Source organism: Sorghum bicolor, chromosome 2 (assembly GCF_000003195.3).
Source record: "Sorghum bicolor cultivar BTx623 chromosome 2, Sorghum_bicolor_NCBIv3, whole genome shotgun sequence".
Taxonomy (NCBI): Eukaryota; Viridiplantae; Streptophyta; class Magnoliopsida; order Poales; family Poaceae; genus Sorghum; species Sorghum bicolor.
The window spans coordinates 50,663,444-50,735,532 of record NC_012871.2 but is presented as its reverse complement, the minus strand read 5'-3'; the positions used below and the strand labels follow the sequence as shown (position 1 = coordinate 50,735,532).

Genomic DNA, 72,089 nt, shown 5'->3' with positions numbered 1-72,089 from the left:
CCTCGCCGACGCGCTCATCGGCCTCGCCACGTCCCGCGCGTCCTTCCCATGCCCTCGGCGTGGCCTCCCGAGCCCCGCAGCGCCGCACAGCGAGCTCGCCGCAAAGCCGGCCATGGCGCCGCCGCGGCCAGGCCGCCCTCCGCCACCACGCACCGGCCCGGTCCACCATGGACCGGTGGACCACGCCCCAGCCCGCGGTCCACAGCGCCGCCCGGGGACCGTCCAACCCCAGCGCGCCACGTGGCCAGCCCGCCCGGCCGCCCGCGCCGCTCCCCGCTCTTTTGCAAAAAGGTCCCTCTGGTTTTATGAAATCAACCCGCAGTCCATCCCCATTCAAAAGTAATTAGGTTTCAGTCCTGTTTTTAGCAGTCTAGCCCCTGGATCCATTGGTATTCGTGGATTTAATCCAAATTGCGTATTTAATTCTGTTTTAATTATTTAAAATACAAAAAAATAGTTCTGCTTATTCACGGCTTTGCCACTGACCTAGTTTTGGCCATAGAATCCGCGTATTAATTCCGATTGAGCCCATTCTTGTCGCGTTAGTTTAATATCGCCGCGCTCTACGCAGTAGTATACATATTCATCATGTAACTTATTTCTGAATTTATTGATTTAAATATAATTTGATTAATAGCTTTTAAATTAAAATAATCTAGGGTTGTAATTCGGTTCTCGTTGCATTGTGACTATGTCGATGTAATATACATGTTAGCAGTGCTATATTTATTGTCTCATGTTTATGAGTATAATTAATCCGATTAATGTTTCGAATGCATTCCTATTTAATTAATTTAAAAACACGTTAGGTTTACACTTTGGTATTTATAATCAAATGTGAACTCAAATACCTCTTAATTATAATTTGGTTATTTAAACATGAAGCACATAAATAATTTAGTAATATTTATCTAGAGTCTTTTTGATTTAAAAGTAAATAATGTTTATAATTTTGATCTTTTGTAAATAAATAAATGCCCACGTTATTAATATCAACTTTAATGTTTCTTTATTAGTTATAACTTGATTAGTTTAAATATGATATGTAATCACTCGATTAGTTGCTTTCATATGTTCTATATTTCAAAACTATAAATGCTTGATTGGCTTTAGTGGTATATAATTAATTATAAATAGAATATGACTAACATTTAACCTTAACCTTTATAATCTCTTATAGCTTGGTCAACTCAACTTTTAGACAAAGTTTATCACCTCTTTTAAATAAAATACGACCAGTGTATAGTCGTCTTCTCCGTTGCTCTTCGAACCTCGAAAGTCGTGTCCGTTTAACGATAGCCCCGTTCTCAATCGTTCTTGCGTTGTCACGATCGTTGCAACAAGTCGTGTCGTTTAGTGCGCTCTTTCTAAGCTTTTCTTTTGATTGTCATTTGTTCTTAGTCGTGATTGTTGTTTGTCTGTTTGTGTTGCTTGGTTGCTACGAGTAGAAGCGTGGTTCATCAACAGTGAAGATCAGGAGCTGAGGACCGACAGTCGAAGCAGAAGTTGGAGATCAGAAGAAAGAAGCTAAAGAATTCTGAGCAGATATACACTGGGAATTAAGGCAAGTGCAGGCACCCTTTGATCATATTGTACCTATGAACTTTAAATATATTTACTTTCCATTGCATGTGTCTTAATACTGCAAACCATAAGGACTTGACTAGCCTCCTACTATATTCCTTGTATGCCTGGGTTATACATGGGTAGTATAGTGAACAGTAGATATGCTTAGTTGCTCTACTCATCTAATCTATATAATAATAAAAATAATGATCTTGCTTAATAAATTCTTCAATGATGATTAATGATTAAATGGTGAACAATGGTCACTTCGGTGATGGAGATGTTGCGGTGCTTGCGAGCATCATGTTATGGTTGAGGAAAGGGGGAGCGGGTACTGTTGGTGGTCCGGTTTGCCGGGCGTACCCATCTCTGCTCTCCGTAAGGACTTAGTCAGGGAGCGGCCCCCTAGGACTTACAGTGCAGCTCCAAGCTATATAGGCTCTGGCTTGACTAATTAGCAGGACCTCCACTGGTAGGGTGTTACTTTCCGGGTAGAAGTAAGGAATGTAGCTTGGGTATTCATATTAAGAGGTCGGTCAGTTCGGGGTCCCATTGCTATGGGCACGGCTGCCGCGCGCCCCGGCAAAAACTTACGAGTGGCATCCTATTAGTTGGACCCTGTGAAAGGTCTCGTAGTGAAACCCTGGCTGCTCACCTTGGAAGTGTTTTGGGGAGTCGCGACCCCGGGCAAATGGGAATCACGACTTGGAGTGAACGTGCACACCTCTGCAGAGTGAAAAACTGATATATCAGCCGTGCTCACGGTCACGAGCGGCCCAGACCCTCACTTGATGAGCAAATTGGATTCACTGGATACTTGGTGGCGAAATTTGGTTGAGGTTGCTACCTCGTGCTTTGGCGGAATGGCTATTCCGTGTTGGCAGGATTGCTATCCTGTGCTCTCAATTGGGATTGCTATCCCATGACCTTAATGGGGTTGCTACCCCGAGTTACTATCTGAGGTTGCTACCTCGGTAATAATTATAATGATGATTAATAAAATTGTTAATATACTTTCATCTAATTAAGGGTTGGGATGCTTTACCCATATTTAGTAATAGGTTGTTTTAATAATAGAGTTGTAATAAAAGTTTACCAACTTAAAAGCTCACCTGCAGTTAAACAGTGTCAGCTTTTCCTTTGATTAAGCCTTGCATGTCATTATACTTTCCGCCTGTACTTGTTGAGTTCGACATGAACTCACCCTTGCTATTTCCCCCACACCCCAGTGTGTAGTAAAGTGCTGCTCAGAAGAAGGATATAGATGCTATGGAGTTTTCTAGAGGCTTATCAGAAGTGCTTGGCGTACGGAGCTCCCAGTCAACCGTCCCTGAGAAGATTGGAGCCTAAGAAGTTTAGCTACTGTTTCCGCGTACTCTGATGTTTAGTAAGTGTTATTATAAATATGTTTTCCGCTATATATAACATTGTTTCTGATATTTCTAGTCTTTTGTTGTATGTGTGGACTTCCTGGGCACACATATGACGACTCTGGTCTTATTTTAAATGCCAGGGTGTGACATAATAGAACTAGTAAATCAGCATAACAAAACGTCTGGGAAGATCTATGTGAACAAATCGGACAGGACGAGGCGCCGTCGTCATAAGTATGTCCATTTTTAGTGGGTATGGTAACTTATCAACAATAGGGGTAACGGAAAGAAACTAAGAGGGCATCGAACAAGTATGATGAATATTTCAAAAGGGAACTGAGTGATAGGCATGCGAAATGAAATCACTGAAGTGATAAGATAGACATATCGAGTAGTTTGAAAACAAACCAACGCTTCATCAAAGAAAGGCCCTGCTATGGATAGAGTAAGGAGGAACCCTAGACATATCCGAATATTGATTGGGGGGGAGGGGGGGACGAAGCAAAATTGATTTCACGGGTTGGGTTGAATGGATCGGCAAAACCCTTTGCGAAATTTGTTCGAGAATCCGTTGTATGGAGAAGACTGAAGAGATGAGAAAGAAAAAGTGAAGAGCGGGTGTCCTGCTTGTTGTAAAACATACAGACTTGATCCTAGAAGGAAAATAGAAGGAGGAACCATAATCCTAGTCCGTTTGTATGTGGGCTCTTACCAAAACTCTTAGGCCTTGGCAGGACTATATATACGTGGAAGCTCTATGTTGTAATCATCAATATTCAGAGGAATAAAGAATAGTCTCCCTATCTTGTGTCTATTTGTTCTTTTACTTTTATCTACTATGTTGATTACGAGAGACGGAGAGGAAAAGGTCCCAACCGCTGGCAACATGTTTTATAACACGTTATCAGCACGACAAGCTCTACGTCGACATCGCCGTTGAAGCCGCCGCCGACCTTCAATGTCGACGCTCATGCAGACATCCCTGCCGCGACTACTTCAACGACGTCGACATTCTGACGTTGTTAGCGGAACGGATCTGCTACCTCTACCTAGATCTAATCTGCGCTACATCGACATGGACTATCGTCATCAAGCAAGCAGATCTACGACAATGCCTAAAGCCCTACGCGGTATGTATCTACTAACCACTGCCCTACGTGGCACGTGAAGTAGATCAAATTAGCATCCTTTAAAAGGTATGAAAAATATCTTACAAATTGCTTATGCCGGCCATCAAACCGGTCTGCATACTTAAATTATAAATTATGCATGTTGAATTATACTGGAAGTACATATACTCGAAACACATATACCCATACATACATGAATAGTGTGGACACATAAATTTCAACATCCATCCACTGATGCGTCGCCAGCTTGGAAGCTGACAAGATAAATTTGCACAGAAACATATGGTCACCGAATATGTTACAATTTGTAATACATTGGATGGATCTAATTTTAAACGAGAATCTACCAATATGTATGACGTCCTCATCAACAGTCGGGAGGCACAAAGCTAATACCCAATTAATTCCCATGGCCCTAGAAGATCGTGACAGTTTCGTCTTCCTTTTAAACTACCACGAGTGCCACTACATGGCATGACACTATACCATCACGTATATTCACGTGGACGAGCAAAATTGCAGTATGCCCATCTATCTGACCATCATCCGCTGAGCATGGAACGTGACTTCGTTGCTTGCAACGTGCTTGCTCTAGCAGTCTGCGTGCACGGTTCAGCTTATAGCCGCCGCACGGCTAGGAGATCGGGTTGAATGTGCTAGACTTGGTTTGGGTTTTCTGAATACAGGTTCTAGCTGGCTGAGTTTGCATGGTCCGATACTCCGATCCGAACCAAGAAGCGTTTGAGACGATCGAGCAAATTCATCAGAAATTAATAAAAGTAACCTAGAAGCGTGCTTATTTAAGGAAGACGTCATGAACTTCACAAAGTTTTTTTAGGGAGCTTTGGAATTTTATCTTGACGTATACATGCCCTGTGTGTGGATTCTCCTTTTTCTATCTTGGATGCACTTTTTGTAATGAATTTTTATACCATGTACTTGCTACTAATCTTAAATGATTACGTTAGAAACATAGTATATGATATATTGTCCCTATGGTCTCTCTAAATCCTGCAGACCTTAGACTTATCACCTTTAAGAGGCTCATATTTAATTTTCCTAGCATAGTAATTTTTTGGGATGAATGAAAGATTGGTATTAATTTTGAAAATTAGCATATATACCATGATTATATCCTTAAAAATGCTAGGATGCTTCTAAGAGTATTTTGTATAATCATCCACTATCTTTTTGCACCTTGCTACTTGTTTACTCAAAATAAACTTATACGCATATAATGATTGCAGTTATAATGATATATACGCATACCTTCATGAAGAAGGAATATTCTGGATTTGTTTTGAATGACAGAATTATATAATAAATGGTCATTGTTAAATCCTAGTAGGATACTCTACTACCACTAAAGTGTAGTAGACTCAGGCACTATAGTTCCTGGTATTGCTCTTCTGAATGAGTATATCACCATAGTAAATCTCAAAGGTCTTTGTGGGATACATGAGAAATTTTAGAAGATATCCCATATTATTGAGCTATACATGATCCTATGAGATATATATGTTGCTCCATAAATAAATACTGTGGCCCAAAGCTTTGTATTAAATGTCATAGAAGACATGATGATAAATAAAAATTTTGTCGGTGAATATTCTCGAAGAAATTTCTCTTGTACATAGAATATCAAAGAGCAATGTAATACATAAAGTATCTAAATTTATCATCAGAAATTACTCAAATAGAAGTTGAGTTAGAATTTTTAGACAGCTTTCTGAACCAGGATATATGATATGCCTATATTTTACTCCTAGAAGGATCATTATTACATATCACTACTATGAAATAAAGCATGCATGAAGCTGCTAAATGTCAAACATCAAAGCTAAGACATGTAAGAATGGATAATGAATTTTTAATGTTTCTCTAGAAGAAGAACTTAAATTATGTGCTTATATATTTATTGTCTCTGAAATTACTATCCAGAAGTATTAATGGTGGCAGTGCTTTAAGTTTTAATTCCTATTGAATTAAGTGGATTTTATAAACTCATAGAAGAGTTAATGGTTATTTTATTAGCTTGAAGACTAATATCAAGTATTTAATATTCTTAGTTGCAGTTTTTACTTGCAGTAATATGTGTCAATCTTATATGGAATGAATTAGAATTATATGTTTCACATATAAAAAATTGCTTATTTTGCCTATCTAAATAAGTTTTGCATTATTTTATCCCCAAAGAAGCCTTATTAACCATGAAGGTTATCGTTCTTTGTGCAATACTACCATGTAGGTAGAAGAGAGATTGAATTTCCTAGAAGCACACACTGCCACACGTTCGGGCATTAGCACCGGTCGGGAAGGGCCTGTTGCCCCGGTTCCCGAGCCGGTGCTGCCCTTCCGGGACTAAAGGCCCACCCTTTAGTCCCGGTTCCGTTAACCGGGGCTAAAGCCCCCCCTTTAACACCGGTTAACCGGTGTTAAAGGGTCCTGCCAGGGCTGCCACGTTGCAGGACCCTTTACCAACCGGTGTTAAAGGGTTTCTTTTTCTTTTTTTTTTGGTTCACTTCTTCGGTTCTGTTTATTGTTTATATATAATATATAATAATAGGTTTTTCAATACATGTTTTGCTGATACAATAATATATTTATATTACACGCATATTAAGCATATATAAATAAAAATTATAGGCTAAGCTTAATAGTATATGAACAGATTGGACTATACTAGCATATGAACAGATCTCGGAAGGATCAATTTAGCCAAGAAATTGTATAATCCATAAACTAAGTATTCAATACTTCAGCTTAAAAAACTAGAAGTTTGTGTCCTACCCCAAATATGTTGCTTTATATTGAATAGTACACGCGACATGTGTATTTCATGCCACAACCATTGAATACTAGAAGTATGATTAAATTCTATGGAACATTTGAAATGATTAATCATAGATGATGCATGAAGCATATTACTACTTGAAGTAGTTATGGCATGAAAAGGGGGAGGAATTTCAAGTAAAGGCATAAGAAAATGTGGATAATATATATTTAGCAGGCATAGCCTTCCTAAATCTATCTTTAAGTGCATGTATAAAGACTTAAAGTTATAGTCGTAACTTTTCCGGCTATGTTAATTTTCTCTACATTGCACTAATTGCATGTAAGCCTGTAGCTTTGTATTTTGTTGTTATCTATTATGTTGGATTGAATACCAACATTCCACGTTACACTTGAATGTGTATTACCATGTTGTCCTCCCATCGAGCTACAAGTATCTCCACTCCTGCATGGATATTAGCATAGAAGAAGCTAAATTTATAGCTAGTAGCTACCTTGCACTCTTTCTATAATTAGATTGGCTAACTAGTACGCTATGTCTATATAGTTCCTGTTGAACTAAGAAATATTTTGCTTTCCATGTGTTGCATACATAAGCAATATATTGGTCTATGGCCAAGCGGCTTAAAATCAGGGGGAGTAAGTTAATCTGAAATTAGCTAAATGGAGAAGTAACCCAATTTGAAGGGATGAATTATTGTGGAATTAAGATGGTGGATAACACGCCTAAACGATTTGGGATTTATTAGAAAAGGCATTTGAGGATATTGCATTAATGGCAATTAAAAAAATCTTCAAGAAATTCCATGTAAATTTGAATGTTGCGTATTTTATACATTTGAAATGTCCATTTTTTTATGTATAAGTACTTGGATCAATTTTTTAGGCTAAAGAATAAAGAAGCCAGATAATAAAATAGTTTAATAAACTATGATATGTGCAAATTAGGGGGAGAACATCCTTGATTTTGTAGGAATGTTGCACATTCTTAAGTGCACTTTATGAATTCTAGCTCACTGCATATAATGTATAATAACCTCCATATTTAAATATGTGCGTGAATATTTCATATAAAATTTTATCATATCATATATGAATGGGCCTCTACTTGTAGTTGGAGATACATAAATTTGAATTATTTTAAGCCCATCATAGGGTATTTCTTTTGAAGTATGCTATTAAAGATCTAATATTGACATTAGGGGGAGAGAAAGCCTATGTTGAATGCCAAATAATATTTTTATGGAAGGAAAATGGTCATAAGAGAAAATATTCCTTAAAGCTTGAAGTAGGAATAGTATCATGCACTAAATCAAACAATAGTTTGACTTGCTCTTGTGAAGCATGAAGCAGAGCATATAAGCCAGATATTTTTGAATATGAGAGGAGTAATTTGAAGTTATAAACAAGAAGTTGTGTTGACTAGTAGTAAATTAAATGTGTATACTATGAAGCTAAAATCTATGGGGACGCCTGTGGATTCTAGTTTAGTGTATACTTGTTAAATGAAATAAGAATAAACTCCTCCATTCTCATGAAGAGAACACCTCATTAAGAAGGTTAGGCACCTCATGAAGAGGATCATCATGAAGATGAAATCCAACACACTAAGCGCGCACATCATAGTGTTGGGTATGCAGAATAATAAATTATCTCTTATTTAGAAAATAACAAAGAGATAGAATATTCTCACATTGTGGGAGTATTAGGAGAAAATAATAGTTGTCGACAACACTACCTCTATAATTGCAAATATTTCTCTTATAAGAACCTAGATCCGGAACAAAGTCCATGGCAAAGTCGCTTGAAGCGATTATATCGGGTCAATAAAGAAAGCAATTGAGGTTGAATCTCCTACTAAGAAGAAATAAATATTCTGCTATATCTCTGGCAAATAAAATGAATAAATATGAAATATGCAGTTAGTAAGTGGATATGGAAAATCCATATAGTTCCTGAAGAAAAGAAATCGCAACATGTAAAATTTAATCTCATACTAAGTATTAAGAAGTCTAAGGTAGAATAATATATTCCCGAATGAATATTGAAGTCTCAAGAAGAGCATGTCCTAGAAGGAGTAGTCATTGAATGACTTTATAGTGAATAACACTATCTCGTTGTGTATATCACATAATAAACTTCATGTAGTAGAGAATATTTCTCATAGAAGAGAAATATTATTCAATAAAAATGAGAACATCCTTGAAGGATTTAATCCATGAAGGATTTACTAGTCGATTCTTGAAAAACACCATTAATCCCTGAAGTGAATATAAACCCAAGAAGAAATAAAATGAGGAATTCTAAATATCATGAAGATATCATACAAACACTCAGAAAGTGTATATTGTAAAGCTAGCAATAAAGTTTTGATATCCTCTAAATACCAAAGAAGGTATAAGAATAATGGTGATTTTGGTAATTGAATTATCCCCTAAATACCAAATGCAAGACTGGATTTATTGTTTAGTGGTATAATCAAAATCCCGAAGATTTGTAGAATATATAATTTAAAATCTACTAAACAAGAAATATAAGTTTGATGCACTATCTAGAAGATATTGAATATTGTAAGTTATTTACCCCATAATCCTCTGAAAGGATTTATTATCCTGAAGATAATTTTTATTTGTTTTGCACAACTAATAAGTGGTCATTTATACATGAAGCATATTGCTCTTATTTATACCCATATAATTCATAGAAGAATTATGAGCCAACTTTTGAAAGATATAGTATTGTGGTACTGCATACTGTGGGGGTATAAACCCCTATACCCTTGCGGTTGGACTTCGTCTAGGAGGCTTGGCCCATTACGAGACGAGTTCAAGGCTTGATCCGACAACCTGGAGTTTCGCGCAAGGAAACAAGATGTGGAGATCAAGCAGGATTCTAGTCGGTTAGAATAGGAATTGATATCGAATTATCCATGGCAATTGTAACCGACTAGGATTAGTTTCCAGATCTGTAACCCTGCCCTCCAGACTATATAAGGAGGGGCAAGGGACCCCCCCTAGGACATCATATTCTCTCAACACAAATCAATACAACCAAACGCAGGACGTAGGTATTACGCCAACTCGGCGGCCGAACCTGGATAAAAAGCTTGTCCGTGTCTTGCGTCACCATCGAGTTCGTACTTCGCGCACCGTCTACCGATAAACTACTACCGTGGGTATACCCCAAGGTAGACTGCCGACCAGCTTTCGTCGACAGTGGCGCGCCAGGTAGGGGGTGTGCGTGCAACTTTTCCGGCGAACAAGATGGTCACGATCCCAGCTTCCGCGACCGTGCCCGAAGGCCTCACGTTCACCGTCGGCCAGATCACGTGGACGACGTGCAGCGGCGGCCTCACGACCACGGTTTCGAAAGAGATCCAGATCCAATCTGAGATCACGCCGTCTCCGACCACACGCGTGACGGCACCGAGCGCCCGACCACCGTTCACACTCTACAAGGGAAAGAAGATCGACTGCTCGGACCTTCTCCAAGCGCTTGATCGCGCTGACTCCAAGCTACTCGAAGTTTCCCAACTAGTGGACGGAGTTCTGCGTCGGCCCAACCAAGCTGCTCCAGCGGATTTTTTCAAATCCCGCCGGCCAACTCGTGTCGCCACACACGAACGGCTGGGAACGTCTCTGACGATAACCTCAACACCCTCAGGACGATCCGTCGAGCTCAAGAAGGAAGATTATCCTTGCGGCCTGAACAACTCGGCCTCTGTTTACTCACAGCACACCCAATCCGTTTTCAGCAATGCGGGTTGGTTGCCGACAAGGAACGATCGTCACTACGTCAACATGGTGACAATCCGAGAACTACGGGACGGCCAGGTTTCCAGCACCAACTCAAGCACCGGTTCCGTCCCCACCGAGGTTATAAACACCGAGGACGAGGACTACGACCTGGATTTTCCTTCACACCCTCCGGGTTTCGACCGATTCCCGATATTTCCCCCCCGGCGAGGGGACATTGTGTTCAATGTCAGCGCCGACGAACCGGTCGTTGATGGAGAAACAGATGACCAGAGGCAACTCCGCGAACAGCGCAACGCCGATCGCGCCCGACGACGCGCAGACGAGCAACAGCAAATGCCACCAAATAATCTCAACGATGCCTTTGACATGGTCGGGGACCAGCCAGTCTACAAAACGCCAAGCGCCAACGTGGCTGTCGCCATGGCTAACCTAGATCGGCTCCCTGACACCCCCGAATGCCAGGGAGTCCGGACCAGCATCCGAGCACACCTGATCGCTGCAATGGGACAGACAGCCACTCTGCTCAAGAAAGTCCAGGACGTCTCTTATACGGGAGCCGCCTCTGACCAGACTAATCGTAGCCGGGCCTCACCGCCTCCCGGCGGGCGTCACCGCAGCCGCTCCCCCGACAACCGTCGAGGGGACTCACGGCGCGACGATGGTGGTCGGGACGCCGACGGTCGCCGCAAGCAGAACCACGTACGCGGCCAAGAAGTAAACCAGCACAGGGATCTCCGCCACGACATCCCTCCCAAAGACGCCCGGGACCGCATCAACAGGCGCGCCGCAGAGAGAGCAGTCCACGAAAACCTGCGCCGCATCGAGTACGATGCAACGCACGGTCCTCCGGGCCTAAGACAATTCTCCTCACACCTCCGCCAGGTCGTGTGGCCCCGCAATTTTAAGCTCGAAAAACTTAAAAAATACGACGGCAAGGAAAATCCAGAGAACTGGATCACCCTCTATGAAATCGCCGTCCGATCAGCGGCAGGGGATGAGCACGTCATGGCTAACTACTTCCCCGTAGTCCTCGACCAGGCTGGTCATCAGTGGCTTCTTGGCTTGCCCGAGGACTCCTTCGACTCTTGGGAAGAGCTACGTCAGGCTTTCATCGACAACTTCATCGCCACATGCGAGCAGCCCGGCAACAAGTATGACCTCGAAAGGATAAGGGACAGGAAGAACGAACCCCTGCGCGATTACATCCGACGATTCTCGGATATGCGCCTCAAAATCCCGAAGATTTCCCACGACGAGGCCATCTCAGCCTTCATCAAGGGCCTGCGTTTCCACGAAGCGCTGAGGAACAAGCTGCTGCGTAAACGTCCAACAACGGTAGCAGAGCTCCTCGCCACGGCCAAAAATTACGCCGATGTCGACTACGCAGAAAAACTAATCCGAGACGATGCGAGAGGTCCCGACCAGCCTTCCCGGCGAGATGATGGTCGTGGTCGCTACGACAGCAGAAGCCACCGCCGCCCCGACAACCGCGATCACCGAGAGGGTTGGGATCGGCGGCGCGACAACCGCGACGATTTCAAAGGAAAGCGCCCTCGCGACTACGATCACGAAGTAAACACGGTCAAGCGTCCCAACGGACGACGGGACTACCAAGAAGACTACAACAAAACGTTGAAGGGACCATGCCAACTGCACCCAAAGTCTAATCATACCATGGAAGAGTGCCGCGTCCTCAAAAGCATCTATACACGGCGGGCCGCCCAAGACGACTCCGCCAAGAAAAACAACAAGCGAGACGGGCACGACCACGAAGATGAGGACGAGGACCAAGATAGGGACCCCCGACACCAGTACGTCAGCCCTACCGACGTGGTCCACTCCATTTTCGGGGGCAAGGTCTCCATTGAATCTAAGCGAGAAAGAAAGCTGTTAAAGAGAGCTTGCCTCAACATAGACAGCACGGACGGGCTGATCGCAGACCCAAAATTCCCCCCGTGGTCCCACAGGGAGATCTCGTTCAGCAGGAAGGACCAGTGGGCCGCTGTCCCAAAGCCGGGTCGTTTCCCCTTGATTCTGGACCCTTGCATCAACAGCATCAGATTCGAGCGCGTGCTCGTGGACGGGGGAAGCTCCATTGACATCCTCTTTCGCAACAGCCTGCCCGCCCTCAAGATATCTCCTGCACAACTAAAACCTTACGACGCCCAATTCTGGGGGGTTTTGCCGGGTCAAAGTTCAGTGCCTCTCGGACAGATAACATTGCCTGTCCAATTCGGCACACCCGACCACTTCCGGACGGAGTTCATCAACTTCGTGGTCGCCGATTTCGACGGGACCTATCACGCTATACTGGGCCGACCATCGCTGACAAAGTTCATGGCAGTCCCGCACTACTCATACCTGGTCCTTAAGATGCCTACGGAGAAGGGTGTCCTAACCGTCAGAGGCAATGTTTACACTGCATATACCTGCGAAGAGGAGAGCTTCAAGATCACCGAAGCAATCGACCTCTCAACCCGCATGGCAGAAACAGCAACTCAAGCCGCGCAGCTGCTTCCCGACCAGCTCCGATTACCTGAGCAGGAGACAGCCAGAAAGAACTCAAAATCCAAGGAGCACAAGGAAGTTCAGCTGGTCGACGGAAGCCCCGAGAAGACGGCCCTCATCGGGGCTAACCTGGATCCAAAATAGGAAGACACGCTCGTCAGGTTTCTAAGGGACAACGTAAGCGTTTTCGCATGGAAACCCGCAGACATGCCCGGCGTCCCACGAAACCTGATCGAGCACTCCTTAAATGTCTCGAAGACCGCAAGACCAATCAAGCAAAAGCTGCGACGGTTCGCTCGCGACAAAAAGGAGGCTATTAGGACAGAAATCACCCAGCTTCTAGCAGCCGGATTCATAAAAGAAGTGTATCACCCCGATTGGCTCGCCAATCCGGTTCTTGTACGCAAAAAGAATAATGAATGGAGAATGTGCGTTGATTACACTGATCTCAATAAACACTGTCCTAAAGATCCTTTTGGTCTCCCTCGCATCGACGAGGTGGTCGACTCAACGGCCGGATGCGAACTCCTCTCCTTTCTAGACTGCTACTCTGGTTACCACCAGATTTCGTTAAAAGAAGAAGATCAGATCAAAACATCCTTTATCACACCTTTCGGCGCATACTGCTACATGACCATGTCTTTCGGACTCAAAAACGCCGGAGCCACTTATCAAAGGGCCATCCAGCAATGCCTCCACGACGAGATTCGCGATGACCTCGTCGAGGCCTATGTGGACGACGTGGTCGTAAAAACAAGGGACGTGAGCACCCTAATCGACAACTTAGACCGAACCTTCAAGACACTCAATAGGTACAAGTGGAAGCTCAACCCCAAGAAATGCATCTTCGGCGTTCCTTCCGGCCTACTGCTCGGCAACGTGGTCAGTCGCGACGGCATACGACCAAACCCTTCAAAAGTCAAAGCCGTACTCGACATGCGACCACCGAAGAACGTCAAGGATATTCAGAAGCTAACCGGATGTATGGCCGCCCTCAGTCGTTTCATCTCAAGGCTGGGAGAAAAAGGCCTCCCTTTCTTCAAACTATTGAAAGCGTCAGAAAAATTTTCTTGGACAGAGGAAGCCGACGCTGCGTTCACTCAGCTTAAGACCTTCCTCACTTCACCACCTGTCCTCACAGCGCCTCAGCCCAATGAAGACCTACTTCTTTACATTGCTGCAACCGACAGGGTTGTTTCCACGGCAATAGTGGTCGAGCGAGACGAACCAGGTCACGCCTACAAGGTCCAGAGACCCGTTTACTTCATAAGTGAAGTCTTAAACGAGTCCAAGGCCAGGTATCCACAAATACAGAAGCTTATATACGCTATTCTGATAACGTCAAGAAAGCTGAAGCACTACTTCGACGGCCATCGAGTCCTGGTGACAACCAGTTTCCCTCTCGGGGACATCCTGCGCAATAAAGACGCCAATGGCAGAATCGTGAAATGGGCAATGGAATTATGTCCATTTTCCCTGGAGTTCCAGAGTCGCACCACTGTCAAGTCTCAGGCCCTGGTCGATTTCATTGCTGAATGGACGGATCTCAACGAGCCTTCCGTTCCCGATGTCTCAGACCACTGGTCAATGTTCTTTGACGGGTCCTTGAACATCAACGGTGCCGGCGCTGGGATACTGTTCGTATCACCCAACAAGGACAAACTGCGTTACGTCCTTCGGATCCTTTTTCCGGCGTCAAACAACGTCGCCGAATACGAAGCATGCTTGCATGGCATACGACTAGCCGTTGAACTGGGAGTCAAGCGCCTCTATGTCTATGGCGACTCCGCTTTGGTCATCAACCAGCTCAACAAGGAGTGGGACGCAACCCACGAGAAGATGGATCTCTACTGCAAAGAAATTCGCAAATGGGAAACCAACTTCTACGGCATAGAGTACATCCACGTGGTCCGGGATAAGAACCAAGCAGCAGATGCGTTGTCGAAGTTAGGCTCATCTCGGGCCCAGATCCCGCGGGGTATTTTCATCCAGGACATCCGCGAGCCGAGCGTAGGCTCCTCCCTGGTCGACAAGCAACCCACCGAGGCAATGCTCATAGACGACGCCACTCCGATAACCGGTGGGCGTGACTGGCGTACCCCATTCATCAAATACATATCGGACGGGACAGGCCTTGAGGACAAAACAGAGAACGAGCGCCTCATTCGACGATCAAAGAACTACATCCTGGTCGACGGCAAACTCATGCGGAAAAACGCAAGCTCCGAAGTACTGCTCAAGTGCATACCCCAAGATGATGGTATCAAGCTCTTAGAGGACATACATGCTGGATCCTGCGGCAATCACGCCGCATCCAGAACGCTGGTCGGAAAGGCTTTCCGAGCAGGTTTTTATTGGCCAACCGCGGTCGGCGACGCAGAAAAACTGGTTCGACATTGCGAAGGATGTCAGTTTTTCGCTAAGAGGACCCACGTACCTGCCCACGAAATTCAAACCATCCCGTCGTCTTGGCCCTTTGCTTGCTGGGGGCTCGACATGATCGGGCCATTTAAACCAGCCCCGGGCAATTTCAAGTTTGTTTTCGTGTTAATCGACAAGTTCTCCAAGTGGATTGAATACATGCCTCTGGTCAAGGCAACCTCCGAGAAGGCTGTGGAGTTCCTCAATCAAATTATACACAGATTCGGCATCCCGAACAACATAATCACCGACCTGGGCACTCAGTTTACTGGCACCACTTTTTGGGACTTCTGCGATGACAGAGGCATAGTCATAAAATACGTGTCAGTGGCACACCCACGTGCCAACGGTCAAGTTGAACGTGCTAACGGAATGATCGTTGACGCCCTAAAGAAAAGGTTGTACACCGAAAACGACAGAGCACCCGGTCGATGGATGAAAGAATTGCCGGCAGTGGTCTGGGGCCTCCGAACTCAGACCACTCGAAACACAGGGGTGTCTCCCTACTTCATGGTGTACGGTGCAGAGGCGGTCCTGCCGTCTGACATACACTTCGGATCTCCTAGAATCGAACACTTCGACCAGGCGACCGCCGACAACGCCAGAGAACTCGAAATCAATTGCATGGAGGAAAAGCGTCTAGATTCTTGTCTCCGAACAGCAAAATATCTCGCGGCAGTCAGGCGATACTACAACAGGAACGTCAAGGACCGTTCCTTCGTGGTCGACGATCTGGTACTTCGATGGAAAACAAGCCAGGAGGGAATGCACAAGCTATCCACTCCCTGGGAAGGACCCTTCGTGGTGACCGAGGTCACACGACCTACGTCCTACAGATTGGCATACCCAGACGGAACACGAGTGCCTAACTCTTGGCACATAGACAAACTGCGACGTTTCTATCCATAAAGTTGTAATAACTTTCCTCTGTAAGTATCTTATAATTGTTGATAATGAAATTCTCTATCTTTTGTCTATACCTTGTCGTACACAGCACTCGGCAAAACTCCTGCAATGGATGCTCTTAACGACTACCAAGACGAATACGGTGACACGTCACTCAGATAATCTTACAGCGCTCAAAAACAACAGTCATGACAAAAAGCAAACTTTATTACAAACTTTACATACAAAGTTTACAATAAATACCCTGACGGGCAGACACTAGTCTATTCCTACAGACTACTCTACTGGCCTAGCTGCTCGGGCTGATCACCCGCCTGGCCCTGCTGCCCGGACGAAGGGGTCGGGGCCACCGGCGCCTGGCTGGTCGAGACCGCAGGCGTCGACCGCCCATCTCCTGCAACGGACGCGCCCGACAACTCCCTGGCTGACTTATCTGAACTCGGCTGGTCTGGGGGAGTGGCCGTTCCGCACAGATTGATGTCGCCGATCACTGTCGACGACAAGTCCAGCAGACTACCCCGAAGCTCGTCCGCTTCCTGTGGGCCGACCTCCTTCGGATACCCCTTCTCCAGCGTGCTCAAGTCGACCAGGGGGTAGTGGGCGCGCACCATGCTGAGGACGTGCGCGCCGGCAAACTCCCCGGCGTCCTTCACGAACTGCTGGAGCCAGTCCCACGCCCGTTGCGCCTTCTCGACCGGGGTCAACTGCGGCGCGCGGGGCTGGCTCTCCGGGAGCTCGGGACTGATCAGGTCTAGGACTGGGGACACTCCTTTCCAGATCCTGCAACAGTTGACCTTCCAGGAGTCCCGGTCCTTGATCAGATCATCCAAGTGCTTCTTGGCGTTCACCTTGAGCACTGCAAACGAAACAAAGCGTTATTTTCGGCATACCAAACAAACAAAGGGGCGACAAGCAGTAGCTAACAAGGCGGCACCCATTACCAGATAATTCCCGGTCCTTTCGACCCAATTCCTCTCCCGCTCGCCGCCCGGACTCCAGCGCACCGGCGAGCTGTTGACTGAGCTGCTCCTTCTCTTGTCGGAGGCGCGCCACCTCCTCCTCCAAGTCTGCGTGAATCATAAACTGGTCAGTAAAGCAAACTACACAAGTACGCAGAGCTGCTCGGAGCGTGTGACTAACCTTCTCGCTGCCGGAACTGGTCGGCCAAGCGACGAGTGAGGTCGAGACGACGCTCCTCTTGGGCACTCATCTCGGCCACCTTCTCCCCGACTTCCGACCGCAGCCGGTCTACCTCCACGGCAAGGGCCTTGTTCTCGGCCACGACGCTTTCTATCTGGTCAAAGCACCGTTTCCGGTACTTTGCCGTCTTCATCGCGCCCTACAAAGCGAGCATATAACGACCATGCAAGACAAGGCATAGAATGTACATCAGTACAAAAAGTCGCTTACCTTGACTTCGTCGACAAGGCGCTTGGCCGCGCGCTCCACCCTGGCGGCCTCCTCGGTCTCGGCGAGCTCCTCATGCCCGATAAAGTGATCCCCGCGTTGGCGCCACACATACACGTGTTGGCGGCCATCACGGGGACGACCCTCAATCTCTTCCACCTCGTCATCGGAGGCCGCCCGGGTTTCCTCCTCCTGCGCTGCGTCACCCCCGGTGGTAGTCCCAGGCATTATTGGCCCTCGGACCAGACCTGGGGAGCCTGCAGCCGAAGAGGTTCCTGCTCGGGGCGGCGTGGGGACTTCACTCCCCCCGGCAGGAGGAGGGGTCGGGGACCTCCCCTCCTCTTCTGTGGAGCCAGCTGGGGGAGCCTCTTCAGCCCTGGTCGGGCTGCCTGTCGTTGTCGGTGCCGCGGTCGGGAGCCCTTCGGCGCTCCCAGGCGCGGCTGCAGCTGTAGGCTGCTCTGTGGTCAGGGGGGCCGTATCTTCAGCAGCGCGGACAGGCTCGCCCGTCCCCTGGCTGGCAGCCTGGCCGGGGTCGACATCCGACGCCGCACTACAGGAGCGAAAGTATAATTTAAAAAAGAATAAAAAAAAGGCAAAGAGGAGTCCAAAATACATAAGTCGAACACTTACAGGTCAGATCGACGGTGGGTCGCGGTGAACCTCCTCCTCGCCCGGCCGGTCGGCACCTGCGCCCCCATCTCGACAACTTGTGGTGCAGGGGGGTCGCTGGCCACTCGATCAGCAGCGGCCGGCGCATTATCTGGGCGGCTCCGAGGCCGTCGGACTAACGATGGCGCAGCATCCTCGTCGTCGTCGTCGTCGTCAACGATCCGCACGAGCCGACGACGCTTCGGCGCTCGGCTGCTCTCCGCCGGTAGATCTGCCGGCAACATCGGTGTCGGCAAGGGATCTGCCGGCAATGGCCTTTTCCCCGCTACCCTCTCCTCGGTGGTCGGGACGGGGCGGGTTTGTTCCTCCTCGCTGCTGGTGTAACGAGTATGCCTAGCAGCATTGCCTTCTGGCAAGTCTTCTCCCGCAGGATTCTCCATCCCCGGTGCCAGTGATACATACACTGTGCACCGGTCGACATCGCCGATCTGCCAAAGCAACAAAGATGAGTCAGCTACAGACGATATACGAATGCTAAAACTCTGCAACATACCTTTGGTGCTGGTCGGCCTAATTTGAAGGCTTGCACCCGATCACTGCCGCGGATGAAGCCTCCGTCCGCAAAGTTGAACAGCTCGTTCAACAGCCGTTGTACCTCCGCCTTCTCCAAGATCTCCGGTCGCATCCTGGTCGGGTCCACGCTTTCGGAATACTCGTACGCCGAGTGCACCCGCTTCTGGCAGGGCATCACCCGACGACAAATGAAGTTGCCGACCACGCCAAGTCCATCCAGGCGCGACCAGTCGATCAGCTTCATCAGATCCGCCACTTGACCGTCGAACTCCGGGCGGTCGGTCCAGCTTACCCTCTTCTCGGGAATGTACCCCACGTCGCAGAACGTGGAGCTGCCCGGTTCCTCCCTGACGTAGAACCACTTCCTATACCATTCGGTCAAGGAAGTGTTCCATGGACAGTGCAGGTAGTGATTCTTCATTCCATCACGAAGGTTGAGGTACACTCCACCTGCAACCTTGGAGCCTCCAACTGCTCCCTTTTTCCTCAAGCAGAAAAGGTAACGAAAAAGATCGAAGTGCGGCTCTATGCCAACATAGGCCTCGCACAGATGAATAAACGTGGAAATAAGGAGAATTGAGTTCGGGTGCAGATTGCAAATCCCGATCTCATAATACAGAAGAAGACCTTGGAGAAAAGGATGAACCGGAACCCCAAAGCCCCTCTTAACGAAATCTTCAAACACGACGATCTCACCGGCACGAGGGTCGGGGAAGCTTTCTCCTTCCGGTGCTCTCCAGCCGCCGAGCTCCGAGCTGTGCAGGAGTCCCATGTCGACGAGGTCGCCGAGGGATTTGGTGGTGCTGCGGGACTTCTTCCACTCCTTGGCCATCAGTTCAGCCCTCTTCTTGGCGTTGCTCTTCGCCATTGGAGGTGAGAAGTGGATTTGGGTTACGAAGACGCAGGTGATTGAAGGAGGCGAAAATGGAAGGCTTGAGGGCAATGGCAAGGTAAGGAGCACAGGCGGAACTGTCAGGCTTTTATAACCCGCAATTCCACCTCTCCCACTTCCCGTATTCTCGGGAAGTGGGCGGGCCATGCGGCGGATGCGGCGTTTCGGTTTATAATGATTATAGACAATTAATGCGGCGGAGTTTTCGTACCAATTGATGGTTCCTTTTTTCTCAAACCACGCAAAGGGCGGCTGTACAGTTGCCAGGCGCAACTTTTCATGCGTCCATCTGACAACCCATCAGGAGGTCTCGTCATGTCAACTTTAACTGAAAAGATCGTTTCAATAAAAAGAAGACAAATATGCTAGAGAGTCAACAGTCCGGGGACTGCACCGACCACCGAGCACTCGATGCTCGGGGACTGGTCGCCCAGTCTATCAGCTCGGAACTTCAGGGACTGCACCGACCACCGAGCACTCGACGCTCGGGGACTGGTCGCCCAGTCTATCAGCTCGGGACTTCAAGGACTGCACCGACCACCGAGCACTCGACGCTCGGGGACTGGTCGCCCAGTCTATCAGATCGGAACTTCAAAGACTGCACCGACCACCGAGAACTCGGTGCTCGGGGACTGGTCGTACAGTATAGCCACGCAGAATTCTAAGGAGCGCACTTGGTGCTTGGGGACTGGTCGTCATACTATTATACACCCGGGGACTGGTCGATCAGTCTATTCAATTGCAGACGGACTGGTAAATTCAATTTGTTAGACCTTGCTACAAGGCTCATACTTCGCCTTCCAGCAAGCTCGGGGACTACATCGGTACGATGCATCTGGCGATGCATCTCAGTTTCAGAATTTCTTTGAGGACTTTTCTTTTGACCCTGGCACCACGTGCCTACGTCACCTACTACCAGGCTCGGGGACTAAGTGGGCACACTTCACCTTGCGGTGAATATGCTTGCTTTTTGAAAGACTATACTTTTCAGAAAAATAAAGTGGGCACACTTCACCAGGAAAGAAATCTTTCTTGATTAAGAGCACCATGCATTCTTCGAACAACCTGCTTCTTCGATGTAAATGTTGATCAACTGTCTTTTGAGTTGGTCAAAATACCGTTGCAACTGTTTGGGCGACTTTCCTACTTATTGAAGACGTCAAGCCTCACTGATCGAAGAAGCTCAAGACGGCGTGTTACATCACAATACATGGTGCTCGGGGACTAGCTGTGGGGGTATAAACCCCTATACCCTTGCGGTTGGACTTCGTCTAGGAGGCTTGGCCCATTACGAGACGAGTTCAAGGCTTGATCCGACAACCTGGAGTTTCGCGCAAGGAAACAAGATGTGGAGATCAAGCAGGATTCTAGTCGGTTAGAATAGGAATTGATATTGAATTATCCATGGCAATTGTAACCGACTAGGATTAGTTTCCAGATCTGTAACCCTGCCCTCCAGACTATATAAGGAGGGGCAAGGGACCCCCCCTAGGACATCATATTCTCTCAACACAAATCAATACAACCAGACGCAGGACGTAGGTATTACGCCAACTCGGCGGCCGAACCTGGATAAAAAGCTTGTCCGTGTCTTGCGTCACCATCGAGTTCGTAGTTCGCGCACCGTCTACCGATAAACTACTACCGTGGGTATACCCCAAGGTAGACTGCCGACCAGCTTTCGTCGACACATACCATTAATTAAGCACACATTTGTGAACAGTGTGTTTTGAACAATTAAGTTCAAATTTTGGCATTATGAGGGAGAGCATATTTTTCTTAAATCTACCTTGAAGGTAAACCACTAGAATTACAAAGATTAAGTAGATCATATTTGCTAAAATATTGAAGTTTATGCATAAATCATGAAGATAAATATCTATTCATGAAGAATAGAATATCCTGATGTAACACCCTACATTTTGCTTCGTTGAAAATAGAGCTAAAGTAATTTATTTTGTATTTCTGTGCTCATGAAAATATAGTAAAATAAAATTTTTCCTTAAATTAAAATTTATCATAGGGTTTAGCAATGTTGTTGTGCATACATGCTGGTACATATGTTTTATGTGATGTTTGTTTGTTGCTCCTTTGTGTGTTGAGACTAAGCAAAGTTTTTAAAATTGAGTTTAGTATAACGATCTTCCTTGATTAGTACATCTTTATCTTTATCTACAACCAAATTCTTTGTTTCTAAGCTCAAGTTTTTATTAGGAGCTTCCTAAAATCTTTTTTTTATTACTCAAAGCACTTCGTCCATCAAACAATCTCTACAAACTTTTCGGAAATTTTTCCCAGCTTTTGTTTTCACTTTTCTGTGAGCATGATCTAATTTTTAGATGCTCCAAACAATCTTATCATGAGCTCCAAAAAACTTTATTCGGGTTCCCCATGTTCTATAATATCTCTGAGAATTTTCCCGAATTTTCGGAGCTTTCGGAGTATTTTTCGTGGCTTAACTACTAATTCTGGACTTTTCTACAATTATTTTATCCATAAAAATAATTAATTCCGAAAATAATAAACCTCTTACTATTTTTTCAACGTCAAAGCCCATTTGCAATAATCATAATAAATCCCAAAGACCATGTATTTATTTACTAATGGGCTTTAATAATTAATTAGGCCTATTAGTAAAGATGAAGGTTGCAAATCAATTAGTACCATATCGCTAGTTGACGTGGAGGTGGGAAGTTTTTCTCCCTATATATGTGTACCAACCCCTTAGGCAAAGCACACCAAAGACTAGGAAGCCTCTAAATTGAGAATTCTTAAGGTAGTAAAATAAAATTATTTTTTTCTTCTCTATAATATGATCGTCATCGTCTCGCCTATACACGACATCTACGAGCGGTCGGCTGCTCCGGCGTTGCTGTAGCTCCAAGAAAGCATCGCTGCCGGTGAACCTGCTCTCTGTCCACCAACGTGAGCCCCAATCACTTTGGCTTTCAGTTTGGAAAATGTAAACAGCTCGGTTTAGATTAAAAAAATACATTTTCTATAATTACAAGTTTGCCACTGATTTTGTTTAGCTCATAAAATATTCGTTTTAACTCTGATTTGATCTATTCAAATTGCGTTAGATTCGTAATCACAAGATCTACATGTTAGTATCACTGTTTTACAAGTTTATAACTTTTTATTTTCGTGATCCTATTTAATTAATTGCTTTTCTAAAAAAATCTTAGAAAATTTATATCTTTTTTGTTTTAGCTCCGATTTTCGTGATCTTTATGTCTGTGTGATCGTAGTGCAACGTAGTTTCATTTTATAAACTTTTCATCTTTATTTTCTACTGTTGGTGTATTATTCTAATTATAGGTTTGTTTGCTTTGTATGGTTGCCTCTGGATGATTGCTGTTGATGTGATGACTAAGTTTAGACGGTGAGCTTTTACGTGGTGATCAAGAAGCATATCATTGAAGGTTTGGAACTTGAAGAAGGATCTGAGTTTTAAGGCAAGTATAGCATGGGATCATCCTTATTTCCTAACAACTTTAATCACATAATTCATATTGCATGTGTCGCCTTGTTAAGGATTTTCTAGTTCTGATCTTATACCTTGTCACCTATATATGGGTTTTGCATTGGGTAGCTTATGCTAGTGCTCTACTAAACCATGATCTTGTGATTTGATTAATGGAATATGCAATAAACATTAAAAGATAACTTTTTAGCAACTTTGGTAAAGAGGGCTAGAGCATTGGGCTATCTTATGGTGCTCTAGTTTCTCTCTATAATTATCTGTATATGACCATCCGGGACATACAGTACAACTGTGAGGGCTACATGGTTCTGTCTTTAGCTCAGTATGAGGACCTTTTCTAGCTTCTTAGAGGTTACCCGTGTGGCGCAAATGGGGGATAGCAGACCATGGATTCCTGCGGGTGGATCACACGGACCGACTGACGAAACCAAGCGGCCCTAACTTGTTAGACGAACCTTTGAAAGGTTTCATAGTGAACCCTGCCGGTCTTCCTTGGTAGTGGGCTAAGAGGTCGACGGGCCTCGGGTGAAAGGGTAAATCATGACTCACAGTGAAAGTGTACAACCTCTGCAGAGTGTAAAACCGATATATCAGCCGTGCTCATGGTCACGAGCGGCCTTGGACCAATACAGAATAAATGATCACTAATGGCAAATTATTAATGTTATTATTGTTAATATGTTGTTTATGCTATTCTTTATTCACTTTACTTGATCATGAGTTTACTTCGGGAGTTAACAACTTGATGCTACTCATATGCTAAAATTGTGACAACTAAAAGCTACATGCAGTTAAACCAGTGTCTAGCCTTTGAGCCTCATGAACCCTATGTTATTCTTGCTGAGTACAAGATGTACTTACGCTTGCCTTTACATTTTATTTGGATAAAAATCCCGGATGGGTAGCAGATTGCAAGCTTGGAAAAGAGTTTAGGCTTGTGCTCAACCAGTCAGTTGTCCCTGTGGATTTGGAGCTTTCGCCTGAAGAACGGAGTGTCTTTCCGCTGTTTGCTGTCTAAAGTTATACCTTTTATACTAAGTATGTTATATAATAAGCATTGACTATTGATATTACTTTTATTTGTGGCTATATGTGAGATTTGACTTCCTGGTCTCACATATGGTGTGTATCTGGTTTTGTTCTTAAAACCGGGTGCTACACATGAATAATACATGACCACGAAGGTTAAGTGTTGTACTCTTTTTTCTTATGTGAGTTTTTACTTGAAGGTTTCTCACACAAGGTTTTTAATGAGACAACATGTGCAATACAATTAACGAATGCAATGTACTCTTTTCGGATGAAGTTTTTAATGAGGCATGTGCATATCGTGGTAATCGTCCAGGGGGAGTGTTGTAAAACATACGGACTTGATCCTAAAAGAAAAAGAGAAGGATGAATCCTAATCCTAGTCCGTTTGTACGTGGGCTCTTACCAAAACTCTTAGACCTTGGCAGGACTATATATACGTGGGAGCTCTATGTTGTAATCATCAATATTTAGAGGAACTAGCAAAAATGCTCATGCGTTGCAATGGAAGGAAAAAAGCTATCAAATCTATCTATATCTATATTACCTAACTATATATATAATAACAAAGAGGAAAAAAATGTCTTTCTTCCTTGGTGGCCTCACCTTCCTCGCTTTAGGTTAGCTACAAGACCCAATGCGCACCTCTTGCGTCCATCCACCTGGAGCCACAACCTGCACGGAGGAAACCCATGCTCTCGTCCGCCCAGTGCCACAATGAGCTGCGCCGCCGCCACAGGCTCAGAAGTTCGCCAGGCGTTGCTAAGGTGTATAGATTATATATACGAGCCTATTTAGTTCCCCACACCATTCTGCAAAATAAAACTAAAAAGACCCAATGCGCACTTCTTGTGTCCATCCACCTGGAGCCACGACCTGCACAAAGGAAACCTACGCTCTCGTCCGCCCAGTGCCACACTGAGCCGTGCTGTCGCCATAGGCTCACAAGCTCGCTAGATGCTGCTGAGGTGTATAGATTATATATACAAGCCAATTTAGTTCCCCACACCATTCTACAAAATGAAACTAAACACCATCTAAATTTGTTGGCAAAATAGTTATCATTTTGTATTATAAATTTTTGCCTCAAGAAAAGAGAATGATGAATCCTAATCCTAGTCCGTTTGTATGTGGGCTCTTACCAAAACTCTTAGGCCTTGGCAGTACTATATATACGTGGGAGCTCTACGTTGTAATCATCAATATTTAGAGGAATAAAGAATAGTCTCCCTATCTTGTATCTATTTGTTCTTTTACTTTCATCTACTATGTTGATTATGAGAGACGGAAGGAAAAGGTCCCAACCGTTGGCAACATATTTTATAACACTGCTAACGCCTGGTAAAGAAGAATCTAACTAGTTCTAGAACGACCACGTCAGCTAGAACGCACGAATTTAAAAAATGAATGGAACGGTCCATGATAGGGTGGGTACCTGCCGCGGGTACCAGCCTCACATTTTCCAGTGCCGAGAGCTGCGCTAGCTACGCTGTCATGGAGTCGAGGCCACAAACGAGCGTCAGGGTCAGGGAGTCCTCCTAGAAGTGCTTCCTCCGCTCGGACTCCATCCCGCGTACCCTCGATCTCTAGCCCCGAGACACAGAGCGCATCAGGACCCAACTCAATCCATGGCAAGCAAACAGAGAATTCCAAAAAAAATTTTGTAGAATAAGAATAGTAACACATTCGTTTGTATTTAACAAATATTGTCTAATTATAGACTAACTAGGCTCAAAAGATTCGTCTCGTCAATTTCGACCAAACTGTATAATTAGTTTTTATTTTCATTTATATTTAATACTCCATGCATACGTAAAGACTAAAGATTCGATGTGACAGAGAATCTGAAAAATTTTATAAAATTTTTTAAAAAGTAAACAAGGCCCAATTCGTCCCGAGCAAGCTATTACCATGGGGGTGGTGGCGCCCACAAGGGGAAAGAGGATCGTGTGTGGGGAGAGGCCCCACGCGCGCTTGTGCGGCCTTGCGTCTTGCGCCGCCCGGTGACTTTGGCCACCAGATCTGGCCATCGTCGACGAGCCGGAGAGGTCATTGAAGCCAAAAAGCTCGCGAAAGTTTGCGTGGTGTTCTTTCTTTCCGCGGCAACGGAAGTCAAAAAGATCTGCCCAAGAGGCGGCAGCGGAAGTTTGCGTGGTGTTCTTTCTTTCCGCGGTCGCTCGAGCAAACAAGAGCAACTCTAAGACACTCTCTAAGGGTTTGGGACTGCTCTGCTCCACGTTTTTTACTCTACTTCACGTTTTTTAGCCAAACGGTTTCAACTCCACGCACTTAGTTCGAGGAAAAAGGATGGAGTTGTGAGAGCACATAAAGAGGTACTCCACAAACTTCAGTTTTTTATGGAGCTGCTCCACGGTGGAGTTTGTGGAGCAGAGTTTGTGGAGCAGTTCCAAACACCCCCTAAATCATTTCTAAATGTTAGGAATAGAGATTTTAGTAAAAAACTACTCTCCAACAGCTTATCTAAATAGCTATGTAAATATAGTCATTTTCTATTTTGGATTTTTTTTAGCCAAAAATAGAAAACGAGAATGTCTCTCTAGAATGCGCACGAGAGATAGAAAAGCTGTTGGAGAGTGAAGAAATATGGAGTGCGTTTTTTATGGAAATGGTTCTCTAAATAATGATTTAGAGAGTAAGATTTGTAAAGTCTCTTGGAGATGCTCTTAGACCCCCAAAAAAAAAAGAAGACGACGCGGGGGATCAAATCATGGAAAGCGGGGCGCGAGGGTTGGGGGTTGCGCGGGCGTGGGAGATGAGACAATGAGGAGGTCGATACACAAGACGTGGACCGTTCGATTTGAGTGAGTAAGGAGAGAGAATATTTACACTAAATTTGGACTGTTCGTTTTAAAGTAATTATTTTTCTAGGTACACTATTCTAGGTGGATGAATAAAAGGCTTTTCAGCGGAGTGGAGGACGTTTTCTTGAGTGGGTTTAGCAAAGACAAAGTTGACGAATTAGTAGGGTAAATTAGTTCATGATTAGACACGAATTACTATAGTATCTAATTCTATAATTTATCTCGTGGTTTATGTAATTTGTTTTATTATTAGTGTCCAAATACCCGTGCAACACTTTCATATAATATTCGATATAACATCTAAAAACTTTATAGCTTGGAACATGCTTTGGTTCTAATAAAAATTATATCAAGCATGTTCCCATTATCTCAAATCATAGTGAGACTTTGTTTAGTTGGATGGGTGATTTTTTTATCTTATAGTATTTTTGTTTGTATTTGATAATTATTATTTAATTATAGACTAACTATGTTAAAAAATTTATCTTTCAATTTTTAGGTAAAATTTGTAATTAATTTTTATTTTCATTTATATTTAATACTTCATTTATGTGCCGGCTTAGATGCGTGACTACCTTTAGAAGGAAGGCCTTGTTTAGTTCACTCTGAAAACCAAAAAGTTTTTAAGATTCTCCGTCACGTCGAATCTTGTGACACATGCATGAAACATTAAATATAGACGAAAACAAAAACTAATTACACAGTTTAGCTGTAAATCACGAGACGAATCTTTTAATTCTAGTTAGTCCATAATTAGATAATATTTGTCACAAACAAACGAAAGTGCTACATTACTAATTTTTTTTTTCCATTTTTCGGAACTAAACAAGGCGAAGGCTAGAAACGATCGTCCGCTGAAGTAGGCGTTCTGGCCTAAATATCTATTACTGATGGCCCGACTGTCAGCGACTCAGCGTTTCTCAGGTAGTACGGTCCCACTCCATTGGCTTTTTTATCCACTCCCACAGTCCAGTTCACAGACAGTCCACACGATCGCCGATCCCACGCTGCGTGTTTGCCTCCAGAAACTCCCAATGGCCTGCCGCCTCGCCCTCGCCGGCGCCACCGCCACCGCCGCCGCTTCCCGCGCCCCCCGTCGCGCCGTGATCACCGCCGCCTCCGCTTCTTCCGCCGGAGAACCCGCGCGCCGCATCATCCGCCGCCGCGCGCCGCCGGGTCGGCAGGGCTCTGCGACCGCGCCCCCCACCCAGCCGTCCGTCGAGGAGGTGCGCCGCGCCCTCGGCGTCTCCGACGATGCTGCGTCGGCCGCCGCATCCATGGAGGCGAAGAACTCCGCGTTCATGGACCTCATCGCTACCACGCCCATCGGGAAGCCGGAGAGCGAGCCCGAGCGCCGCCTCCGCGAGGCCGCCGAGTGGGTAGTCGACAACACTGAGACGCGCGCTTGCGAAGGTGATGATGCCCCGCACCATTTCATCCATACCAAGCTACTGTACCTATCATTTGGTGCTAATTATTATTATTATTGTAATTGTGAATCCACAATATATATAAGCTAAAGCTATAACTGTAGGATTCGGACTGAAATTGCTTCCTTTTGTTCTCATCTTTGTTTTTTCAGGACAGAAGTCTTTCTTAGTGCTATGCATGATGACATTTCCTGCGTGGTTCTTGCTCATGTTTATTGCCCTTGGAGTCGTAAAGTTACCATTTGATATTCCGGTTCTGGATAATCTCCTAATGTAAGGTGTTATTGTTATTTTTTCCTTTTCTTTTCCAATTATACGAACTTCAGACACTGAATATGAAAATAAATAGTATGTCACTACTGAAGTTACTTACTCCGTTTGTTCCAAATTATAGTTTATGTGATGGGCATAATAACTTGCTTCTTGAATAGTTTGGCAGTGTATTACAAGTAATTGAATAGCGCTGCCTTCTGTCTTGTGTGGTTGTGCCTTTTTCACAGCATCCATGACTTTGTCAACAGTTGCTTGCTCTTTATTATGTATTCTAAACCAAACTCTTCAGCTCACAAATTCATGAGTTATAATAGTTTGGTATAATAAATCTTGCTTCCTTGTCAAGTAACTTAACTAATCATCCAAATACTGCTGATTCTCTGTCATCTCCATATCCACTTTATTTACCTGAATCACTGTATCATGTCCCACTCTCTGAGGTTGAATGTAGTTGCCTCCCACCTTCTCCTTCTACCTCCTCTGTGCATTGTCCTACACTCTCACAACACCCATCTCTCTTCCATGGTTCTCTGTAGACCCACCTGCTTAACTTCACTGTTTTTCCTGGCTGACCTGCCACAATATCCATCCCCTGAAACTTATATCCAGTTTGGAGTGATCCCTGCCCTCTCCCTTTCTGATCTCTCTAACTATGTTTAACCCATACACAATCCGACTATCAGAGCTTGGTCACCAACCAATCTCAATAGCCATACTTGATAGCTGCTATCCTCTTCTCTCCATATTTCTTAACCAAGTTCTGTTGCTTGCACCATTCAGCATTTATGGACAGCTTGTGTGTCTGTCTCCTGTTCTATCCATCTGAGCTTGGTCACAAGTGTTGGGGAGAGTGTTTGGATGAATAGATTTTGATTTGCTGAACAGTACAAATTAATGAAGTGCTAGATGAAGCAAGGTTGGTTGCTATTTACTGCCATGAGCTGGTGCAAAAACATAACAATATGTTTTAGAAACTGGTTGAGAAATAGCACGAAGAGCACAATTTCCCTTCTTTGGACCATATGCTGCAATTCTTCTTGGTCTTCTAGTTTAATTTGAACTATGGGTACCCTATTTTATAAATTCAGCTGCTGAATGAGTTAATGAAATGATTCTGGCAGTACATATGCCCCGGCATGCATTTGAAGCATAAATAGGCGTATTTTCAAATGTGTTCTGATACTGTGTATTTTATGATGAAAACAATACCTATGGCATAAATTTTATACATCTGGAAAGCCACGAAGGGTGTAACTGGTGTTTTTTTTTCTCGGTCACGCAGGAATGCTGCAAAGAAGAGAACTCCCCCCCCTCCTCCTCCTCCCCCAACAAGGAAAACAGATTGAATTCATTCCTGTAAAATTGTAAAAGGGCGACCCAACCTAGTTACCCAAACTAGGGGCTGTGATGAAAGATAGCCCCTTAGGTCCTGCCATACCCCAGAGCTGGGACGCCTCACCAGCAAGGGAGAGGGCCTTGGAGAGACTTGTTGTAACTCCATTAAAAACACAGTCATCCCTGTTTTTCCAAAGAATCCATGCACCCAAGATGATTAGGGAGTTTAAACCTTGCTGGGTGGGGTACTCACAGCTGAAGCAGCTTTTTTCTTTGGGTAAACACAGCCAAATCAGCTCTGCACTACCTGTCATCAAATGAACTCTCCCTTGGTTGAGGAGAAAGGATGAGGCCCACTCTCAGTATGTAAAACCAGATTTGGCAGGAAAAAACTAGACACTAAGACATGCCAAATAGCCTCGTGTTCTTCATCATAGAGAGGGCAAACCTCTGGATGGTTAAGACCTTCCTGTGCCAATCCATCTGCTGTCCAACAGTGGTTGCGAGCCACAAACCAGAGGAAGAACCGGCATTTAGCAGGTGCCCAAGACTTCCATATCCGCTCCCAATGGCCAAAAAGACAGCACCTTGAAAAAGAGCATCATAGGCTGACTTGGCTGTATATTGGCCAGATAGGCTGTACCTGCTTATGAGCTTATCTGTCGAAATCAGCAACGGCGCACCCTCTGTCAAAGCACCCTGTAAGTCATGAATGCATTGATGGTTTGTGAGGGTTTCCAGCACCATTCTCTTATTTGCTCTTTTGGGCACCAATTCAAAGAGGTGGGGAGCTAAATCCTCAATATTTTGCTCAAGCAGCAACTTGTGTTTCCAGAAGATAGTACTGGCGCCGTCACCAATCTCTGTAATCACTGTCATGGAGAAAAGGGCTTGAATACAGCTGCCTGTTTGAATTGTGAATGTTGACTATGGTATTGGGCTGTCTTTTGTAATCACTGCCATCTCACTTGAAGCGACTAGCCAAGAGATTTGAGACCCGAAACACCTAGCCCACCAAGCTCTCATGAACGGCACCCTTCGGGTCAAGCAATTGAACAATTACCACCTTTGGCTCCTTCCATGCAAGTAAAACCTCTTCTGATTTTATCAATGGCCTGAATTGTCCAGGGAGGAAGATCAATCACCATTGCAAGATAGATGTTGGTGCAAATCCAAGCCACACACCAAAGTGCTAGTATGCACAGATCGCATGAAGATCACCTCATGACGAACTCAGTGAAGCCTGGCCAGGCTTTAGCCAGTGTTCACAGGAAAAAAAAACCTACAAATGCCCCCTTGGAAGGAGCCCATCAGGGAGGCATACTAGGGCTATTGCAGGGTTGGCAGGCCACCTAGAGCGCCCTCAAATGCCACCGAGATGAGTGGAGAACAGAAAATAATACCTAGGCTTATTTTAGGGTTGGCAGGCCACCTAGAGTGCCCTCAAATGCCACCGAGATGAGTGAAGAACAGAAAATAATGGCGTTACAAAAAGCTAGGGGTTGGAAAAGATAAAAATAGTATATTTTTTTTGATCTGTTGGATATCCCCAATTGTCTGTGATCCTTTATATTTATAGGGTGGCAAGGTCTTACCCCACTTGGAGATTGTATACGCATGAATTCCGCACGAATCTCCAAGTTCTACTAGATCTAGGTCAAACCGGCTTAGCTGACATGCAAACCTTGCTCAGGAAACCTATATCAAGGCTAACTCTGGTCGGCTGGTCGCCAATGATAGAAACTCGGGCAGGGTGTAACTGGTGGTTGTGATGAATCATATATATTTTTCTGTGAGATGGCATGAAATATGGCCTTTAGCTCTTGATATGCTGTGCAGATGTTGGCTGTGCTCTAATATGAATACATAAGTGATTTGGTATGGCATTTTCTGCTATAAGATATTATTAGATAATTAGTTTGTGAAGTTTCTCAAGTCATATGATGTAGGGTGTTATCATGTCAAATGCCCTCAATATTCTATTGTTGTATAAACAGATTCATAAACAGAAAGTAATTCTCAAGTTTGACTTTTCGTGATGCCTATTTTTTGTTTGTTGCTCAAGCATAAACATATGGTAATGGTAATTGTTTACTCCCTGTTCATTTATGACATATTTTTATGTGTAAATTGCTTTGTTGGATCTCCTATAGATTGCTACCTTGTCACCAAGCGAACTATGGTACCTACCATTTTGTTGTGTCCCTGTTCTGTTTGACTGGTGCGGTGATCCTTACATAATATTATGGTAATTTGAATGTAAAAACCAACTTGTTCAATATAACTTTTTAATCTAATGATGCAATTGTAAACATATCAATTGCAAGTAAAACCTATTGGGTAAGTGTTTGCACAAGGGGTTGTTCCATGTCCTTTTATCCATATTGGATCAAAGTTGAAACTGGCAGCCAGGAAGTAACAAAACAGTAGAATAAGCTCATAAGCATTCAGTCCCATTCCTCTTTGTTTAATAATGCACTTACAAACTTACTGCTTTTGTTACCACTAAAAGGGTACCTTTAACTATAATTTTTTTCTGAGGGGTAGGAGGATACTTACGCCTATCTTGTTCTAACTGGATTAGGCTAGGGACCTGTTCTTTTACCTTTTATGCTTCTCACTTAAAACTTCTGTTGAGAAATTGAAGATATTGTATTTAGTTTCATGATCAATTTATCAATTTTTTTAGGGGGGGTGTGTCTGTGTCTGGGTCTATGTACAACTCTTCCTTCTCCTTTTAATGAAATGATACGCAGCTCTCCTACGTGTTCAAGAAAAAAAATAGTTTCATGCAGTTTACATCAGGTATTCAGGTGACATGGACACTTGTATACTTTGTGATATATTTCATCTATCTTACAGTATGTAACTGTATTATATTTTTGTCCTCTTCTCTGTTTGTGGAGAAATGATGAGCTTTTCAACTGTGTCTGTAGTTATATATATTATTAATTGAAAATGAGAACTGCACATTCTCTACTGTGAAATATTTTCGAATCGCCTCGAGCGGTAAATCTTTGAAGATTATTTTTGAAGGACCTATGAAGGAACAAGATGCTCAAGTAGAGAGGTAAGGAACCTTTATTCGAACTTCATGGAACATCAGGAAAATGTGGAAACTCAGAATGATGTACACAAAGTTTGATCACCCTGATGCTACCGTTTCATCAGATACACCTAACCAAAAGTGGATCTCTCTTAGTAGACTATGGATATATGTACAATCAGTGAAATCAACACAATTTCTGTCAAATAGCAGAAAACAGGTATGAGTTGCAACATTTTCTCTCGGTTTCACGGTTTGTGAGGATCCCACTGTAGCTGAATGCTTTAGGTCTTGGTTGTAACACCTGTGGTGCTCCTATAGTTTCTGCATGGGCTGAAGAAGCAGCTTGGCTGTAGATGTGTAGAGATGACAAATGTTCTGCTCACTTTCTAGTCACGCCAACAGAGGAGTCTGACCAAACACCAGCGGATGATGTAAAGTCGCGATTGACACTCTTTGAGTGCTCTGATAAACCCCCTTCTTTCCTTCCTTTCACTCTCTTCTCTCATTTCTAGGGCTAGTTACAAACTCACAATGCTATTGGAAGAGTTGAAAGCAGAGCACACTACAAGTTATTGGTGTTAGAGTTTGTGTAGATTTGGTCAGCATGCTGAGGCTTTTATAGAGCTAAAACGTTAAGCTTACCCTTCACATGCAAATGTTCAACCAAGTTGCATAAGTTTAGTGCAATTTGGGCGACAAACTTGCATGGTTTTATGGACTATTCACTGTATTAGATTCTGAGAGTTTGGTATTTGCAATGGAATCTGAAAATTATATCATGGCTTAAGGGGGCTTTAAGCGGTACCATGCATCATGCCATGTGAGCGTTCACAATCTCACAAAGGCAGCTTCACTTCCGATTTGGATTGGACTAGAGGTAGACCTTTTTGAACTCCCTCTTTTATAACAATTCTTATAGTAACATGCAAGTTGCAATGTACAGAATCGTTTGATAGTTTCTATAGAGGTGCTCCAGAATGGTTCGTTTGTACTAGACAAGACTGTTCTTGGATGCCTAAACTAATATGTCCATTATCCTTGCTTTGCCTCTTTGAGCAACTTTTGAGATCTCTCTAGGGGTGATCACTCTGAAGGGTTGGTAGGATCCTTATGTATCTTTGGTCAGTTTTGAGCAGCTTTAATGATTTTATTTTACTTTTTGCTGATCCTTTTTTTTTGAATGAATAAGAATATTTTAGTTCATCACATAACTGTTTGAGCTTCTTGTGTCTTTTTGAATGGTGCAGATTACAGGTAACTTTTATGTTTTCCATGTTACTTAGAGATAGTTCTACTATATATTAGAAAAATAGCTGCAATTAGAATTAGTCCTATTTATCCATCTCTTCTTACCTGTCACATGTTCTGGCCATTTCTGCTATTCTCTATGCATTGGTAATTGGTTTTGTCCCACCTTTATCAGTTAGTGTTATTTAGATGTTAACCTTCTTTTACTATACACAATATGGAAGCAACTTAATTCATCATGAGCTCTCGCACATTTTTGTTGACCACTGGATCTGATGGTATATTGTAACATGGTTTTGCTGCTCAAAATGTGTACAACATGGCCCATGCTGTCGTTTGTTAGAGGCTTCCAAGGTACACAAGTTACCTGTTGTAAAAAAAAAAAATGTACACAAGTTACCATTTTGTCCCATGGTTGCTCCAGTTGTCCATTATTATACATGATACTACTTTGGGCATTGAGTTTTGGTACTTGTTCTTTTTGTTTTTCTGTACTCATTTCTAATTCTCATGTATGCATCCTGGCAACAAATCTATGTTGCAACTTTTAACAAATTGACTCTTTCGTTTACCGATACATATGTTGGTCAAGACTGCAAGAACAAGGTCCACATGAACTTTTAAGGCGGCAAAGTTGCAACTTGCTTGGTCTTGTCCCAGGCTGTTCTTAGCCTCGTGACTTGTATTTGCCAATAACATAAAATTATTTATTATCACCTCAAGAGTGTGCATTACTGAAAGTCTCTTTTATGGACCGTACCATCATATCGTATTCCTACTATTAGCTAGGATACTGCACTTCTAATGATGATGATCATCGAGGGGACATTATTTAGTCCCTCTGTTCCAAATCATAAGTTACCATTGTCTTAGGACTATCTCTAACTTTGATCAAGTTTCCAGAAAAATATATTAACATCTAAATATGCTATTATGCCCCCCCCCCCGCCTATCATTTGGAATGTCTTTCAATTTACAAGACATGGTCAAATGTCAAATCGTGCTTATTGCATAAAGAACACATTAGTCTAGGAGTTAAGTAGAAACATCTTTATCTGGATACGGTTCTTACTGGAGGAGTGAATCGAGGATATGAAATTTGAGATGAACAGACAGACTGTCACCTTTCCTGTGATGTGTTAGAGATTTAATCTTGGGAAACTACCATGAAATCAGCTTAGATAAGAGAATATGATCAAGTGGCTGGATTATTTAGGCAATGCACCACTTTTAAAAAGTGCATGATGGCGGTGTTCCATGATGGTTTTTGCTTGAAAGACATAACTGAAGTTAATATTATGGGAGAACCAAACTAGGTGACTTAATGCATATGACATTTTCACAAATTTAGAAAGGAAGAGCCAGTTGACTGAAAGACATCGATTGGCATTTGAATTAAAACATTTGGATCATGGTCTTTATTTTTGGCGTACTGTTGGATCATGGTCTTGAATTAAACTCTGTTTTTCCTCTTTGACCTCTTTTGCTTAAAGTGGTGATCTTAAAATTACCTGGCTAAGTTTTTCTTTTTTTTTTAAAAAAAAATGTGTAAATTCGTCCTTAGAGAGGCACCATAAAAAACTGCAAAACATTCACCACTTCGGTTGCCAGATTGCTTTTTATTGCTACATTTTTAATAGCTCTGTGGTTACCCCTGAGTTACTATTAAGTATTTCAGTGTTACACTTACGTTACTTACATCACAAGCCTGGTATGATTTTCCCCCTAAGAAAATGTGGAAATAGGAACCAAAAGTAACTATATTTTATTTAATTGCTCCACAATGATTAGAACTCAGAGACATTTGGCTCTCATACCATTTTGTGTTGCATTCACCAGCTAGTCCACCCTAAAAGCTTAAGCTAATAGGAAAAGATGATTAACTTGCTTGTACTTCAACAGCTATATCCCTCGAGATACGAAAATGCACGAAAATAACCATGAAAAGTTATGAAAATACTTTTCTAACATAGGTCATGCTGTCATGCATCATCGCACAAAATGTGACCCAAAAGATGTACTAGGAGAAAAAAAAAGGTGGTGGATTGGACTTGGACCAATTTGAATAGTTGGAGTAAATAGAGTCGATATTTTGTACAGGGGACAAATGGATGAAATGCATTGCTTTGGGTAGTAAAATGCTTCTTTTCCTTATTATTGAATGACAAAACTGAAGGCAATAAAAGGCCCTACTGCTCATTGATTAGAAGCAAAGGCTGTCATATTGCACTATCTTTAGAATGGGAAGTTTCTTGCTGGTGCCTATCTTGTTTCTAGTAAATCAACCTATAATCTTCCTTTGTTTTGTTCTACTATTATGAGTTCTGTAGCAGCATAGCTGAGAGGTTCAATGTATATGGAGATTTGCTCTGATTTGATTCCCTAGTACATGATGAATGTTCAACCCTACAGTCGCTATGGCTTCCTCTTGCAACATTTTGGACTTGATGACAATGTCTGATAGTGACTTCACTGATGATGTTTGACAAGTTTAATGAGGTATAAAGATAAAGTACTTTTGATGGTAAAATCGGAAGAATTGAACTTCAGTATCACTATATCTGGAAAATAGATAATGGCAACAAAATATGATTTCAGGGACACCTACATAAGAATTCAAGTATTTTTGTTTGTTTAAGTTAGTTTAAATTCCCCAGTTACAGAGGAACAGGTATTCCTGTGTTTTCCATTCAAAGATCTTCAGAGTATGAGGTCTATGTGTATTCCTTTTTCTACCTTGATTTTTTTTGCGAGTATCTTTTTCTACCTTGATTAGTTCATCACCATCCAAGATTGCCGACTTGATCACCAGGTATGTGTCTAACATTGTTTTAATGACAAACGAAAGAGATAACCCTGCTGCAATGCATGGAAAGTGAAACCAGACAAGTCTCCTGAAGTCTGAAGCTGTACCCAAAAGGTTTGCGTGTTCAGCATTTCTTAATGCAGTAGTACAAGGTATAATGCATTTGTTAAAAGTGTAATGCATTAGCTGTAACTTCATGCTGATACATGGAAGGTGAAATCAGACCAGTCTCACTGATGACTGAAGTTTCTGTTCTATCCCTCTATTGTTTGTAGAGCATTCTATAGTTGCAGTATTACCAGGTGTTAACATCTGTCATGGATGGGCTTAATCGCTCTTACTCTATGCATCAAGGTGACCTTCCTGGAAGCTTCCCACTAAGCACTGCTGGGAATAGTTTTTGGGGTCCCTTTCTTGGAGTCACTAAACAACCTTCCCCCACCTTTGTTGCACACGGGTGGATGGGCGGCCACTTTATCTTGTCTGTTTTTACCATTGTAGTTCTCTGGTGTGGTCATGGCCATGCATAGTTTAAGCTTTTGCTAGCTCCTAAGCTCTATGCCTGTAGACGAATGAGTAGGATAAGTGTAGGGTCAGCAGTATGCCTCCTAGTGCATTAACAAACTGCCTGCATGTGGGGGTATGATGTTCTTTTGATATGGCATATCCCTTGTGAACCTCTATATAAAGCCATTGCCTGCTGCATTCCCTCTCACCATACCACTACACTAGATATCATACAGCAAGTTGCCCAGTTCTGCACCCTTTCCTCCTCTCATTTTCCTTGCACCAAACTTCTTCATCAGACCATGAAGCTTGGAGGACAGGGGAGGCAGATGGGGAGGCTGAACAGAGCCTTCAGGGAGAAAAGGGCTAGGTTCTACATTTTCCGCCGCTGCGTTGTCATGTTGCTTCGCTGGAGCGATTAGATATTGATCTCCATGGGAGATTATTTCCCCTCCACTCTAGATGTTTTTTTTTTTGGCACTGCCATTTTGGTAGAGTTTAGAGTTTAGGCGTAGTCGTTGCTCACTTCTGTGTACAGGATGGCCGTGTGCTGGTTCTAGTGGCAATCTTTTTTGTTTTCTTGCTTGCCTGTTGTTTCAGGCAAGGGTGATTGATCCAGCTCTGTGGTCTGAGATTGCCAAACTTTGTACTACTGGAAGAAGATTCATATGAAAAATCTGTTGTTAACGGTGATGATAATGATTAGCAATCTATTAAAAAATTGTAAGCCTTGAGAATGAATGCTGAAGCTTTTTGTCATGAAGATATACTTCTTAATAGATTGAAATGATTCATATGAGATGATTGCGCCTTTATCCTTTTGATAGAAAGTTGAGATCAAATCTCACCATATATGAAGGAATACATCTGTCTTTAATTTTGTTTTCCTTTGTTTTTGAGCAAAATCGTTTTCCTTTTGTAATGGTCAAATCTTGTTGACTGGGAAATAATGACAAAGTTTTCTTTTGGAAGAAGTAGAATGGCAGGAGCTCTACCTTTGAGTTGAGATAGAAAAGAGAGTTTTGAGACAACACAAGATTATAGTCTGGCCGCAGCCGGCAGGCCTAGACACGCCATGGCTGAAACCCAGCCAGAACAAGCAGCCAGTGGCAAAATAGAAAAATGAGCCCATGAAAAGACTGGAAAACTGTGATTTTGGGATGCCAGAGGAGAGAATGTCTCAAATACTAGACCGGAAAAGGAAAAGTTTCTCTTCACTTGTACGACCGGGAAAAAGTAAAGTTTCTCAAATAGACTGATAGAAGAGGAAAACTGTAATTTTGTGGTGCAATGGCCAATGATATGTATGGCATCAACTAGGGAACACACTGTAACCTTTTTGAGTGGAAGCTGATTAAAACACAACTAAATCTTTTGAGTGGAAGCTGAGTAAAACACGAGAGAGTATTTGTTGAGTGGGTACCTAATCAGACTGGCTATTGTCTGAATCATGTCAAATGTCATTTCAGTATCTTCTTTTTTTTTAAATGAAATTTCAATATCTTACTCTTGACTAATTTAAATGAAAGGTTCTGCAAATTGCTAAGTTCACTAAGCACACTGAGCACTGGCACTTCTTTTCTGGAACTTATTACTGCAAGTGTGTTTACTGCAAATTCTTGGTCAGATGAAACTCCCAGACTTCATCAGAGGCATGGGGAAAAAGGGCGTCATGGCCTGCACGTGCCTCAGGGCCTTGGGACATGGGTGCCTGCCCCGCACGCTCTCCTGCGTGCGTGCGTGCGTTTGTCCTCTTGCTCACTCATTTGCCTCTGCTTGGTCACATCCGCAGCTGTGGCTCTGCATATATCCTGCATTGTTTTCTTCTGTTCCTGGCTCCATAAGAAATGCAGGAGGACTGCTCTCCCCAGAAGCCAGAAGACAGGGCCCCTGTATTCCTGGTGAGTAATATTTTGCTCTCCATCTCATGCTCAGACTGCAGCAGGTGGATTGCAAACTTTGTCCTATCTGGGACTGCAATATCAGTCTTGAAGCTAGCTGCTTAGGTATTGGTTAGTGCTGTGACGCATACATGCACGGGTACATAAGGACAATCAAGGACTGGCAATAGGCTTTGGTAGGCTCCCATCCTTTCTGCTCAAGCGACATATAACCAGTACAGATTCCATTTAGCAAGTACTGGTAGTATGCTTAGGCACTTGACTAATGATTTCTTTTTGGGGGAAACCAATCTAGCTCTGGTACTGGCAGCCACGTATAGTTAATTAGTTCCTTTGTGGACTTCTTGTCCATTCATTGACATTGTGCAGCCTACCAAAGCCTACTGCTTTATGATGGTTCAAGCAAATCTAAGTAATTTTTTATTCTTCCATTTTCATTGTCTACTGGGTTTATGACCATATATATAGCTGTTTGTAGGAAAATAGTGTTTGGCAGCGCCAGCATGATAGAAGAGCTACTGTATGTCTGTATTAACTTACTGATAATAGTTATATGTCGCTTCTAGGTGGCTGATGTATTCATGTATTCTTAGCTAAAAATAATAGTTATCACACTCACAAAGACAGAACATATAACCCTTGATTTTTCTTCTTTTTGCTTGAACACGCAGGAGAGCTTCATATCTGCATATAAAAAACGGTCCCTTACAACAACCCCCTGATCTCACGAAGGAAATAAGATAGTCCTGCAAAATATCCAGATGACAAATCACCTGGTAGAATAACCTTGAATATTATGGGGAAAATGCAAGAGTTCCAGTTCACTCAAGAAAAAATTGATAAACTTTGCTTGAATTCACCAAACCATTTCTAAGTAGACCAATAGCTACAATCATAGCATGTACAAAAAATGGTAGACCCACCATATCCCACTTCTATTTGGATAGCAGAAGGTAAAAAGTGTGGAGAAAAAGAGAAAAAAGAACTACAACTAATGAAACGAATGATAGAATGTCTCATCCTGCCGGGCTTTCGGTGCAACCTGGCCTGGACAAGAGATTGCCTTCCTAGTTCTACTCCTGAGTCCTAGCAGTTGCCTAGCTATAAGTGTAACCTCTCCATGGATCCTTGACAGATTCCATGAAGAAAAACGTTGGCTGGAGTTCAGTCGTGCCAGCAGAGGAGCATGACGATGCACCGTCGGATGATATACAGCCTAGCCCTCTGCTCTTTCATAGCTCTGGCCACCTTCCCCTTCTGCTTGCTCTGGTTCATGGTCCTCATGGCTACAAAGTTAACTTGGTGGACTGATGAGCTGTGATCAGAGCAGGACACTTTGCTCTCTGATGATGATTGTGGCTAGAGAGCTTGGTTGATGTGGTGCAAAACTGGGAAGGAGGAGGCTGGGGTTTTATAGAGCTAGAGAGGAGGCAAGCATGTAGCTAGCTCCCCTCCTCCCATGCATGCAACCTTGCTAGCTAATATTTCTTTTTCCCCTTTTATCTAATATCAGGGGACAAATCTCTGAACCTGAATGTAGCTTATTGTTCTTGTCGGCGACAAAAAACTTGATCTCATTGACGGATACGATCATCTCAGATAACGGACAGCTCATCATGCTGCTGCTACCCGAGTACGTGTACGTACGATCCTGCAGATTCAGCGGTTCAGCATGGCTGTGATGGAAGTTCATTGTACCTGGCAGAGCTTCATCATGCGGCTGGTATCTTAATTTATCCCCTTGCTGTCTTGCTTTTCTTCTCCATGTTACACTTGGAAGGCTCACACCACTGTAAACTGTCTGCTTGATCATCCTGTGTAAGGATAGCCGTGATCTTCTTGCATTTCCCAGATCTCCTTGGAGTTGGCAGTAGTTACTAGTAACAATGTATGCTACTGTACTTTATCCTGCTGTCGGTAGATTATGCCGGCAAGGAGTTGGGAAAAGTTCCTAGAGATGTAATACTCGAGTATCTTGGAGATTTCCTCATGTCGTCTCGGTCCGTTCGGAAGTTGCTAGGAAGGACGGAATGAGTATCCGTATCATCTGTGCCGCCGGAGGATCTTTTTGACTGGAAAATACTTTTGAGTGTACTTGTGTCAGATGATTAATTAGGCCATCATCTTTTGTGTGTCTTGGGTTCGGGGTGCTTGTCTTGTGAAGTTGTGGGCATTCTAGCCGTTTGATGCAATATTCTTCATTTCTTTGTTAGTGGCACTATCCATGTCTCTGCTAATTGCTAGCCAAGAACAAGACATGATACACTATTGTTGTATATAGGGCTTTTGTCTGCTGCTCGACACTTGAGGAGTACTTGTTATTTTTGTTTTATCGAAAATGGTTCCATGTGTTGATTTTGTGATTCTCTTTGTTATTTTCCTATCATGAGAATATTTTCTGCTGTGTCGATTAAGAGTTTTTCTTTCTTCTCTATCATGGGGTTCTACTAAGTTGGCCTTTAGTACTGAAGTTGATTCTGTTGTTTATGATTGGTAATAATGGGTGCATGCAACACTGGCTAACTGTGTGTTGAATCTTCTGTGTGAATGTGGTCAAGCATGTGACATACCATGTCTCAGTGCTGGGCATGTAGCACACAAGAACTGTCTCATGTTCACCAGCCAGGTCATGGTCAATGAGTTGAATCTTAACCTCATGATAATCTTTAGTTGCTTTCCTTATTCCCTTTCTCATATATTGGTATCTTGATTAAGATAATAGGCGCCGATTCAGCACATGGTGAGAAAGCTTGCATGTCCATGATGAGTTTATTAGCAAAAAGGAAAGAAAAGAATATCTGATTTCTAGTACAGTTACTAACAGGTATGCAGAGTTATCTTACTGCTTGATTGCCTGTAGCAGCTAAAATCAACATGTACTGATTGATTCCTCCATTTTGTTCGAATGCTGAGGATCTGTTGAGGCCTGGTAGTTCCGCACTTTTTGATTGGCTGCCTGGTGGTGCCTAATGCTTAGATCAATCAATGTTCAGTTCATCAATTTTCTGTGTATGTAGTGGCTAAATTCATATTATATTGTACCAAGTCTACTTTAGGAGCCTCGGTTATGCCGTTTCAGGCTGTTGAAAGGTTATACTGTATAGATTAATTCATGATTCATGAAGTTGCTTTAGGTCCCACTATGATCAGTTCATCAATGTTGCCTAGTGCTAACTGCTAACCTAAATTTTGGTTGCTTGTCATGGAACCAGGAGAATATACAGTTCCAAGAATAGATGAAAAATCTGATAAGGGTAATTGGACTTTTTTTTTCTCTCTTTTGAACGAACCATACAATACAGTGCAAAGTTTATATTGATAATAAAACTGGAGAAAATACAAGATCATAGTCCTTGAATTTTGTGTTGAGATGGGCAATACATGCATCTCACTGAATTCCGAACTAACTTTTATCTCCTCGCATGCAATTCTCCATCCTATTGTTTTCCACACCCAGGAAATATAGAAATACACATATGTTTCCTGTCTCTCTGCACAGTGTGGCTGGGGAATTTCTATTATATCCACTAGGGACGTCCAAGTATGGATCTGATTAGGGTTGTTGTAACCAGCATGAACAATGCACATGACATATCTGCAGGCAAGGAGCAAAAACAAGCTCCACTGTCGAGTCCATGCATTCCCCTGTTGTTTTTCACATCTTCCAGCTTACATCTATTCTACTATACAGCCTGTCAGTGAGTGTCCTGTCCATTTGGCGGTGCAAAGGGCTAACTGCATCCCTGAGCAACCCTAGCTGCAGCTTTTGTTTCAGGTAACCTCTTGACTGCTTGAGGGCCATCCCATAACATAAGCAGCCCTTAGCTTGTTTGTTCCACTTCCATTAAACAATCAGAGAATGAATCTTTGCTTGCAGGCAGGCGTGGATGGCCACTTGATCCTGTCCGCGGCGCGGCGCACGGTCCTCAATCATGGCGGGCGCTGCTCCTCAGCGCCCATCAAGGGTCCATGATCACATTGCGATGCAGGTAAGTATCCTATCGATCTGCCCCCTAAACGCTTTATCCTAATAAGCAATAGAAAAATGGAAGGAGCATGCACTTGGACTCAGAAGTGTCCCCTCTAAGCCACCAAGTGTTGACTGCATGTGAGCGGTGGGTGGCGGTTGTCTTGAGATCCTGGCCCCTTGTCTATATAAACAAGAGATGCATCTCTGCTCCGGTACGGTCCCCATCACTAACTAGAATCATCTCATCTCATCTCAAGGTGGCTCAGCTCAGCACCACTGAGCACCTGAACCTTTGCACAACCACATTCCTGACTGGCCAGGTTTGTTGGCAGCCATGGAGCAGCAGCGGAGGGGGAAGCTGCAGAGGGTGCTGAGGGAGCAGAAGGCTAGGCTCTACATCATCCGCCGATGCGTCGTCATGCTCCTCTGCTGGAGTGACTGATCTCAAGCATGAAGAACCTGTGCTCTTTTTTTTCCTGTTATTTCTTTTTTGCCATCCTTTTTTCACCTTGCCACTTTGGTGGGTGGATGACATGATGTATGAATGCTCCTTGTTTACTTGCCTCTTGTGGAAGGCAAGGCTACTGACTTCCCGTTGTAAAAAGGCCGAGTACTGTTAGATGTTAATATAAACTAACGTATTTTTTTTTTCGCCAAAACTTGTAATGGATGGACACGTGGAGTGCCTAATTTGAATAGATGATATATTTATAAATCAGAGTTACTACTTAATATTGCCTCTATTTCAAAGTAACTAGTGTGCACCTTTCTTCGTCTGATTTTGACGTAGCAAGCAACATGGTTGACTGCATTGGTTTCTTCATGCATGATTGAATATGTAGACAACTACAAATAAGGGTGGATCTAGAGAAAATAAAATATTGGTGTCATCTAATCATATGAGCATTAATAAACATATATTTCAATGAAGTGCCAAAATTTGTTGGTGTCACAAGATACTGCAGAAGGCGCATGACCATAAAGCCCAACTAACACAAGGTTAACACCCTAAGCTCTTGATCCCCGGCTGCCTACCATAAGGAAACCTCCTCTATTGTGTTCTAATGGCCTAACTAACACTAGAAGACTCGCCATCGAAGAGACACCTGTTATGGCGCTTCTACATTTCCTAACAACAAGAATTATGAAAAAATCTAGTCTCTTCTCTAGTTGTTTGTCGATCATCTTCATGACGATCGTGAGAACCCACCATCAACGAGAGAACTTTGTAGCATAAAGCTAAGGAGAGCAACTCTAGTGGACTGAGAAAAAGAGATCCACTTTACCTGCAACCAGTGATAAAAGGACATTAGGTAAAAAAAGGTATAGTAGATTTCCTTTCTCTATTTTTTCTGAATTCATGAAAATCTCTCCCAAGGAAGAATAGAGCAACAACCATCTGGCTTCCTTGTCCCACACATATAGTTTGTTCCAGGTGACATGGATCCAACACTAGTCCTTGTTCTTCACAATTGCGTGCCCACACACGTCGTTGCTAGAAGCTGCCTCTGGTACACTAGTAGAGGTTCTAAGCCGGCAGGGTAAAACATTTGCACAGGAGGTTTTAATTATAATGCACCTGTGTTGTAAATTTGTACGGCCAGAATTGAAAACCGCATGTATAAAAGGCTTAGTACAGGTGGTTATTGTAACTTAACCGCCTGTGTAAATGGATCATTTACACAGACGGTTCAGTAATGTGAACCGAATGTGTAAATCTATTAACACAGGCGGTTCACATTACTGAACCGCCATTTACACAGGCGGTTCAGTAATGTGAACCGTCTGTGTTAATAGATTTACACAAACCGCCTGTGCTTTATCTTCCTATAAATACCCAAGCCCCCCCTTATTCCTCCTCGGGCAGAACTGTAGCTCGCAGCCATCTTCCATTGCAGCCCATCTTGAAGGTCCAGATTTTCCAAAATATAAGGGGGAGGTTTTGATCTTCATTTCTTGGAAGGAGGTGGCTAAGAAAGGTTAGTTGATGCCTCTAATGTCTCTTTTTGTGCCCTCTTCCTCAATTTGAGCTACTTTTTGGATCTAGGGTTTCACCATGAGAGGGAGAGAGTAGAATAGCTAGGTATGGTCTATATTTGCTAAAATGAGGTTGCTTAGGATGGTTAGATGATGTCTCTCCTCTCTTCTTTTTTTATGTTTCCTTCTCTAATTAGTGAATCCAAGAAATATATATGTAGTAGTTTCTATGAATGGTGTTTCCATGCTTGGGAAGAGAGAGAAAGATAAGTTTTCTTTTTAGTTTTTTAAATTATATTGTTTAGGATGTTATTTTTTATATAAATTTGATTTAATTATGCAATAAGCATTTTTCATGTATGAGGTTGCTTAAGATGTTGCCTCTCCTCTCACCATTTCCATGTTTTCTTCTCAATTTTTTTAGTGATATAAAGATATATATTTAGTTTCAATCAACGGTGTTTTTGTAACTTGTCAAATTTATTTTAGTGATATAAAGATATATATTTAGGGTTTTGTCTTTATTTTTTATACTTGTTTTACTTTTTCAATTTGATTTAATTGTTAGGTGTTCTTTTATTTTTAATAACAAATATTCCTAGACAATATTTCAATTAATTTACTAACTTTTCAACAGGTCATGATGGAGAGGTCCTTATGAATGTATAACTTATCAAGACTAGATCCATCATATATACCCGAGGTGCATAGGTTTGTTGATGCCGCTAAGAACCATGCTTTGAGAACAAAGACGAAGCATATATATTGTCCATGCTACGACTGCAGAAATATTCTTCTATTTGAAGATACTGAAGTAATCATTTCTCATCTAGTCTGCCGAGGATTTATGAAGGATTACTTGATTTGGACAAAGCATGGAGAGGGTAGCTCAGCGCCTTATACAGTTGGGGACCCAACACACATCGACATTGATGGTCCAGGCATGCGTGCTGATCAGTTTTTCCACGACACACCTGAGAGTGAACATGTTATGCCAAATGTTACCGCAGGTGGATTTGCTGGGGGAAATAATGGTGCAAGAACTCATGTCTTACCAAATGATACGGCTGCGGAAGATGCAGAATTCTTAGAGGCAATGTTGCGTCGTCATACTGAACCATCAATGTTATTAATGAAAGGGATGGAGGCCTTGAAGAAGGCAGCAGAAGAGCCTTTGTATGATGAGTCTAAAGGTTGTACCAAAGAGTACACAGCGTTGTGAGCTGTGCTAAAACTGTTGATGGCAAAAGCCAGGTATGGTTTGTCTGATGCTGGATTCGATGCGTTCTTAAGTATTATCGGCGATATGCTTTCAAAAGAGAACAAAGTGCCTGCTAACACGTACTATGCAAAGAAGCTGATTAGTTCGCTGACTATGGGTGTCAAGAAGATCCATGCGTGTAGAAATCATTGTATTCTATACCGAGGTGATGATTACAAGGACTTGGATAGTTGTCCAAAGCGTGGTGCAAGTCGGTACAAGACAAACAAAGACTATCGAGAGGATTGTGCTGCCTCCATGTGTAAAGCAGGGAAGAAGCGAAAGAAGGCCCAAAAGAACACCCAACAGAGTTCAAAACTCATGAGCAAAGATAAAGAAGAGGTTGACTATTATGCGCAGAAAAAGATTCCTTCTTTAGTGATATGGTACCTTCAAGTGGTAGATCGACTGAGGAGTTTATTTGCTAACCCTGAGGATGCAAAACTTATGAGTTGGCATGCTTCTGATGAGCACAAAAATGATGGCAAGCTTCGCCATCCAGCCGATGGAAAGCAGTGGCAAGATTTCAATGACAACCACCGAGACTTTGGCAGCGAACCAAGGAATGTTAGGTTCGCACTGTGTACAGATGGAATGAATCCATTTGCTGAGAGGAGCAGCAAGCATAGCACATGGCCGATGATTCTTACCATCTACAACCTCCCTCCTTGGTTGATGCAGAAGCGAAAATACATTTTGCTAACCTTACTTATCTCTGGACCAGTCCAACCTAGAGTTGACATGGATGTTTTCTTGGAGCCATTGATGGAGGAGATGAAAATGTTATGGGAAAAAGGTGTTCAAATGTTGGACGAGTATCGCAAAGATTCATTCACGCTAAGAGCAATTATTTTTGTTAATATCAACGATTACCTTGCTCTCTTTATTTTATCAGGGCAATTCAAGGGAAAGGTTGGTTGCGTGCTGTGCATAGATGGAACCCATTACGTGTCCCTTAATGCATCTAAGAAGATAGTGTACATGAGGCACAAACGCTTCTTATCGAAAGGACACAAGTACCGCCTGAAAAAGATGGATAAGTACTTTGACTATAATGATGAAGGGAACTCAGATGCACCATTAGGTAATAGCAAAGGCCATAGAGTTTTCAAAATAGTGAGCAATATTAAATTTGTGTTTAGAAAGAAGACAAAGGATGGAAAATTAAGAAAGGATGTAAAATCAACTCTAGGGGCAACATTCAAGAAGAAGTCCATTTTCTTCGAGTATTTGCCATACTGGAAAGACTTGGATGTACGACACGCGATCGATGGTATGCACATCCAGAAGAATGTGTTCGAAAGTCTAATTGGCACATTGCTAGACATCAAGACCAAGACAAAGGAAGGACTCAATTCACGCTTTGACATGGTGCAGTTAGGCATAAAAAAAGAGCTTCATCCTGTTCTTCAAGAAAATGGGAAGTACCATCTCCCAGCAGCAAGCTACAACCTCAACATAGATGAGAAACATGCGATGTGGGAGTGGTTGAAGAAATTGAAAGTCCCATCTAGATTCTGCTCTAGCATACGGAGTTTTATGTCAATGAAAGACCTAGCACTCACCAACTACAACTGACATGATTGTCATGTCATGCTGACTACTTTCCTCCCTATTGCAATAAGGGCTATAAATCTAGTATTCTTAAAGATACAGTCACACGATTGTGCTACTTTTTCAACAAGATCACACAAAAGGTAATTGACCGTGATGAGTTAGAATCCCTTCAGGAATTCGCAGTGGAAACAGTGTCACAGTTTGAGATGTGTTTCCCCCCATCATTCTTTGATATCATGGTGCACCTTGTGGTGCACTTGGTTCCACAAATACAGGCACTGGGTCCCATGTACCCGCATGAAATGTGGACGTACGAGCGTTTTATGTCAATACTAAATGGCTATGTATCAACTCGTGCTCGTCCCAAGGCGTCCATGATAGAGGGGTATTGTACCGAAGAGGCGATTAAGTCCGGAGGACCATTCTGCAATAATGTCCTAAAAGACCAGGTTGCAATAGGTTTGCCTCCGTCAAGACATGAGGGTAGGCTACATGGATGTGGGAGGATTGGACGGAAATCATTCATCCCACCAGATTACAATACAGTACTTGAGGCACATCACAACATCTTACATCAGCTCTCGATAATGGAGCATTTGATTGAACAACACATGAATGAGCTTCGAGAACATAATCCTAGGCAAACAGAGGATTGGGTAATGAAGGAACACAAGAAACAGTTGTACACATGGCTAAGGGAGGAGAACATTCTATATGGGGAAACAATTGAGAAACAAACCATTAAGGCTTTAGCATCTGGACCATCACGCCAAGTCATAACATGGCAAACCTATGACATAAGTGGATTCACATTTCATACCAAGTCCAAGGACCAAAAGAGCATGACACAAAATAGTTGTGTTCGATGCGATGCCATAGATGAGAAAACTAGTGATATTATTACATACTTTGGCTTCATCGAGGACATATGTGAACTAGACTATGGTACATTTCAGATCCCTGTGTTTTGATGTCAATGGGTTGAAGATAAACATGTCACAGTGGATAATTATGGGGTCAGAGTTCTTGATCTAAGTAAGGTGGGATATAAAGATGACCCATAGATCCTTGCTAATCGTGCTGCACAGGTTTTCTATGCTGAACAGATCCTTTCTAAGAATGAGAAGAAAAGTACCGACAAACTGAAGCATGTAGTTTTTCTAGGAAAGCAACAAGCAGTTGGAGTTGACGGTGTATCGGATGTGGAGGATTTTAACCAGTTCAGTGATATGTCCCTCTTTGTGGACCATCCTGTGAAGATAAAAATATTGAGCGAAGTATCCCACAGAGTTCTTTGCCATGGGTACGCCCTGATGGACAAGGAAGAATATTAGCGGCCTAGATTGTATCTGTGATTCATCATGTAAACTCTGGTATGAAATATATGTGAATCTCACACAAACTTTATGAAACTATATGTGAGATCTGTGGATTTAGAACTACACTTTTGTAACGCTTTGTCAAATGCAAAAATGTTCTATGTATGAAATGTATATCTTGATGAGCGGGACAAACTTTGTATTCATGACTTTTGTATCTGAGACTACCAAAGGTCCAGTCAAAGTGACTTTTCACAAAAAATCCAAGATTTGACTTGGTCAAACTAGATCAAACTAGGCATTAAATGACCTCAAATGAAAAACTTTTGAATACATGGGTGTTAGAGCTCCTCATGATACACATTCCATACATAGGATATTTTGGCATTTGGGAAAGGATTGGTAAATTCTAGTCACAAAGAGTTGAATCTCACACAAACTTTATGAAACTATATGTGAGACTTGTGGATTTAGAACTATAATTTTGAAACGCTTTGTCAAATACAAACATATCCTATGTATGAAATGTATATCTTGATGAGTGAAACAAACTTTGTGTTCATGACTTTTCGAGTTGGGGACGTCTCGGGTTTCGAAAACGTGTGTGTAGCTGTGGAAATCTAAAATTTTAAAATTTGACTCGGTCAAACTAGGTCAAACTAGGCACTAAAAGACCTCAAATGAAAAAGTTTTAAATACAGAGGAGTTAGAGCTCATCAAGCTCTACCTTTTATACAATATGCAATATGTATTTGAAATTTAAAATAATATATAGGTGTGAAACAATATAATTATATTATAATATCATTATACAAATAATATATAAACAATATAATTATGTTACAAATATAGAATATAGAAATAATTATGTTAAAATATTATTATATTATAATATCAATATGCAATAAAAAATAGTTATAAAAAATATAGAAAACAATAATAATAAAAAATTACAAAATGTTTTGTACAGGCGGGTGGTATTGACCACCGCCTGTATAATGCTATTTCTACAGGCGGTGGTCAATGCCAACCGCCAGTAGAAATCATTTTCTACAAACGGTTGACATTGACCACCGCCTGTAGAAAGCATTTCTACAGGCGGTGGTCAATGCGAACCGCCTGTAGAAATGCCGCTAAGGTCCCGGCCAGTTCCGAAAATTTCTAAGTTTCGAAGACGCCAGTTCTATTCAAAGTGACGTCGGCAGGCTGCCAAAATTTCTCACTGTCGCCCTTCTCCTCCGCCACCAGTCGAGGTAAGCTCGCCGGCGTCACTTCTTTGTTGCTGCGTGTGGAGCGGGTGCGGCTGCGCGCACGTGGGGTCTGATGCGGGAGGCACAGAGCGCGGCGGCCGCAACTCGAGGGCGGAGGCAGAGAGCGCGGCGGCCGCAGCTCACCGGTGGCGACGGCCAGTGCGTCCGGGCGTAGGGAGGCGGGGTCGAGGCGGGGCGCAGGGAGGCGAGGGGAGTCAAGCGAGGCGACCGGAGCAGCAGCGTCGGGGCCGCCGCACGGGTGGTGCTCACCCGAGGCGGCGGTGGCGGCGGCGTTGCGGCCGGTGGAGAGGGCGAGGGGGAGAGGGAGGAGGAGGGGGAGGGGCAGGGCCGGTGGGCCGCCTGCCCAGCTGGGCCGGGCCACCAGCGGCCATTTTTTTTTTCTTATTTTTTATTTTTCTTATATGATGTATAATTGTCCTAAATAATTATTAATTGTTCTAAATAAATGTATATATTAATTATTAATCTATACCTATTTATAAAAGGAGAAAATTTCAGTCTGCGTGACTGCTCCTATACCTATCTGCTTTCGGTCGGCCTCCGGTTTGCCGAATCCCTCCGTCCAGTTTGTATAAAGCAAAAAGAAAATAAAAAACTTTCTAGAGTTTCCAATGCAAAATCTCTTGTTACGTCTCCTGTGGATCGCCTCTGCCATGGTGCGCCCAATCAGCCCATCCGGGATGGAACGGGTACGGTGGAGAGAAAAAAGAACAAAAAAAATTTAGGGTTCCCAATGTAAAATCTCCAATTTATTTTTCTTTTATTCTTTAAATCGGCTGAAAATTGATAAATGTGTAGTAATTCATAAAAAAATCTAAAAATTATAAAACAAATTTGTTCCGCTCCACATATATAGATCAATACAGTAAACAAATAATATCATAAATTTTAGTACACTTTTTTGTTGGAGATGCTTGCCTATGCTTTTTAGTGTAAAATTAAAATTGTAGTTATCTTGCTCCAAGTATTATAAAACTTTTATGGTAACATATTTAATGTGATGCTTGATTCATATTTCATAGCAATCCTAATCTAAATAAAACAATAATGCTAACAACAAACTTCTCATGTTTTAATATAATACTGAGATATATTAACTACTTTCTATTATTATTATTAATTAATTATGTCTTCAAGCTACATATTATTGTAAATATTAACTTTCTAATACCGTAGATGTTATGGTTAGACTTTAAATTATATAAAAAGGAAAAATATAAATAGATATGTAACATTATGTTATCACTTTTTCGGGTCATTTGATGTTTTTCTTCCGTTGCAACGCACGGGCATACTGACAACCTATCCGCTACTCTGTAGGTTCCCAATGCAAAATCTCCTATACACATTAGAACATATTAAAATTAAAGAAAGTACAGGGGCTTAAGTGCAAATTTGTCAACCAATCTATCCGACCACCTGTAGATAGACTGCTGGAAGAGCCGCATCCACAATCGGCCCGTAGATAGACTGGAAGAGGAAAAAGAATAAAAGTTTTTTAGGGTTCCTAATGCAAAATCTTCTATAAAATTAATAAATATATAGTAATTCATAGAAAAATCTAAAAATTATAAAACAAATTTTGTTCAGCTCCACATATTTAGATCCATATAGTAAAGAAAAAAAATCATAAATTTTAGTATATTTTTCTTTTGGTAGATGCTTGCCTATGCTTTTTAGTGTAAAACTAAAATTGTAGTTATCTTGCTCCAATTATTATGAAAATTTTATAATAGCCTATTTAATGTGATGCTTGATTTGTGGTAAAAGTTTTAGCATAATTCCTATATATCTCACTGATTTATTAATTTAACTAAATTTATGTTTGAGGATGCTTACACTACCTTTGCATGATGTGTTGTTATGTTATGTGAACACTTTATAAGTCCATGTGTTTATAATCTACATACATTGAACTGATATATCATATTTTATAGAAATCCTAATCTAAATAAAAATAAAGCTACCAACAAACTTCTTATTTTTAATATAATACTAAGGTATATGAAGAGGTAATATTAAAGTAAGAGAAGGTTTGACTAATTTCTATTTTCCAAGCTACATATTAGTTTAAGTATCAACTATTTAATACCATAGATGTCATGGTTATCAATAAAATAAATTATAGACTTTCAATTTTATAAAAAAAACATAAACATAAATAGAATGTAACATTATGTCATAACTTTCTATGGCCATTTGATGCTTTCCCCCCGTTGCAACGCACAATAGAAATCAATCTCAAGATATATATAGACTTCGGCTTACCAATAAAAAGTGTATTGTTAGCTTCTTGTCTTTTCACGAACAATGCATAAATTGATAGAAACTTATACAATCTATATAAAATCAAAATCAAATCTAAAAATTATAATTCAAAAGTTTATTAGGCTCCTTTTAACCAGAGAGTATAAGGTGTCATTGTGCGTGAAATAAAAGCCCTAAAAAGTCTAAGAGCATGTATATAAACTATATATAGACAGTCTGCTTCAAAGTCAGTTGTAAAAGCTTAAAAATTGTCAATTTTAATACAAAGGATAAAACACAAATAAATATAACAAAGTGCTCATTTTCTACAAATGCCTATTTGCTCCCGTAGCAACGCACGGGCATATTTTGCTAGTTGTCCTAAATAATTACTAATTGTTCTAAATTTTTATTAATTGTCCTAAATAAATGTATATGATGTTTTATTTTTCTTATAATTATTAATTGTCCTAAATAATTATTAATTGTCCTAAATAAATTATTAATTATTTTATAATGCAATTATTTATAACGCAATTATTTACAATGCAATTATATATATAAGTATGTATTAAAATAATAAACAATTAATATTTACTTTTGGATTAAGTCCACTTTTAGCCCCTCAACTATTGGCCGAGTTTAATTTTATCCCTCAACTACAAAACCGTATGTTTTTCACCCTCAACTATCAAAACCGGTCACTTTTAGCACATGGAGAGAGGACAGAGCGGTTTTGAGCCACTTTGAGCGGTTTTCTCTTTTTTTTTCTATGGTTAAACCTGTGAATTTCATAGTGAATTGTTTGAGCATGGTAAATTCATCAATTTTTTTTGGGTAGCCTTGTCATGATGTTCTCTATGCAGAAAAAATGTGAAACTATGAAAGTAAGTATTTTTTGGATGCTAAAAAATTAGCTCTTTTAATTAATAAATACATGTTCTATAATTTTTGTAGGATAATATATATATCCTATGATCATGAAACTTTTTGCATAACTGTTTTATACTAATATAGACCTTCATAAAAAGTTTGAGATTAATTTGATGATGTTTGTTTATATCCCTAATTTATATGCTTTATTAATTACATATAAATTAGGGATATAAGCAAACATCATTAAATTAATCTTAAATTTTGTTTGAAGTCTTAGTATAAAACAGTTACACAAAAAGTTTCATGATCATAGGATGTATATATTATCTTACAAAAATCATAGAACATGTATTTATTAATTAAAAGAGCTAATTTTTTAGCAATCAAAAAATACTTACTTTCATAGTTTCACATTTTTATGCATAGAGAACATCTTGACAAGGCTACCCAAAAAATTTGATGAATTTACCATGCTTAAACAATTCACTATGAAATTCACAGTTTAACCATAGAAATGAAAAAAAGAAAAACCGCTCAAAGTGCCTCAAAACCGCCTTGTCCTCTCTCCGGGCACTAAAAGTGACCGGTTTCGATAGTGGAGGGTGAGAAACAGACGGTTTTATAGTTGAGGGTTAAAATTAAACTCGGCCAATAGTTGAGGGCTAAAAGTGGACTTAATCCTTTACTTTTAGTTTAAGTGTCTATGTATATACATTATGCATATGCTAAGTAATTATTATTTCTTTTTTATAATGCAATTATTTATAACACAATTATTTACAATGCAATTATATATATATGTATGTATAAAAATAATAAATAATAGATATTTACTTTAGTCAAAGTGTCTATGTATATACATTATGCATATGCTAAGTAGTTAATATTTTTTTATAATGTAATTATTTATAATGCAATTATTTATAACGCAATTATTTACAATGCAATTATATATATATGTATGTATAAAAATAATAAACAATTAATATTTACTTTTAGTTTAAGTGTCTATGTATATACATTATGCATATGCTAAGTAATTATTATTTCTTTTTTATAATGCAATTATTTATAATGCAATTATATATATATATATATGTATGAAAATAATAAACAATTAATATTTACTTTTAGTTTAAGTGTCTATGTATATATATTATGCATATGCTAAGTAATTATTATTTTTTTTTATAATGCAATTATTTACAAAGCAACTATGCATATGCTAAGTAATTATTTGTATAGATTATCACGATGACATCTCCAACCCCAAACCAAGCGTGAGGTCTGACCGCATCGACCAAGCACCGGCAAAAGGTTCGGACCACACTGAGAAGGTGCAAGTGTCACACAACAAACAAGGGTCGAACCACACGGAGAATGCAAAAGAATGTGAATCAAGTCCTTCGTACGAGACCTCCCCTAGCGACATTCTAGATCCTCGCATAGAGAGGAACGCTCGTCGTGAATTAGAACGTGACCCTGATTACATTCCGGAAGGAGATGAGGTGATGAATTACTCATCCATAATTAAATCTTTCTAACTTTTATGTCCCTCAGTATATATACAAGAATGATTTATGTGTTTAACTTTTAACATGAACGGGAGGTGTTATCTCAGAAAAGAGATCTTATCCTAGGAAGAATTCACACATAAAGGTGCACCTGAGCCGACGACGGAGACAACCACCGAGAAGACTGATGACAGGAAATGGAAACGAGGTGACAGAGGATTGAATCAGTTTCCAAAAGTCACGTTTAGAATTACAGATGTGAGCGCGATAGGACAACCACTAGCTCCTCTAGAGGCCTTACCTAAGTGGCGTAATCACTTGGATTCTTAGTTAGGGACCATCTTGACGTCACAGTCACGGAGTGGGCAAAAGTGGACCAAAATGAAATCAGAAGAATGTGGGACAAGCTACTTACAAGGTTTGTTTTACCTCAGGGTTCAGAAGACCTAGTAAAGGAGTACACATTGAAGCAGTGGGGAATCATATTTAGGAATTACAAGTCCGAGTTGAATTCTAAGTGGGCAAAGAAAGGGTTGGACCCAACCAAAAGGTATAAAATCACTGCTGGTCAGTGGGCGGTGTTTCTAGAGCAGAGGAGTACCGAGGAGTTCAAAGCTTTGAGCGAATCCAAATCCGAGCTCGCAAAAAGGAACAAGTACCACCACCACCTAGGCACAGGTGGTTACCAGCGTAAGCTTGCCCAATGGGAGCAAGAGGATGAAGCGCAGAGGGCTAAGGGTCTGCCAGTGCTCCCTGACCAACTTGGTCACAGGGGCTCGAGGTGGATTCGTGCTCGTGTACCGGCAAAGGAAGCCAAGTCTGGCTTATCATTTTCTGACCTAATGGTTGAAGAGGCAGCGAAGAATATTTTCGCGGTGGCAACTAAGTAGCAAGCAGGCGAATTTAAGCCTCAAAGGGAGAAAGATGTCCTTACTGTTGCTCTGGGTAACCTAGAGCATCCTGGTCGTGTACGAGGCATCTCATCAAAAGAAGGATGGAAAGAAGGATTCAGACCAGAGTGGGAAGCAATGTATAGGAAATGGGACCGCTACAAGAAAGAAATGTCTAATTATTTTAAGGAGGTGGCTAAGAGAGAAGTCGAAGAGGTGATGTGTAAAATCCTCTCCAATCCTCCTCCTGAGTTGATGCAGCGATTGGCGACCGCAATGTCTAGCCAATTAAGTGGCCAGCAGCCTCCTCAAATGGAGCTAGTCGTCGCCCCGACAACAACAGAACAAGCTCCGGTCGTCCCAAGCAGTATTGCGTCTACCGGAGACAAGGTCCGCTATCCAGTTGATGAGATCGATAGTCTTGTGCCTTGCTCCCAAGTCATAAGGTATGGTTTTAATAATAACCATACAAGGGAAGTAGCCACTGGACTTGCGATCTCGAGGCGTCAATTCCATGGTAGTGAGATCTCTGAGGACTACTGCAGGGTGGAAGTGTTGACAGTTATCCAAGGATGTGAGGACAACATGCTAGACATTCCCTGTCCCGAGGGCATTGAGAAACTGGGACAAGCTATCAAAAATTTTATTCTTTGGCCTCAACCTGCTGTCTCAGCTACCAGAATCATCACCCCAAGAAGTGCCACAGACTCAGGAGTCGTCCCATCCCACATCTCTTCCCACTCCACCAACCTCTCCAATCTTGGATCCACAATCCCCACCACCACCATCATCAATAATGCCTCAACCACCATCCCCGCCACCATCAAAACCCACTCCCCCACCATCACCTAAACCCCAGGCTTCACCACCATCACCTAAACCCCATGCTTCAACATCGCAATCTTCCACACCATCGGCACCCAAAAATGATGATAAGACACCACCGCAACCAAAGAAAACAAAATTCTCGGTCCCCAAATTGGTTTCTCCGTACGAGCCAAAGAAGAAGGCCGCTGGTACGACCCTATTTTTGTCCGGAATTGCAAGGAGTCGCACTTCAAAACTTGTTGACTTGGCAGAGCATGAGAAGGAGGGGTCGAAAAGCTTTGAAACATGTATTGTCAATATCAGGCCACCAACAAAGGATGATTACAAATTTGTTCCTACTAAATATGAGCTAGGCAGACCACTACTTAGTTGGGACAAACTCAAAAAGATCCCAGCTGGTATAAAAAGGATGCATGACTGGTATATGAGAGCAGCTTTTGTAGACATTGACACGATCAATGTGTTGTTGCCCCATACAACTTTGGGTAAGTGTCAATTTGTATTCATCGTCGTATTAGTAATATCAATGGCCACTTGCATCATAAATTCGATTCTCTCAGGGACCACTGGATCTGCCTCCTCATTAATCCTAGTCTAGGACGTGTGCTAGTCCTAGACTCTGCAGACTATGATCCTTCAAGTTATGCAAAATTCATTACACACTTGGAACAGTAAGCTGAGTAAATTAAATATTCATACCTACTTTTATAAGAGTTTCAGAATAACTTGAGGATTGTGTATTCGATACTATAGGGCCTATAGGTATTATAAGATCAAAGGTGGATGGTGCGATTCATCAGAACCGGGGCAGCCATTGAGATTATTTTATAAATGGCCGATACGTACCAAAATATCATAAGCTGTATTTTATAAATATAATATGCATATGATGATGTTGCAACTAATAAATATCCACTTTTTCGTCATACATCAGTGCCATAAGCAACCAGTCGGATCGGTCCACTGTGGATTCTACGTCTACGAGTTCATGAGAGAGACCGGAAGATATGTAACTAACCCTTCTAAGGTAATGCTCTAATAGTCGTTTATATAATTGTGTCATTTTTTGTTGCTAAGCATGTGTTATGAACTATAAATTTATGATGTATCTAACTTCCTCTGCAGCAACATGAGTTGGAAAAGGCGAAGAGCGTGACTCAAGCTGTTCTATACAACATAGTTGAGGACCTCTGAACTTTTCTCCTGAGAGAAGTCATTCCCACCAAAGGGAAATATCACGACCCGACCAGCGTCCTAGCAAAGCCTGAGTTTAGAGCGCTAAGAGATATTAGTAGGCTAAAGCTATCTCAATCGTTATTAGAGCAGAGGTTTCAGATGTGAAACCTCATATGTCTGTAAACAAAAAACTTTGATGTGTGATGTTTGTAATTAATATATTTTTATATACAAAGTAACGGTATATACAAATATATTGCATGTTGCATTGGTTGAATCTTCTAGCCTAACATAGTTTCAATATTAATGTATATAATATATATATATTATATATATAATATTAAAAATAGGGTTTGCAGAGAAAATTTGAAAATTGGGTTAAATTAGAAAATCTTACCACAGGCGGTTCGATTCTGTTATGAGAACCGCCTGTAGAATTTTATTTCTACAGGCGGCTCACATAAACGAACCGCCTGTAGAAATTGATTGATTTCTACAGGCGGTTCTCATAACAGAACCGCCTGTAGAAATGAATTTCTACAGGCGGTTCTCAGTTAACCGCCTGTGGAAACTTTTATTTCCACAGGTTTATAGCCACTGGCAGTTCGTCAATCTGCCTGTACAACGACACTAGGTGCAACAAGTTGTAGCATGCCACGGTTGTGGCACATTGGTGAAAGGATCAAATGGTCCAAGAGGGACCACTGAATTGTGCTTTAAAATTTGATGCAACAAAAGCCTATGCAATTTTACTCACCCCCTTGCATGGTTGAAACTTAGGACTAAAAAAATATCACACTAAGATTTGTCCTTAGGACCAACACATAACACAAAGTCCTTAGAAGATTTGTAAAACAATAACTAGAAAAACATTCTAAGAAAATATATCATAAGTTTGACACCATGATTATGGTGCACAACAAGATAAGCAACAAAAGGGAAACCCAGGGTCACACTAAGATAGTGTCCTTAGTTGTGGAATTAAATCTACGAATAAGAGCACACTAGCATGGACAAAGAAACCTAGCTGTGAAACAAGATTCTTGCACCTAAACAAAGATCAAAGCACATGCTAGGACAAGAGAGGAAATGCATGAATTGAAAAGATGGACAAGAGAAAACTAGATTTTTCCTATGGTGTTGGGTCCATGTTGCCTTGAGCGACTAATTAATACACAAGTCTTCACAAGTGAAACCCCATTCTTCACTTTGGATCAGTGAGTTTTCATATCGAGTACACATCTAGTAGCCTCGCCACAAAGTAGTTTCATTGGGAAGGTCACTTAGTCCTCCACGAGGCTATCCAGATGATGATAAACACCAAGAATAACAAGTGTTTTCTGGTCTACCTGAGAAGCTTTCTAGGATTGCACCCCATATCATGGTATTCTTGCTTTGAAATTCGTGTTTTAGTTGGTACCAAGTGCTTTTAAGTTTACTCTTGTTTTGGTATCAAGTGTATTCATGCTTTCCCTTTAATCATTACTTCTTAAGCATTGTCTTCAATTGGTTTGGTTTGAGTTCTTAATAATTGCATTGTCAACAAGGGGGAGAAATTGCACAAAGAATTAGTCTTGCATTTGGATTGCCACAAGGGATAAGAAAAAGGGGGTTGCAGAACTAAAGGGGAATCTTGCATTATATTCATATGAAAAAGAGTCCACAAATTGAGAGGGAATATGCATCTTTTTGCATCCGGCTGTGTTGAGCTTTTACCTATTCTTGAGGAACCATCGCTTTTGTGAATTGTGCTTCATTCATGTCTGCTTTGAGCTCTTACCTCTTCTTGAGGAGCCATGAATTCTTTGTCTTGGTCGTGTTATCTGTTACATGGATTCTTTGTGTTTGGATGTTGTGAATCAAATTATCAAGGGGGAGAAGTGAAATCAAGTAGATAAGAACTTTGGTTTATTTGTGGTGATCAATTGACAAATGATAAAGTGGCTTTTGAGTGCTTTGGGATTGCATGAAGATCTTGTCTCTCTTATTTGACTCTTTTGGTGGTGTTTAGCCTTTGTCCATTTTTTTGGGAACCAAGAGTATTTACTTCGAGCTTTATGATCCTTCCTTGTATCAAGTGGCCTTGTGTTTGCTTTTACTTAATTGGCTTTTAGGCATTTTAGTGAGAACTTTTCCATTTGCTTTTAAATCTTCTTATATGCACTTTAGTGTTGGTCAATGCATTCATCAAGGGGAAGATTGAGAGACCAATTTTAGAAGTGCCTTGGTCTCATCCATGTGTAATGAATGATTGACACATGAGTTGAGTCTGCTGGAGTTCATATTTCATACATGCTTGTTTATGCTAATCGCTAATAGGAGGTGTTGTGTTGTGTTGACTTTTTTCTCAAATACACAGGAGAGTTGCGCGTCATTATATTAAGAAGAAAAAATGGGATAAGAACCCATACAGGGAACCCAAATTAAACAAGCTAGCCCTTGACATAGAAAAAATGGTATAAAAACCCATACAAGGCACACCCACTCACACCACTATGTCCAAACTTAATAGACTATCCCTAGACACACAAAGTAGGTGACTTCATCCCAAAATTAACTCCCATTCAACCCCTAGGCATAGAGGTTATTGATACCTCGTGCCTTTCCCAAGCTCTAGTAAAGAACCTCCTTACTAGTGAGCAATAGAGATCTATCTAAAGTCTAGAGATTCAACATCAAACCCACACCGATTATGAATATTCCATAAAGTCCATATCATGCTCCTAGAATAATGATGGAGTTGAGGCCCTTTCTCAAGTGAACACCCATTGCCTTTAAACTTTTGTCCCGCCAATCATCTAAGGAAGTCTCATTCGACTTGGGTAAGCACTTGTAAGCCTACTCTATGTAGGAGGAAGAACCATAATTCATGAGCAAAGACGCATTGATGTCTTATTTGTCTTGATCATAAAGGGGCAACACAAGTCAGGTGTGAAGCCTCTTCTTGCAAGCCGGTTAGCTATCCAACACTTGTCTCGAACAACTAACCACATGAAAAATTGATATTTATTGAGAGCCCAAGATTTCCAAATCCGCTCGTAGGGACTGAAAACCACCATAGCCCACAATAGACTTTTAGAAGTAGACTTTGACAAAGAATCTCCACACATGGGAGTCTTCCACTTTTGGCTGCAACACAACATCAGAGATGAGGTCCCAAAGCACTAGATAATATGAAAAGAAAACAACCAACAAGGCACCCTATATATCTCAAACCCATGAATGATCTATAAGAGCTTCTCAATGTTGTATTGATTGAGCTGTGCAACATGTGTCTTTGCTTGTGAATATGTAGGTGTTGGGTGCGTTGAGAAGATCAACAAGAAACGGAGAAGGTCAAGCGAGGAGTCCATGAGTGATGGACTAGAGCGGCGAAGGGCAAATGAAAAGGCTTAGACTGAGGGACTGCCTAGATGTCATGGTTGGATGATGATGTTGACACATGTAAGAGTGAGTACATGGATGATAATGATGTTGACCAGAGTCAAGGTTAGGGTTGGACCAAATCAAGGTGATGAAAGCCCTAGTTTGGTTTTGGATAATTGATGAAACCCTAAGTACTAACCTCTATACTAAGTGTGTGTAGACTTAATGAGGTTGGTACATGCCAAGTGATGGAGCAAGTGATGATCATGGTGATGATGGTGATGGCCACAAGATGATCAAGTGCTCAACTTGAAAAAGAAGAAAGAGAAAAACAAAACCCTATGGAGATCAAGGCAAAGGTATTGCTTAGGATTTTGGTTTTGGTGATCAAGACACCATAGAGGGTGTGATCACATTTAGGATAGATAGCCGTACTATAAAGAGGGGAATTCTTTGGCTAAGCGGTTATCAAGTGCCACTAGGTGTCATTGTTCATGTGCATGCATTTAGAACCTAGTGAGCTAACTTAACTCCTTCAAAGAAAATGTTTGTGAAAATGCTAACACACGTGCACTTGTTGGTACACACTTTGTGGTGTTGGCACACTTTGAGAAGGAGGTGGAGTTTGAAGGGTAGAGAGAGGATGGGTCCCTCTCTCCCTCCCGCCGAGCTTGCGAGGCGGGATTCGGCGCTTTTTGAGAAAATGAAGTGCATATTTTCTATTGCGCCGGTGGGAAAATTGGAGAAGTCGCGGGAGTGTTTCTCGCTGAGGAATACTCACCGGACGCTGGCTCAGAGGCACCGGACGCTGTGTTTGAGCGTCCGGTGTGCAGGCTGCCTGGCTCAGCTAGGGTTAGGCACCGGACGCCAGGCACCGGACACAAGCTGGAGCGTCCGGTGGTCTGAGTCCGGTGTCCGCACGTTTTGCAAACCTCTCTGGGTGTGAGTCCGATGAGAACCGGACGCTCAGGGTGCGTCCGGTGGCTTGCGTCCGGTGATCCTGCAAGTTTGCGGAGCTCTCTGCGCATGAGTCCGGTGTGCACCGGACGCGTCCGGTGCTAACTTGCTCAGCGTCCGGTGCACTGTGTTGACGGTCCTTAAGTATCAAATTTAATTATCAAATAAATAAAGAAAAGGATCCAAATGAAATCAACATCTAGACTTAGGGTTTTATCTGACAGAATTCCACTAGTTTTGGTGTTTGTCTATTTCTGTAGGGGGTTATCAGGAAATACGGAAGAAAGGCCCACACGTCGGGATTACGTAAAGATATTAACGTGCTGCGCAATTATCTTACATCTAGAAGACTCCAGAAGCCACGAGACCGAAGCGGAGGCGAAACGGGGCCAGAGGCAGGGCGCCCGCCCTGTTCCCCTGGGCGCCCGCCCTCTCCAGGAGTCCAATCAGGACTCTGCTTCGCGGGAGATCTCCACCGACCTAAAGGATGAATCTAAACCATGCAATCTATGTCGGTTTGATCCAACGGCCCATATTCACTTGAAGGGACTATAAAACCAGACCCCCTGGCCCCTGGAGGAGGGAGCCTCTCAACCCTAATTCATTGTTCCATCAAGGGAGAAGAAGCCCCTGATCAAGATTAGAGCCACCACATCAATTAGATATCTAGATTAGCATAGCTACATAGGATTAGAACTAGAAGGAGTCAATCTTCGATTGGTTTCCGGATCTGTCAAGAGGATTCTTGGTAATTCTCTAATTGTGCTTCTAATTACTTTCTATTTATCTTTGTTCTTCAATATTATGAATATGACTTTTTTCTACTTCAATATATTGCTTATGACTTTGCTCTACTTGCTTATATTCAAGATTATATTGTTCTTAGTTTATCATAGTTATGTACTTGGTTTAGTTAGATTGGATCTATATATATGCTTAGGATCGTATAGCGTTTATCCATCGGATCCATGGGTAAATGATAGATATTGTGTAGGCGTGGTGCTTATACCGTATTTATCTGCGATTGTACCCAATATGCCAGATCGTGGGGTGGTTCGTGATAGTGACAGCTTCATTGATTCTTATATAGTCCCCCTCTCGTGTATTGGGCTGGCAGAGCAACATTAATACAGGGGAGTGATTGCTATGTTTCTCATATTCCTTGCTAATATCACTATGCATGGGCGTAGTCTTATCTCGCAATGATTGCTAAGTATGCTTGCACTAATTATGATAATGCTAGACTATATAGTTGAGAATAACTTAGGGAATATTCTTGTAGTTCGTTCTAATACCATGCTAATGACTTTCTAGAGTATCTAATTGAGGTGCTTATCATATTTATTATGTGGCTAGATCAGATTAGTTATCCTTGTCACTATTATTATTTCATATATCTTTTATGTGACACTTATCCCTGTATGAAGAGTTAGATATAATGTTCTCAATTATACATGCAATGATAGATGCTCAATCTCATATTCTATTCTGTAATCACTATTGATGATTGCTAATCCCTTCCCAGTGGTAAAAATATAAATAACGATACCTAGAATACTTCCCGGTTAAAATGCTACATCGGTATTAATCTGTGCGCTTGCAGATCCCATTCATTATTTATTTAGAAGAGCAATTGCATATTTCAATACCGCGTCTCTTATATCATGCTGGGGATGACAACTTGGCTTAAGTGGTGTGAGGGATAGGTTTGGCATTTTTGGCACCGTTACTAGATTTAGAGAACTTAGTCTACTTTTGGTAATGATGTTAAGAATACCCAACAGACTGCAGGTTACCGTTAGACTCTGACACACGGCTGACGTTGGAGCACCGGACGCAGGTGTTGAGCGTCCGGTGCCCCTTTAAGAGCGTCCGGTGACCCCGTATTTCGCCCAGTGAAAGAGCCAACGGCTCTATTTGTTTGAGGGGCTATAAATACATGTTTGGCCGTCTTGGGGCTTACTCTCTCGGCATTCTAACATACTTGACATCCTTGTGAGCCTAAGCAAACACCTCCCACTCATCTCCTTCATAGATTAAACATCTTTGTGAGATTGGGAGTGATTCCAAGTGCATTTGCTTGAGTGATTGCATCTAGTGGCACTTGGGGATCGTTCTAGCTGCGGTTTTCTTGTTACTCTTGGTGTTGCCGCCACCTAGACGGCTTGGAGCAGCGGAGGAGGATTGGCACGAGTTGGTGATTGTTCGTGGCCATCTCCCGGTGATTGTGAGGGGTCTTGTACCTTCCCCGGCGGAGAGCCGAAAGGTAACTCTAGTGGATTGCTCGTGTCATTGAGCTACCTCACTTGTGGGTAGGTTCTTGTGGTGTCCTAGTGAGGACAAGGTTCGTGCTACACCTCTTAGCCACCGAACCACCAAGTGTTGGTCGACATAACGGGGACGTAGCGTGCCGGCAAGCACGTGAACCTCGGGAGAAAAATTGTGTGCCTCCATTGTGATTGATTCATTGGATTTCTCTCGGTGATTGGACTTCACATTATTGATTGGTTCATCCCCTCTACGCGGCGGTATAAAGTTCGAACCATCTCTCTTACATTCCCGCAAACTAGAGTAGCTTACTTACTTGTATAGAAACTTTAGGTAGCTTTCTAGTGTAAGTAGTGACATAGCTCTTGTGTGCCTAGTGATTATATCAACTAGAATTGTTGGATAGGTGGCTTGCAAACACCCCATTAGAGCTAGAGCAAAAAGCTTCGCTTTATTTTTTACTAACCTCTTGCTCTAGTGAGTTTGTAGATTTTTAATAGGCTATTCACCCCCCCTCTAGCCATATTAGGACCTTTCAGGTGAGCCATTGCAAGATCTTGGTGGACCATCGGGTCGAGGACATGGAGGTTGGACACACATTGCAATTAGCGAGTCGCACCATGAGGGGCGTGTAAAAGGGTTTGTTGATTTGGTCCTCAAAACTAGGTGCAGACAGTTTGGTAGGTTGGACCTCAAAACCATGAGTGACGGGTTTATTGATTTGTGCCTAAAAACCAAGGAGTGGCAGATCAACGAACATATGGTGGCACGTCGATGCTTGCATCAAGGTGAAACAAAGACGAGAAGGAACCATGTTTGTTGGATCAATGAATAAAAACATATACGGTTTTACCCCCTAGGGGCATATTTGGGTTGAGTACATCATGTAGGGGTAATTTGTCGGATTGATGAATAAAAACATAGATGGTTTTAGCTCGTAGGGCATATTTGGGTTGAGTACATCATATAAGGGCAATTTGAGAAATAATCAAGTGCTTATATATATATATATATATATATATATGGGAAATGGCTGATTGTGGATAACACAATTTTGGGATTAGGCTCTCATTTGTATGGTTGAGAGTTTTGTTTAGGGGGGAAAGAGGAGAGGCTCTTTGATTTGAACTTTTTGCCACCCAAAGCTTTGATTTGCTATCTGGCTTGTATCCAACACCTTATTCTAATCAAAGTTGCAATTTCATCCTCCAATCTCCATTTTCCTCAAGCCATGAGCTTTCTCATGTTTTTGTGATTTTGTCACTTTTCTTGGTGACTTTTGGACTTGTGTGTTTGATCTAAATTTGTGAGTATTTTAGAGATGATTCTTGGGCTTTTGTATATAGGCATATGGTGGGATTCACCCTAGAACCAGATTCCCCAGGTTGGTGCGCGAAATCACTCCCTTTCTCCTCACACATGCTAGACTTTGTGATCTCCTTCAGCTGAAAATTTTGGTTGATTCTTGTGCTTGTTGGTGGTGCTATGGCCTAGCCTCTAGGGATTACTTCTAGGCCTACTCTACTACTGAATCACATAGAGCACCCCCAAATCTCTTTTGCATTTTACCGAGAAAATCCCAATTGAGAGTGAAAAGCTTCAATTCATGGTGATGTTCAGTCTTTTTGGAAAGATCTTGTGTGATAACCTTCACCATGGGTTAATCAAGGTCTCTACCAAGTTTCACTCTTTTTTGGAGATGGTTTGAATTAGTTTTGGATTTTTTGAGCAAGTTCATAGCTTTCTGTGGAAACAGGACCATCAAGTTTTATATATTTTTCTGGAGCTCATTTGAATGGATTTTTCCATTTTCTCCAAAAACCTCTTGAGCTGAAATTTACATATTGGAGCATCCGGTAGTCCATATCGGACCATCCAATAGTATTTCACTAAGGTGTATACCAGATAATCCGATATAGCATTTGCACTGTCGTTTATTGTTGTTCTTTGCTCATTGCTTGTCTTGCTTACGCACCTTTCTAACTTGCTTCCTAAGGTCAGTACATACAATATTACTACGTGATCTTGGCATCAACCAGAAGAGAGGAGTGTTTGATCAGAATTGGGATGTAGGCCAAATTCTTTCTCGGCTAGGATCTTTCATCAACTTCCATTCACCCTCCTCGAGGGAACTAAAAGTTGTACGAATATTTATAATAAAGTACGAACCACATTCTGGAACATGAGGTTTCTATAGAAATACGTACTATGCTGGAATTCATTTTGCAAAACAAAATTCTTTAATCAAAACCTCATATTACAATAATCCTATAATCCAAGTGAGACATGCATAAGAATTATAGGCATTTCTCACTTGAACCAACAATAATTCAGGGACCCAAACGTTCTGATTATTATAATCTATAATCCTGATTATAATAATCCTTGCATAATTCATAATGTAATAATCTGGCTATAATATAATCTAAACATGCCCAAAGTTTTATGCTTGCTACAAATGACCGGGGTTTGAGCTATTATATTATCCTTGGCTGCGTGGCTGGTAGACGGAGTGATTGGGTAGATGAGTGTCTAAATGCATGTGCATGTTGAGTCCATTAATAATCTTCATGTTTTATGCATATTACAATATATTATGGGATGGTTTTTGCTCTCACACTATTTCAAATTACTTGTTTTACAGGTGCAACTACCATTATAGTGTCCTACATAACTACATTAAAACTAGACATTTTTATAAAAATATAAATTTGGCGATTAGGGAATGGTAATTGCTACTCGCTATTTCAGTCAATTTCCTTCTCATATATATAGACTCATGTGAGTATGCAATATAACCTGTTTCAAATTTCCTTAGTTTTGATCTCTCTTAACATCGGTTAATTTAATTTGCTTTCTCATTAACTGCAACAAACTCGGAGCAAATATATATATATATATATATATATATATATATATATATATATATATATATATATATATATATATATATATATATATAATGTTTTAAGAAAACGAGAATGATGTCTCATTAACAAAATAATTTAGAAACCATATCTTATTTTAAGTATCCAACCATGTTAAAATATATAGGACGTTTCCTATCACAAGCATAAACACTAGTAGAGTATATTATATATATTGAAAATATGATTTTTGTGTAATGTATATGTGACTTGGTAAGAAGGGAACCATAGTTTTATTTGGTATGAGATAGTTTTCATACTTACCGTACTTGCAATTGCCTATGAACTTTATATTCACGATATTCTGAATCCCAACTGGATCCTCCCAATCTTTACCGGTACTCATCGACGGGCCGATTCCTAACACTTCTTACTTGGGGTCATGGACCATCGTAAATTGCACCAGATTACCAATTGGATAATCAAGTTTCAGTACAAGAAGATGCTCAACATTGGTTCAATGCAACGATCAGCCAAAAACATGTACCCAACGTTTCGTGCTTCGTTAGCCGCCTTTGGCTACAAAGTACTACAAACCAAAACAAACAGTTCCCAATGCATGCAGGCAATACAAGAGACCGGCACCATTAGTTCAGTGCTCTTTGTCAGCTGCCCAATATATGCTGCCCCATATTGTTGTTGTCTTGCCGTGCAGTGCAGCAGCACCCATGCATGCATGAATCATGTAGCCATACATGATGTAGGTGGTCTGTGCATGAACTGAACTCGGCATGAATTCTGCTCCGTTTTTGAGCTTTTAACCCTCTGACAAACTCTGAAAACATAGCTGCTGGAGAATCAGAAGCATCTGCCGCATATTCTGCATTCTTGTGTGTCTGTTGTAGCAGTAGCATCTGCAGTGGGCACAGCACCTTGATTGCCCGTCCGTCTTCTTCAATCCTGGGGGTTCTGTGTCACATCTTCTTTGTCTCTCTCTGACTCTATATATATAGTACATCGTTTCTTTAGCTGAATGCAGTGGGTATGGCACCTTGATTGCCGCATATTGTCTCTTCTTTGTCACATCTTCTGAATGCAAAATTCTGTTACTGGTGCTTCCGTTTTCTTTTTACTATTTTGTGTTTTGTTTGTCTCTTTTATCTTAGATTGCACTTTTTAATTCAACAGTAACATTCACTTTGCAACAAGAATTCACTTTATTTAGAAATTCTTTGATACATCACTTTCACTTTTACTCTTAAATATTGGGTTATGTGATCGTCGAGGAGGCAAAATTCGTTATGGTCACTGAACATGACAATATTCTGTTGCACCCTTGAAACTGTACATGCTGCAGACAACTGCTCAAGCAAACACTGAACATGTCACTTGTAGATGCCACCAAAACTTTTGTTCCACTTCCAGGAGCAAACGGTCTAGTTTTCGTTTCCATTATTTCTTCATGGATGGGTCGTACTGATGTCTGCATATATGGGTGCATTCCCTTCTTCCCATAGTGTATTTTTAGATTAAGTCCAAGACAAACTATTTTAAATTTGTAAAAAGGAGAAATTTTATCAACAATTATGATTTTAAATAAGTATACTATGAAAACTTATTTTTTTCATAATTAATCTAGCAATACTTATTTGACATCATAAATATTCATACATTTTTATAAAGATTGGTCAAACTGATTATTTTTTACTTAGTCCTACAGTAGAAATGCACTGTTTTTTGAACGAAGGGAGTAACTAGTTGCACCCATGAAACAGCACATGACATCCTGAGGACAAGCAAACAGTTACATTTGTGTCTGGTTGCTAACGGCGGGAAAGCTACAAAAGGCAGTCAAATGATTCCCTTGGTCCAGGCAAAGAGCTAACACCTTAAGCACCAGTTTTGGGAACAGACATGCTTTATTGGATAACTAACCAAAATTATCACAGTGAACGTCTCTGAAAAACAAGGCCAGATTCATGCTTTATGTCTCATGAACCTAGATATGCAAGTGGACTTGAAGTCCAACAATAAATATATTTCATCTTTGCTTACTGCTTTGCCACAACAATGTGATTGCATCTTGTCAATTAAACATAATTGCAATTGGGTAGTGATGCAATGTTCCACTTTCTATACTGCAAGCTGCAATTTTCTTTTTTTGCCCTTTATAGTGTCGTTGGTTTTAGCTCATGATCCACTAGATTGATTATGTGTGTTGATTTGTATGTCCTAGCTCATACTACACCAAAGTATTGACATTTCATACTAGCATTATTCAAGAATATAATCATCAGTCATTTGTGGTGGTTGACTGATAAAGATGTGCATTCATCATGCACTATCAATGACCGGAAATCGGGAATGGCACAATCCATTATGGAATATGTGTCGGCCTCACTTAAACAATTTTTACTTTTACTTTTCTTTCTTTAGATAGAATTTCTGTATTTAGGATCACCCTTCCTCTCACTTCCATTTTTCTTTTTCTTTTTGTGAGGATTTTTTTTCTTTTTCCTCCCCTTTTTGACTTCAAGAAATGACATTATAATGACTGTAGATGCTTTCCTAGATTGTGTTTAAGATTCGTTTCGTTCATCCAAACATATATTATTAGAATAAAAAAAGATGAGAAGGATCTAACCATTGCTTCAACTAGATGCAACGAATCTTATTAATATTAGAATAAAAAAAGATGTTCTTTGCTTTCCTCAAATGCTTTTGTTTAGAATTTGGTTGTCTGCCGAGCTTCCCTTTTGCGAGCGAGCAAGGTTTCAGTTGTCATCGACTCAATGGAAACACAGATGATTAGTATATGCTCTGACTTTATGTAAATATTTGTGTTGACTTTGGAATCCCCTTTTTTATTGGCTTATTGCGAATAACATGTTAACTTGCCTACCTCCGCTAGTAAGTCAAAACTGTCCATTTTGTTGAATCCAGTAGAATTTTCGATTAACACAAATAAGGTGATTGCAGTTTAACTTCTCTGTGGCTTATCCATTTGCCATTCCAGAGGAGCATAATAAAAGAGAAGAATCTATAAGCATCAGGTGTTTGCGGTCGTTCACCATGCAATTTTACCACCATCATTATTTATCACTATTACAAAAACGATTTGTAGAGATGCTATTTTGAGTAGAGGTGGCTCAAAAAATGGTTTTCCAAAGTCTCTAGAAATTCATTTTAGGCGGGTCAATCTAGAACCATCTCTAAAAGTTGGTGCCACACAGTAAAATATATAACCTTTTCAAATCAATCTTGAGCCATCTCTAAAAGTTGGTGCCACACAGTAAAATATATAACCTTTTCAAATAAAGTCGGATGAATATAAACTTTATATTAAAGTTTTCTAACTCAAAGAGGTCTCTAACTTTGTAATTGATAATATTTTCATTCGAAAACATTTAAATATAGAAAATTATGTTTGAAGTTCTCACATTTAGAAATTCAATTTTTTTTAAATTTTTCAAACAGTCTTGGATGGGAGAAACAGCCAAAACCAAAGTCATAGATCTTAAAAATATATAGACATTGTACTTTGTAACTTTTGCATTTGAAATAATATAATCTATTGTCCAAAACTTTAGTTGCAGATCTCAAAGAGTTATTTTTGATATATAACCTTTTGAAATTCATTTTTTTAAGCGGAAATGAAATTCAAATTTTCAAACAACCTCGGATAGAGAAATAACAAAATAATAAGTTGTAGATATTGAAAAGTTCTACAACTTTGTAGTTGACAATTTTTTATTTTAAACAATTATCCAAAGAAAGTTATGTTTGAATTCTCACATTTGAAATTTGACCCAAAAAAATAAAGTTTTAGTACTTGACTATATCTTCAAATGGATGTCTTATAAATATATGTGACTTTAGGGCGGAGTGGTTAGAGGAGCTGTACATGTGAGGCCATAGGTGT

The 72,089-nt window shown here is 41.6% G+C and overlaps 3 protein-coding genes across 6 annotated transcripts; 2 read left to right on the top strand and 1 right to left on the bottom strand.

Moving 5' to 3' along the window:
• Positions 28,246 to 29,134, top strand: LOC8071883 (probable NAD(P)H dehydrogenase subunit CRR3, chloroplastic). Its single transcript, XM_002462117.2, has 2 exons — positions 28,246 to 28,687; positions 28,857 to 29,134. Exons 1-2 carry the CDS (start codon positions 28,309 to 28,311, stop codon positions 28,979 to 28,981), a joined length of 504 nt encoding a protein of 167 aa, XP_002462162.1. The 5' UTR covers positions 28,246 to 28,308; the 3' UTR covers positions 28,982 to 29,134.
• Positions 33,781 to 44,525, top strand: LOC8071882. 4 transcript variants are annotated; one of them, XR_002450084.1, is made up of 3 exons: positions 33,781 to 39,823; positions 41,423 to 43,598; positions 43,701 to 43,985. XR_002450084.1 is itself a non-coding variant. In XM_021453696.1 (3 exons), exons 2-3 carry the CDS (start codon positions 43,990 to 43,992, stop codon positions 44,233 to 44,235), a joined length of 126 nt encoding a protein of 41 aa, XP_021309371.1. In that variant the 5' UTR covers positions 41,251 to 43,598; positions 43,701 to 43,989; the 3' UTR covers positions 44,236 to 44,525. The 4 variants fall into 4 exon arrangements, 3 of the variants coding, with proteins under 3 accessions (XP_021309371.1, XP_021309369.1, XP_021309370.1); XM_021453696.1 differs by lacking the exon at positions 33,781 to 39,823 and adding an exon at positions 44,126 to 44,525 and having other exon boundaries at positions 41,251 to 43,598; positions 43,701 to 44,005; XM_021453694.1 differs by lacking the exon at positions 33,781 to 39,823 and adding an exon at positions 44,114 to 44,525 and having other exon boundaries at positions 43,508 to 43,598; positions 43,701 to 44,005.
• LOC110432822 lies at positions 39,817 to 41,150 on the bottom strand. The gene has a single exon (XM_021453697.1). It carries the CDS (start codon positions 41,105 to 41,107, stop codon positions 40,988 to 40,990), a length of 120 nt encoding a protein of 39 aa, XP_021309372.1. The 5' UTR covers positions 41,108 to 41,150; the 3' UTR covers positions 39,817 to 40,987.

What these genes read in the sequence shown, in the direction of transcription:
- LOC8071883 (XM_002462117.2), top strand. Translation starts at nt 28,309, where the DNA reads ATGGCCTGCCGCCTCGCCCTCGCCGGCGCCACCGCCACCGCCGCCGCT. An exon ending in TGAGACGCGCGCTTGCGAAG is followed by an intron (nt 28,688 to 28,856) that starts GTGATGATGCCC and finishes TTGTTTTTTCAG; the next exon opens with GACAGAAGTCTTTCTTAGTG.
- LOC110432822 (XM_021453697.1), bottom strand. Translation starts at nt 41,107, where the DNA reads ATGAGGACCATGAACCAGAGCAAGCAGAAGGGGAAGGTGGCCAGAGCT.